The sequence below is a fragment of the Cyprinodon tularosa genome, unplaced genomic scaffold (genome assembly GCF_016077235.1).
Source record: "Cyprinodon tularosa strain WSP-4 unplaced genomic scaffold, ASM1607723v1 ctg257, whole genome shotgun sequence".
NCBI lineage: Eukaryota > Metazoa > Chordata > Actinopteri > Cyprinodontiformes > Cyprinodontidae > Cyprinodon > Cyprinodon tularosa.
The window spans coordinates 853,282-925,370 of NW_024038953.1; the positions used below are offsets into that span (position 1 = coordinate 853,282).

The window sequence follows — 72,089 nt, forward strand, 5'->3', positions numbered from 1 at the left end:
AGTCTCTAAAACAGACATGGCTATGGCTTGATGCTAACATGTTTGTTATCTGTCAGAATTCTGAGATTAAAGTCAGAATTCTGAGAAAAAAGTCAGAATTGTTGAAATGTTAAACTGAAATAAAATAAAAAAAATCAGTTAACTTTCTTTTTTCAGAGGCCCTAATCCTCTTCCGTACAAACAGGACAAATCTAAATTGAAAAAAAAAGAACTGCAACCAAACATCATGGGATGAGGGATCCAATCCATCCTTCCCATGTCGTACGTTTCGGACTTCATTCTTCTTTTGATCTAATATCATCCCTCTGATTGTTTAACAGTTATTGTTCTTGACATCTCCATCCGTCAGAATTCAATTATCCCCCCAACTCATCTAGGTGTGAACATGGGACCTGTTTGATTGATGCATGAATGCTTTTCGATTAGATTCATCCTCTTACATAACACAGTTTTAACATCCTTTAACCGAACATTTCAATGCGGGGTGGGATTTTTAATCGAACAATAAAGTACCTTGAGAGCTTCTGCATGGGTAGAGTTAGAAATCGCTGGTTGTGGTCAGATTACAGAGTTGACCACCCACAGTTTTGGTGCAGCAGCCGTCCAGCTGCGCAGGAATAATAATCCCTCTGTTTTAATCTGGTTTAGCAAGAGGCGATCCAAACCCTGGTCCCAAGGCCATCTGAGGCCACACATGTGTGAGAGAGAACAGGTTTCCCTGTGATTAATAACAAGTTGTCAACACTTTCTGTAGGTTGTGAGAAAGTGGGAAAATGAAGCCTTAAATCTGTGATTGTTTAATATAACCAAAGCAGTATGACGCAGTTTCAAATTGTGAGAACAAGCTGGTGGGATTTATACAGACACTGCTATGATTATTTGGCCCTCTTGTGCTCATATGATGTTTATTTGTGCAGAGGCAGCCTGGGTTTTAGTGGCGAAGGCCTAAATAGTAGGGATTATTGCTTGACTCTCCCTCTCTTAGCCTATTTTTCAGCATCAACCTCTCTGGATTTCATTTCATTCTCCGTTGTTGTGCTGACCATCAAACATGAGCACAGCAGGTGTTCATCGAGGATTCCTCAGAAAATATGGTAGGCTTCTTCCTTTCTAATGCATTTTTGAAAAAAATTGCACCTTTATGTTGATATGTTCTCCTTTTATCTCTATTTAACCCTGTGATAAATTCCAACATAAGAAGCCTTTAGCTTTTCTAAATGTCAATTTTATGTCGACTCCGTTGTCTATATTTGTATTTTATATAACACGAGTTATTTGTATGGTTCAATTTTGCAAAGCTATTAAAAATGGTTTTTTCTTAAAAATCTCATCTTGGAATTATCATGTTTTTTTTTTTTTTTTAAAGTAGACAATACTTGCAACGAAAAATGAAAGAAATAAGATTGCTCTTATCATCAGCCAACTCGATGTTAATTTGTGAGGTTTTGTGCCGAAGACTTGCCTATTAAGAAACTTTCTCAGATCATCACTTCAGTAGAGTCTTATTACTCCAAGAGTTAATATGCCTCATGAAATTGTTTCCAGATTTTTTTGTGCAGAAGGACAAGAGGTTTGATTTTAAAGCCAAGTCAGGATTTCATGGTTAACATCTGTTTTCTGGCTGCTGTGATTTCATCTGATAGTTGTATCATGGTAGATTACTGTTTACTGGCTTTTAATGTATCTCAGCTCTTCCTATTTTCTGGATTGAGGGTCTTGGAAAGGACTATGTAAGTCAGGATTAACCAACTGTTGGATTAGCTGTGCTCCTGAATGCATGCATACCATGCAATAAAAAGTAATATGCTGCTATAGTTCTGCTTTGAATGCTAAGATGGCTCTTTTTACTGACACAGAAGCATTCTTCATAATCATACTTCAACATTTTTTCTATTACAGAAAGTATTTTTCATATAGAGCTTGTAGACATGATATAGCACATAAAAATACCACTTATTTCTCAGTTATGTGCACAGCAAAGGTACCTTACATTAGCAAAGGTACCTTACATTAGTAAGGTACCTTTGCTCTTTCCATGGTTTTAAAACCGAAACATCAGCTATTTGCATGAATTGATTGATTAATTAATTGACAAAAACGGAAAAGCAACTGACATTTTTCAGATCTATAGGTGTTTGAGGAATGCTAAGGCAGTAAGGCATCAGCAATAGCCCTATAAAAGCACCTGTTGGGATCCAATGAGCTGGAGAGGCTTAGGAGGCCATTCCCATGTCTGATTCTACACAGGGAAAATAATCACAGATGGAAAATTCTGGACATGATCCTATTATATATCACAAGGTCAAATCATATAAAGTGTATAACATTCAAGAGCTCTATCTCAGACAATACAAGCCTCAGTCAATGTGTCTAATTAATTTATTTTGTTGGAGGTGAGATAGCCTATACTATCCTTTCTTTTCAATGGTTTGAAAAAAAAACTCCCTTACATTGCAGCATGAATTAGATTTGGAAAGTTGCAACTTAGTTATACTGAAGGTTTCAGGAAGAGTACTTTAATCCAATGCTATGACTCCACGTTAAAAACAGACACATTATATGAGCAAAGTGATATAAAACAACTAGTCAGCACAGTGTAGGAGGGGGGACTCACTGTGCTAAAGGGCTTGTTTTGCAGCCAGTGGACCCGGTCACCTTCAGGTTAATGATTTTACCATGATTTTCTATGTTTAACAAAACATTTCCCAGGTCAAATATAAAGTCATCTGTCTAAGAGCTGAAACTTCACCCTTAACTCAGATCAGTTGGACAATAATCATGAGAAAAGCAAAAAATTTACAATAGAATAGCTGAAAAAAAAAAAAAAAATCAGGTCCAGATCTGAATCTGATTGGTTGGACCTTAAGAAAAACTGTGCAGAAACAAATGTCAACAAACCGCAGCAGCGTTGTAAAGCAGGAGTCATAATGAGTGAATGAGGACGGCTACTTCAAGGTATTCCTCCAAAAGTCATATCAACAGGCTGAAGGTGTTTTCCTGTTCCTGTTAATTATCATATGATGTTTTTTATTCCTGAACTGTGTGAGGATATTTTTATATAAACAAAGGTCACCTGTATAGAACGATTGAAACAGCTAGACTTTCCCTTTGTGCAGAAGTTTTTAATGTTTAATATTTCTAGTAAAAAAGTGAGGTCTAGAAGAACAAGTTTTACATTAAGCCTTGTTTACCCAGTTAACAAGCCAACAAAAAAAGGGAAAAAGCTCATTAAAAATTTAAAAAAGTAAAACGTTAAAAAGTCTAGTCAACATTTATATTTAGGTTTATAAACCAAATAAATGTAAGTGCTGGATCAGCAATAATGCATCTAATGTTGTACCAAAAAATATGTTTCTTTTAGTCTCAGTGTTTTTCATGAATTTCATATAGAAGCACTTTTGTTATTTTTCTCAATATATTCGGGCAAGTTGGCGTTTCTTGGTATTACATTGACAATAATTTTTGCCATCAAAATATCCATATTTTTTTAATTCTACAAAGGTAATAAAAAATGTCCTGTATATTCCAAAAACACTACTGGCTAAGTACTTCATTGAAACCCTATAAAGGGTTAAATCCCCTGTACTTTCCTTCTGCAGGGGGCTTCATGTTTAAACACTGGAAAGAAAAATACCTTGTGCTCACTATGGAGGGAAGCCTGTTGGTTTGCCGGGATGCACTGTCCCCCCCTGACCAGGTGGTGGCGCTACAAAGCTGTGAGTCGATCGCTGAGGGAAGAGAAATCCTTGACCTGCCCAAGTTACCCCCAGGTGGCAGGAGGGATTGCTGCTTTGCCCTCATTCTGCCACAGAACAAGTTCCTGCTGCTTCTGTCTGACAGCCCTGATGACTGCAAGTGGGTGTTCTTTGTCCCACTCATGATCAGACTTTATCTGCACATGCAAGCATAATACCAAACCAGTGTTCCCATTCCTTTTATCGTACTGACAATCAGACTTTTTATTGCACATGTTTGTTAGTTTGACACAGATTAACCTGTGTAGTTGTTATCAGTGTGCCTCTGTGAACATAATAACATATCATTTTCTCCTTTCCTAGTCTTTGGCTGAAGCTGATCAGGAAGGTGAGAGAGGTCAGTCACTATTTATTTATTTTCTTATGTGTCCTGTGTCTTCATTAAAGCTTGAACTTCTGAATACAATATTGGTACTTTAACAAGCAACAATCACAACATGTAAACACTTTTCTTTATGAGACAACTATAAATGTTTTTTTATAACTGAAAAGCTAGGTGTGCACAACCAGCTGTCAGAATAAAGATCATATTAAAGTGAAGAGCTATCATAAAGTTAGAAAGTGTTAATCTTTTACTTCCAACGCTAAAAAAAGAAATATTTTGCTTTTTTATTGTTTTATCTGAGAGAACAAAAGTCAACATCCAATTATATGCTACAGCTGCAACTTTTGCTGTGTTCCATTTTTACTGAAAAGGTCTAAGTTCAGAGCTAAGAAAGAACCCTACCCAGTGATACTGTAGAAATAAATAATTTCTATGTACATTGTACAGCTATTTATGATAATATAGCTACTATTTTTGATCAAAATTGTCAACCAAATCACTGGTTAATGTTAGCATGGTCACTGTGCACAGATATTAAGCAAATCTTAGAGCATTTTTTGATAAAATGTTTTTTAATGTGTTTTTTTTTCCAGTCGTATTGATCTTATAATTCACAAAACTGCAATGGAAGCACTTTTTTGCATCACAAGAGTCATATGATCTGCAACTACGTAGACCTTATTGCTCATAGACATAATAATAAAACATGTAGAAAATATTTATATACCTGTCAACTGCCCACTAGATTGTAAAAAGATGCAGAAGAAAACGGAGAATAGTAGTTGGAGGATGATGGCACCCACTAGAGCTGTGGCTTAAATATGGACATATCTCATTTGTTTACATCCATCGCTGGCATGTTTTTTAAGAGTTATGACGATAACAAACGTATTCCTAAGCAATATTAGTTATGTTAGCTACTAAAAACTGGAATTGAGAAAATTTGCATTTTTGAAATTAGCAAAATATTGGCGTCATGTTGCACACATTTGTAATGGAAATGCAGCTAACTTATTTAGCTTCCATTTTGATCATTCATCTAAAAATGTAAAGTCCTATCTCGATAATTTTCTCTAATTTTATTCCTGCTTTTATTTTCCTCCAGATCTTAAAATCAGAGGAGTCATCGGCTCCAAATCAAGTGTACATTTTCAACATCTCTTATTAATTATTGCAACTATTTTCAAAATATGCTATATCTTGCTGAAAAAGATATAAATTAAAGCAACTTTAAAGTAAGAAATCAATCCATCCCACACACAATACCTAACATTTAACCAATTTTCATTAAATGGGGTTTCATCTCTATATTTGTTGTAAAGTGCTTTCAGAAATTAACACAGCATTATTTCCAAAACTATCTAGAATTATGAGAGTTATCTATTAAATAGGAGAAAATTTAAATTGAACATATAAGAGCTTTGCTTGAACAGTTGTCCATCCACCCCTCCTAATAAAGACACTAATGTGAAAAAAGAAGACATCCTTAAGGCAAGTTGTTGGTACTAATTTCAAGTTAATTTTTGTCAAAATTTGTTGTCTTGTCAAAAAAAAAAAAAACAGAATAATTGAGAATTTGGTAAAAGTTAGTATTTAATGAAACACCTACATTTTTAAAATCTTAGTTTTTTTTTCCGTACCCCAAAACAAATTCTTTCTACCATAAACTATAGCCTATACCGATAACTCAGATTATTTTGAAACTACTGAAACAAACTACTGATTTATCTGTTGTCAGTGGTCAACATGAAAATTCCTTTGTTTGTTTAGGATATGCTTTTATATCAGGGAGCAGGGAACCACCAGGAAACAGAGCTACCTACTGGAAAGCGTAATGAGAGCTCACTTTTATTTCTCTATTGTCTTCAGTGATCCCTCTTGCCTTGCCTTAAGGGACAGAGACAGCTAATCTTACGCAAAGAACATTACTCAATAAAAACAGAACCGTTACAACCTATTTGACCCAAAGCACATAAGCCAGTCAACGCAAAGTTCATAAGCATAAAAAAACACACCATAATTAAAAAATTTAGGGCGCTATAAGACTTTTTAAAGCAAGGTTTAAACAGTCAATAATACAGAGCTTACAAAGTGAAAGGGAGGCATTTTAATTGAGAACCCATTTTCAGTAAAATCCCTCTAATAATCCTTTCTGTTGTTTTATCATTTTTGTCATTTTCTCAGTATTAACAGCTTCTCCTCAGGGTGATGACTGCAAACGATGTAGCATGATCATATTTCCAATATGTTATATTGAATGGAGCGGAAGTTCTAAAGAACAAGTTGGTTTGTGCAACTGTGCTGCAGGAGCTGTATGCAAATTGAAAGATGCTTCAAGCAGCAGGTGATCAGTGCAGCAGATGTTTCAAGCAGATCCTGGGCAAATATATGCAGTGTAAAGTAGTGCCCAGATTCTCTCTTAACATTCATAAATGGAGGTTCTATCAGATAGGACCGCTTGATAAAGGATAGAGGTAGTGCTATCTTTGAGGGGCTTTGAGTGCAACCAGCATAAAATGCCTATTTTTGCTTCATTCCTAGGGTGTGATGTCTCCACTGCTCCTCCAGAGACAACAAAGCCTCGCTCCCTGCATCACAGACAGAGAGCCGCTGCCCGACTCCTCCAGTGATAAAGACCCCGGCTCACCCAGGGTTGGTGGGATAACGCCACTTCTGTCCCGGGTAACTGAGAGGGGAGGCTCCCTCAGAGACAGACACCAAGGTCAGCTTATCTCTAATAATTATTATTCTTTATTTATACCAAGGACTTCATCATTAGAGGGGCTGTTTTCTTTTCCTTCTCTCCATTTATTCAACTGATCAGGAGAAATATACATCAGCCGTAAGAGTTAAAGGTTTAGGTAAAAAAACAACAACAACAACAAAAAACTTTTGAGATACAGCTGGAAATACTTATGTCTACATTTTATTTCAAAAAAGAGATAACTGATAAAATCCATGACAAAGTGCTGCGCCAATCAAGTATGGAGGACCTAGAGAGTCACTGAAAAGAACACCAGCCATTTCAAATTCAACATTCAAATCAGGCAATTTGCAAACATTTTCTAATGTGCATTTTAAATTCAATTATCAAGAGGAATTGTAAATTGTATTTATTAATCCAGTATGAAATTTCTGGAATTTGAAAATGTATTTTCAAATAAATAACCAAAGAAATGAAAGAATCCCATTTAATTATACATATCTAAAAAATTATCAAATGGGACAGGCTGCTGGAACACCATTTGGCTCAGTGATTGATCAGTTATGAATCAAATCAAATAAATTGGTCAAATTAAATCAGTCCCTTCCACTAAAGACTCAGACTCACAGCCAGTCTAAAGGTTGTTGTCATCAAACACTGGGAACACAGAGAGAGTTCTACAAAAAGGTTTTTGTTTTATTTTTCTTCGGACTTCTTACATTGTTTTTGACTTTAAGTCTCCGTAAAAAGCACTTTGCAGTGTTTTTTCTGTGGTGCTTTAGAGATAACAAAATAAGCAGGAGTGATAGTAGTGAGAGTAATCAGTTAGAAAACAATCATAAAGAAGATTATATTAATAGAGTCTGCAGAATTAGATTTAGAGTCAGTGGTTTATAACTTTTTCCCAAATTTCAGATTTTTTCATCCCACCAGACTTTAAAACATGCTGTTAAATATTTTACAGCAGCCTTCTAATGCTATTCTTTAAGGCCATGCACATTAAATACAGAACTCACAGCCAGTTCTAATATTCTTTTGTACTGCCTAGAGATCCAAATCTTTAACAAATTCTCCAAAAAACTCTAAAATGATTTTTTTCCCTTGGGTCAGTAAGGACATTTGCTTTTTGGTATTTAATTTCACATTTTTATAAAAAAAAAAAAAGAAATTTGGTTTTACATGTTTAAGAAAATGAATTAAAACTTGACCGTAATATTAATCAAGATTACACAATTCAGCTTTAACAATCAATTCTAGTTTAAGTGTTGCTCAAATGCTCCATGAATACGGCACCACTGGCCTCAAATACCAGGGATTGTAGGTGAAGTCATTCTGGGGGGTGAGGGATTATGAAGATTGTATTTATTCTAATTTTATATTTCTTTTGTTTTTATGGTTGAAGGAGAAAAAGTGGACAAGCCTATTTAATAGTGTTTTCATATGCAGAACAGTTACAAGTACAGGAACATTTGCTTTTTTACTTAATCTGCAAGATTCCTTTAATTTGCTTCTCTTATTTGTTCTGGACCCAGTTTTAAGTAAAAACTATAAAGCTCTATGTAATCCAGATACATTTTATTATTAATAATAAAAAACACACAAAAAACACTGTATCTAAGCTATATTTCTACTGTTTGCTTTGTATTATAGGAGTTGGACTGAGGCAGCCTCAGCGGAGTGTGTCTGTGGCCCCTCCTCACCGGGTTTCTGATTGCCTTCGTCATGGTAACAGCAGTGATGCCCGGGCAGTTAGGGCAGTATGTTTGCTGATGGGTGGGGCAGCGGCCTCCTCCGCTTTGGGCTACCTCAGTTCCTGCTCCCCCACTACGCCCCTGGCCACCGGAGCCCCAGAGATTGCTGAAGGCTCAGGAACCTTCTCAGATCTTCCCACAGGAGGCTCCTTCCATGCCTGCAGCCAGGATGTAGACTCCCCGCATTTTAACAGCTTCGACTTTGAAGGAGACTCCGACTTTGATGCATTTGACTGCGGAGGATTTGCATTTTAATTGTGAGCAACTATAAAAAACACTGTTTATAGAACCAGATTTCTCAACAGTCTCAGTACAAAGTGGTAATCTAAACTTTTTGCTGTTGAATAAATAAGTCATCTTTAATTCTAATGTATATTTTTATTTATTTTTCTTGGCTTTACACCCATGCTTATAGAATAAATAGTTGATCATCTTGACGTTTGGTTTTTCATTTCCTGCTGCAGGATTGCCGGATATTAGCTGGGTGAAGGACTTAGACTTACTGATATTCAGATTTCCATCATCCAGAACATACCTGGAAGAGATTTTGCTGCTTTTGTATCTAAAAGTGTCAGAATTTCAACATAAAGAAACTGAAAAACCAAAATTGCGTATAAAAAAAGTTTTTGTAAAAAAACAAACATTGAATTGTACACATGTTGTACATTGCATATTTTAAATTATTTGAATTATTATATATTGAAGATCGGCATTGATTCCAGACTTATAGAATGATAATTATTGGTAAAGTTGTTGCAGTTCAATGAAATAACTGTTCATTGTCAGTTTGTTTTTCACTTGTTTTCTTGTAACCATGTTAATTTTCTAATGTGCTGAAGTGATCTACAAACTCCCATTTATATATTTTTTATCTAATTTGGGAAGAAAATGTTTCACCCAGAGTTGGCAAAGGATTTAACGTTAAAAGATAAAGACATGCAAATAAACCCTGCAATCACACCGACTCTATGCCTTTTACTCTAGTTCAATTTTAGTTCTGTTAATAACTTATCGGGGTCTCAGAGGAAACAACAGGCAAACGTTTGGAGACTGGAAATTATGCAACAGATTTGTACATAGGAGGGGTTTGTAGGCTCTGAGTGAATGGTTCAGACAGGTTTTGACTTTTGCGTCAATGACTGGGAAAAAAAAAATCCACAACAAGGGGAGCAAATAGTGTGAAGTCTCTGGGTGTACAGTAGCTGTGTGTGTCTTTTAGGTGTCAGTGCAACCATGGATGGGAAAACTGTAAATTCACCTCCTCAGGATTTAAAAGCGAATGCAGAAATAGTTTGAACTCTAAAATGATAACATTTTAAGAGAAAAAAAACATGAACTATTGCATTAAAGAACCAACTGTTGCCTCCTGTCAATCTCCGTAGCACATAAAACCTGTTCCAAAGCCATTAAAAGATTAGTATACAATATAACTAATCATTATACACAGATAGGAAGCGTTCATTTAGGTTATCTCAGAAAAAAGTCATTTCAAATAAAGAATGCTGAGACAAACCAAAAGCCTCAGACTCTACAGGCTTCAGCTTACGTAAGTTCATGACAGGACAAGTATAAAAAGGGAATGAGGGAAATGAAGAAGTAAGCTACATTTAAAACTTGGATCTGAGTGAAGCACAATTTTTCAATCTGAAAAAACTCACACGAAGAGAAAAGACAATTAGGAGAAATTTATTGATAATATTACTTTGTCTTTGGCGCTCAGACCTCGGTAGGAAAAATAGCGCTGATAGATATGCATGAACAGGGCTGTTTCCCCTCAGGCCTGAAACTGGTAGGGGAATGTAGATAGATGCTGTTGGTCAGTCTGTAGACTGCTGTTAGCGGGACGGTCTGCTGAGCTTTATGGGGAGATCCAGTGGATTGCGTGAGCTGATACTAGAGCTTCACTCAGGGACCTGGAAGACGGAAGTCCAGTTGGATAACACAGGTTGAGAGAACCTATCTATGATGAGCAAGCATGGAGCGACAGTGGAGAGGAAAAACTCCCCATTGGGAACAAACCTCTGGCAGAACCAGGCTCAACATGGTGGTCTTCTGACGGACCGGTTGAGATGAGATGCGGAAAGCAGTAAGAGTCCGGGAGGAACAACACTCTGATGAAGCTTTAGCTACGATGGTGGAGGAGGGGCTGGAGGTGGGTTGAAACGGTGTCATCTGAATGAAGTCACAGGAGCAGACAGGTGCGTATCGGAGGCCTTTTAAGATGAACTTTGGATGCCGATTGGCTTTCTTGGAGGTGTGGTTCAAAGCTGATTGGCTGTGTTGCAGGTGGATGTAGGCAGTGATGGGCAGTAGCGCCGCTACATGTAGCGAAGCTATTAGTTTAACTACATTTTCCAGTAGCTTGACCATAGCGTCACTGCTTTATTTATCAAGTAACTTTCCTGTAGCGACGTTATTGTTTTGATCAAGTAGCGACGTAGCATCCACAAACGCTACAAAATCCAGGGCAAAACTAAGAAATGAAACCAGGTTTTCTATTTCTAAACAACAATCAGCCACAAAACTACTGTAAATAGCAGTTTCAGCTGATGCTCTTATAAGTGGCGTAGTAGCACAGGCACACTCAGAAGGGTTAAACAAGCGCACCCTTTCCGAGGCTGTCGTTCTATTGGCTGGAAAGGTTGCTAGGCAACGATCCGACTGCAGTCTGAGAGCAAAACAAATTCGCAAGCAGAGCCTACGGGTTTGCGAGTGTAACAGAGCGCGGTTTGTGCGCGAAGAGAAGGAGGCAAGCGAGAGGAGAAAATATCTGTGCAAGAAGGATTAAATCTGAGAGAAGAAACAAAGATTTGAGAGAGAGCGCATGTTTTGAGTGTGAGCATTATAAGTTTTGAGAGCAAGAAGATGAAATTCTTTTCTCTAATTGAAGTTATGTGCTCTTGCATTATGGCAGGATAATTCTCCCATATCTATGTGCCACTAAGATACTCTAATTAGAGAGCAGTAGTGAAACTTCCATATTGTATTTTCATGGCCTAGTTTACCTGACAGGATGTTTACATAAATCTGTTTTTAGGCTGTGCACAGATAATATTTTTTATGGAGGAACAACTCTACCATATATAAAATAAATACATAAATAAATAAATGCTCAATAAATAAATAAATAAGCATTCAATTAATTGCCTCCAAAAATACAATGAATAAATATGTAGGTAGAAATTAAATTATATGGTGAGACATATATATATATGTATCTCTTAATTAGCTTCTTTATTTTTTCACCTTCTTTTGTAAACAGTTTTGTTTGTTACTTGAATCAACTGTTTAATTGAGGTCTTTGTTAGGGTTTTGTTTTCCCTAGAGATGTCCATTGAATGCAAACTCATAGCCATGTCTCGGTGTGTAGAACACTACACAGTACCTTTAATTTGGTTCTAATAACAGCAGATTGTTTACTAGTTTGTCTACTAGTAATTACTTTAGTTTTTATTTTAATATGCTGATCATAAAGCAATGTTTACACTGTGATTTGTCATTGGCTGATCTTTAATAAATATTTTAACCAGTGCATCAGACTCATTTTGAATTGACATTAGGTTGGTACAACGTTAAGTAGCTTCTGATGTAGTTAAGCTACTTTTAACACATTAGTGTAACTTAGCTTGCTATAATTCTTTAGGTGGTAGCTTTTGTGTAGTGAAGCTTAATTTATTGTTGAGTAACTGATAGCTTAGCTCACTACACTGGACAAGTAGCTTGCCCAACACTGGATGTAGGAGAGCAATGAGCTTCTTCAGTTGAACTTTCGCCTAGGCTCCATTTAACCAACGCATAGGTCTTTTACCCATAATGCACAGTACCTTGTTTGAAGAAGACCAAACAAAATAAATTGTCTCACATCATCTTATGCCAACTGTCCAGCATGGCGATGGAGGGCTGAAGGTTTGGATTATATGCTCTGAGCTCTGAAGTAATTTTGCAAACATGAACTCTTGTTTACCCAAATATTCTAAAATCTGACCGCTGGGGTCTGTTACATAAAGCAGGTTTTATGAAAACTTTGTTTACTGAATCTGAAAAATGGGAAACTCTTGAGTTTTCCTTTTCACAAAGAGAGTTTACTCAATTTCTGTTTCAGTCACCATAGTAACATTCTCGTGAGAGCTAACCCGGTAGGTAGGAGATTTTCTTCGGTAAACTCTGAGTTTTTAAGTGTGTTTTTAATATTGAAGGATTCAATTTAAAACAACCTTTTAATATCATCCTATGTTACTTTTTGAGTTTAAAATAGCTCCTTATGACTATTTTCTTTTTTAGTGGCATCATCTAAAAGCACAACACTAAGAAAGTCCCTAAGTTTATTCAAATACAAAATCACTTTTAGAAACAATAAAAGAAAATGTAACACTAAAATAAACAGCCATATTCAAGCATTTTTTTTACCAGACGCTAATGTTAGTACTAATTTAAATCCATGTAAAATAAAATCAATGTAATTAGTGTTCATCTGTTTGTACTTGTCTTTATCCTATATTAGAAAGTAGAAATTGTCAATAAAAGCACTGTGATTATATGGAAACCTAATTATGCTTTCTAAACAAAAAATAGCAAATGTTGGGCACCATCTCATGTTGTTATACTCTATAAAAGAAATAAAACCTGCTATTTATACCTGAACTGCCTAAAAGGGTCTTCAAAAAATTAAAACATTAACAAAGAAGTATTGATAAAAGGGAAACCCTCACATTTTCTCCTTTAGTCAGTCTTTTATTGTTCATTTTTCCAGCAGTCTTCAGAACTCCTGTCTGACTCAGAATATTTAGTTTTATAACTTTTATTAGAGAAAAAAGTTTTTGTTGATAAAATGTATAATACTTCAAAATCAAATATTATTTTGAGATGCTAAGGTTGGTTCTACAAATCAAAACACTCAATCAAATAAGAGGGGAAGCAATTATGTGGATTATTAGACAATATGAGGTTAAAGAGTGATAATTCTGCTGGATTTTTTGTTTAAAGATTGGGTCTAATTGGAAAATAAAAAATCTGAAATAGATATAAAAGAAAATCACATGGTAAAAAAATAATAAAAAATCAATTTTAAAGGTACACTATGCAACCGGTGTTGATTTTCCAGCGAGGCTCCCCCCAGAGGGCGAAAGTAAAAGTGCACTGTCGTAAATATGCACAGCTGTTCTCCTGGTTTCTCCGTCAAGCCAGGCGCGGTTGTTTTGAGCTTAGCAGACAGGCGAACGCAACGAATGACTAATGCTGCGTTCACACTGGACGCAGCTGGCGCGACAGAAGCAGCGAGTTTACATGCAAAGTCAATGGTTGACGCTCGTCAAGGCGCAGCAAAAGGTCCCGGCGGCGGGTTTTGAGCAACAGCCCCAGCACGTCTGAGCAGCTGAAGCAGTGCGTCGGGTGCGTTTAAGCATCTGACGCAGGGAGAGAGACACAGCGCTGATGATCACTCCTCTTAAACAGTTTATTGACGCCTAAATTAACTTAAAATGCAGAAATCTGCCGGCAGAATATGCAGCTTGGATTATTTAGATGAAAAACACCTACCAGCTGCCGCGGTGAACCACGAGGAGGCGACCCGGCCAGAGGCTGCTGATGAAGGGATCCCTACTGTCGGCGCATCCCTGGTATGTGGGGGTCTGAGCGGCTCCGACAGAAAAAATATTGAAGGCAGGATAATAATCTGAATGAACTGACGGCACTGATTACGTTTTCAGGTGTATTTTCTCACTTAAACACATATTAAAACTACTTTATTCCCACTGATCACAGCAAATATAGCTGCAAGGCAGAGAAAGGATAGTGAAGCTCCGCCCAACGCGCGTCAGACACACTTTTGCACCGCGCAGCCAGAGCAGCAAAGCTGCTTCAGCGGCGCGTCAGAACTAACTGGTACAAGCAGCAAAAATGAAGCAGCAGACGCGATTTTGCTGCGTCCGATGTGAACGTAGCATAACTGCACAAAGATCGCCACTGTGCTAGCAACGAAAATGCTTTTAACTGGGGGCGTGTAGCAGTTCTCGCCGTAAAGCAAGACTGACTCTCGCGAGACTTCTGACCCTGTGGGCGCGGGTCGGTGCTCCTGCAATTGCAAGTGCAGTATTTCCCCCACAGACCACCAGGGCGGTCGAGAATACCTTTGTTCAACCTGAAATGAATCATTTAATCATCCATAACGTTATGGAACACATTAATTAACTGAAAAATGTTGCATAGTGTGCCTTTAAATCTCCCCTAAAATACACGTGTAATTAACAAAGATAAAGTCATTCAACTATCTGTACTTTGGTATATCAACACATTTATTTCATGTATAGATCTTACATAAAACCAGAGAACGATCAAGGACAAAATGTTCTTGCAGACCCATGATGCTGATAAGTGGTACAAGGAATGAGGAGGGAAAGCAAAGAGTGGTTGGGATTTGAAGTGCAAGCAGGAAACACAGAGTTATGCTAAACAATCCCACTTCTGAAAAACTACACCAAGTTATTCTCGTGATTATTCCCATTTCTATTACTCAAGATAAAAAATCGGGTATTAAAATAAATAAAAAATGAAAATAAGGAATCCAATCCAGAAGCCCAGTCCCTTTCTTCCTCTCCCTCCCCTCTCTCTCTTGGTTTGAAAAAAAAAACTTCAGATGTAAACAGGAAGAGAGAAGCACAGTGAACGGAATGAGTTTAAATCCGAACTAAATGTTTTCCTAAACAATAACTGGAGATCAGAACCGATAGGAAGAAGTTTGATCTTTATTTAAAGCGGTTTTATCAGCATAAAGACGCGCGCGTCCTGTCAGCCAGCAGGCGCGGCTTCAGGAGCCACAACTACTCCACAGGTAGTTTAAAGTTTATTCATTTATTTTTAACTTTAAAAATAAACTGCAACCTGACAGAAAACGCAACAATTATCTGTAATGTAGGTAAATACATTACAGATATTTCTTCAGAATTATTCATAAGCAGAGTCGAAATTATTTTACTACTCAAGTAATAGTATAGATCCTACTATTTAATACCGCTATTGTAGAAGTATCAACTTAAGCTTTTTAGTCAAGTAAAAGTACTAGTTTTAAAAATAAATAAAGCTTAATAAAAGTAGAAGTAACGCAGGACAAAATGTTAAGGATAGATGCTTTAAACTTCATAGAGAGTTATATCTACAACACGCCCCCTGCCCCGGTGGATGAAGTTGATGCTGACTTCCTAAACGGACTAAATAACTTCTTTGGGAGGTTTGAGGCACTAAATCGCACTCCAGCAGTGAAGGCTGTCCCACATCAGGAAGAGGAGGTTCTCTGCCTTGACACAGCCGACGTGTGGAAGACTCTGAGGAGGGTCAACCCGCGGAAGGCCCCAGGTCCCGACAACATACCTGGGCGGGTGCTCAAGGAGTGTGCAGGTCAGCTAGCTGGTGTCCTCACGGACATTTTTAACACCTCGCTGGAGCAAGCCACAGTGCCAGCATGCTTCAAGTCTGCCTCCATCATCCCAGTGCCAAAGAAACCTCAAGTCACCTGCTACAACGACTACCGGCCCGTCGCACTGACTCCCATCATGATGAAGTGCTTTGAAAGGCTGGTAAAGGAACACATCGTCTCCAGTCTCCCCCCAACACTCGACCCGTTCCAGTTTGCCTACCGGCGAAACCGCTCCACTGAGAACGCCATCTCCTCTGCTCTTCACCTGAGCCTGGCCCACCTGGAGGAGAAGAACACCCACGTGCGGATGCTGTTCCTGGACTTCAGTTCAGCGTTTAACACCATCATCCCACAGCACCTGGTGGGAAAGCTGGAACATCTGGGCTTCAACACACCCCTTCGAAACTGGCTGCTGGACTTCCTCACCAACAGACCTCAGTCAGTCCGGGTCGGTCAGAACACCTCTGATGTCATCACCCTCAGCACGGGCTCCCCTCAGGGCTGCGTCCTGAGCCCCCTGCTGTTCACCCTGATGACATATGACTGCGTCCCCAGGTTCACCACCAATCACATCGTGAAGTTTGCGGACGACACCACGGTGGTGGGCCTCATCAGGGACGACAACGACCGGGACTACAGAGAGGAGGTGGAGCAGCTGGTGGACTGGTGCAGTGAAAACAGTCTGATCCTGAACGTGGAGAAGACGAAGGAGATCATCGTCGACTTCAGGAAAAACCGCCCCCACCATGCTCCACTGCTCATCAACAGCTCAGCTGTGGAGGTGGTCAGCAGCACAAAGTTCCTGGGGGTGCACATCACGGACAACCTCACCTGGACTGTAAACACTTCATCTCTAGTGAAGAGGGCACAGAAGCGCTTGTACTTTCTGCGGAGGATGAGGAGAGCCCGCCTGCCCCCGCCCATCCTCACAACCTTCTACAGAAGCACCATAGAGAGCGTTCTGACCAGCTGTCTCTCTCTGTGGTGTGGAGGCTGCAGAGCTTCTGACTGGAAGAATGTGAGGAGGGTGGTGAGGACAGCGGAAGGAATCATTGGGGCTCCTCTTCCCTCCATTAAGGACATTTCATCACAGCGCTGTGTGTCCCGAGCCCGTAATATCATCAAAGACCCCTCACACCCCCACCATGGACTGTTCTCCCTGCTGCCCTCTGGAAAGAGGTTCCGCAGCATCCGCTGCAGATCCACCAGGTTGTGCAACAGCTTCTTCCCCACTGCCATCAGACTGTTGAACCTTTGATCCACAATCCGAACTCTGCACCTATTGCACATTATCGGGCATCAAATGCTGCTGAACTTTTAACTTTTAGCCCTTTAAATTGTTCATCTCATTGTATTTTTCAATAACGCATTTTTTGCACAAATGCCATTTTGCACTGAACCACTGCAACTTGCACACTGTCTCTTATCCTCTGCACTGTTCACACTTTGACCACTGCTGCACTTTTTGTATTTTTCTATAACTCGTGCCATTGTGAAATATCAATGCAACGTTCATAAGCTGTATGTAACGCAATTTCGTTCTGTATGCACCCTGTGCATACAAAATGACAAATAAAGAAGTCTAAGTCTAAGTCTAAGTCCATCTGTATATTTATATAATTTTGTGTGGTTTGTTTTGTATATATATATATATATATATATATATATATATATATATATATATATATATATATATATATATATATATATAAATAAATGTTTGTATATCTGGAGCGTGTAACAAAAGTAATTTCCCTCTGGGATTATTAAAGTATGTCTGATTCTGATTCAATACCCTGTTAAAGGAACAGTTTTCTAGAATTCTGGATGATAACTTCCTTATACTTAATTTTATTAGTTGTATAACTAATGATAACAGCAATTGCGTAAGGACACAACAATAGGCCCGTAAGCAACATTATCTGGGTGGGCCCCATATAATGTACAACATTACATACATTGTTCTTTTAAGATCTTTATTGCGGTTTAAAACATATTATATGAGTGTATTTTTTTACCAACTGTCTAATGAACTATACACAGTTATTAACATAGTAATTAAAAGTGCCACTGTTTTGCTATTGGTGTCGTGTTTAAACGGCTCACCACCATGTTGAAATCTCACTGCATGAAAAGTGAGATTTTCGTCCCCGTAAACCCCCGTAAACTCCCGCAGATCTCCCTGATTTTCGTCAGTTTCCGACAATTTGCAACCCGTGCTTGTCCGCGTTTGTCGTGCCACAAATTGTCGAAACGGACTCTGACGTATGTGGAGAGCGATCAGCTGTACTAATGGCCCTAATTAGCATATGAATGCAGCAAACCCGCGCGGCTGGCCAGGTCTGGCTTGAATAACCTACTCAGTATTGGCTGAAACCACTATTCTCAATCAAGTGAAATCGCTCGTGATTGGCAGCAAAACCACACGTGGCCACGCCAGGCTTTAATTTTCTTACTGAGTATTGGACGGAACCACTTCTTTTTAAACAAGTAAAGTCGCTCGTGATTGGTTGGCATATATATATATTTACATATAAATTTACATATATATATATTTATGAATATATATTTATTCATTCATATATTTATTCATTCGTATGCTGTGTATTTATGTTATCCTACACAATTATTAGGCTACCATCAAGGACATGAATGAATTTATACAGGAAATGAACATTTGCCAGGAAGCTGTTTATGCAAAGAAAGAGCTTTATTAAAACACACACAACTATATACAACGCGTATCCAAACACATGCGTATCTAAAAATTACAACTCCGTGAACGGTCCGTTTGCTTCTTCGGGGTTGGAGGTAACTGGCAGCATTCCCTCCGAGGCAGGTCCGATGTGCAGACGCCTACTGTGCGTGGCCCTGTACTTCGGCATCGCTTCTAACCGGGACTGCAGCTTAACACAGAGTTCAGTGAGATCCGGCCTACGAAATGGCGGCGACCGTACAATCCACCCAGAGACACCGCCAACGACGCCATCTTCTTCGTCGGACATGAGGCCGACGGTGGCGGACTTCCAGAGTTCCACTTCCTCATCTGCTAGCACACTCTGCCTCGCTTTCAGCAGCTGAAAAAAAAAACAATGAATCAGTGCACTGCGTATGGACACAACACATCTATCAATACACCTGAAAAATAGTCACCAAATAAAGTCTTACCCTCTTTCTTCTGGTCCGACTCCGAGCAGATTGCTTGGCAGCCTCCGCAAGCAACGTGTTGGCTGGCTGCGTATATCTGAAGCTCCTGCGTACCGTCTGAAAATACGTCTTACAGGCAGCTGGAAAACAATTAAATGAGAGTGGTATGAATAAAAAAATCAAACGCAAGTCACAGTAACAAGGAAGGAGAAAACATTAAAACAAGTCACTTACACACAATGTCGTCTTTATCAACATCGTGCAAATCTGGACTTGCTGATATGGCTCCGAGCAAATAGGAGGTCTGTGAAAACAAAATGTACAGCAATGATCGGTATCTATCCGTATCCATTGCCTTTTACCGCAGAATGAAAGCATATTCTTTAAATCTTACCCTTGCTCCGGTTCATAGCGCCTGCAATTAGTCTCCGAGTTGTGAAGACGGCGTACTACTTCCTGTGAATCACAAAAAATACACTTTAATAAAGCTTGTTCTTGCAAGGCTACTATTAGCCGTAGCTTTAGGCTAGGCTGTTATTAGCCGTAGCTTTAGGCTAGGCTGCTATTAGCCGTAGCTTTAGGCTAGGCTGCTATTAGCCGTAGCTTTAGGCTAGGCTGCTATTAGCCGTAGCTTAGGCTAGGCTGCTTTTAGCCTTGCAGGCAGTAATCGAACATATATTAACCGCTAGCATCTCTTCTTTGAGTTCGTCTTGTTCGATGCAGAGTCGCCATCGCGTCCAAGAGGAGTTTTACCCCGAAATCCCACATACTCCGCTCCAGACCGCCTGCACAAAGCAAAGCATACATCCTCCACTGTGGCTGCAGACCGCGCCGCTCTGAGTTTCTTGGAGGTCGTAAAGAGCATGCGCGAGATGAACCAGGGTTTCCGTGGATCAATAAAAATAATTAAAAAATCATTCTTTTTTTTTTTTTAATCAAGGCCTTAATTGGCACTAAAATTATTTAAATATGTTTATCGAAGTATTTATAATTCTTTAATAAAAAATGCTTATAAAAGGCGGAGAAAAAGCTAGAGTATATATATATACGTATATATGTGTGTGTGTGTGTTTACATACATACAGGAGTCATGGAACTCTGCTTACAGCTCTTTCATATGTCATGTACACTAATAACTTGTGTACATGGTTCTTGTTGATGGCATTAAAATCATTTCAAATAGCATTAAAATAGCATTAAATTAGAGTCACTCATTCCTGTATGAACCCTGTGAGCGCTTAATTTAATATGACATATTAAAAAAATCCCACCATCATCCAGCATATGTTCAGTTTCTGCCCAAATATATATATATATTTTTGTAGATTTTTGTAACGGGGATAAGGATAATTCAAAACTGCTTTTTTTGAATGAACTTGTTCACTACTCCCAAACTCAGCATCTCTTTTCATTCCTGTAATAAGAAGTTTCTTTTGAATGGATTTGATTAAAGTTTAAGTCCCTTGGTATAAAATAAATATTTTGATGGAGATGAGAAATCTGCTTCCTCGTTGGTGAATAACCAATAGTTTGGATCCAATCATTTAAATAAACGGTGTTAGTTTTTTTTTTTTTATATATATAAGAATTGTGCTATAATTTCTAGTCACCGATCTTTTGCTGCTATATTTTAATTTGACGAACCGGAATTTGTCGATGTTCTTTTTCCTGTTTGGTGCGATTGCAATTGCGGATCTTGACCTGGCATGACCTCATGACCACAGTGTACCAATCTTCTGATGGCTACTTCCAACAGGATAATGCGCCATGTTATAAAGTGAATCATCTCAGACTCATTTCTTGAAACTTTTCCACTTAAGTAATTGTGAATTGAGCATATTGACAGACAATATTTTATTTTTTATCTTAAATGCAATTTTTTTTTTTAAATAATTACTGCTCTAAATGTATTGCTCTATCAGCTAAAGATCTGTTTTGGTCTCTATACTTTAATTAAATAAATCAATTCAAGCTAAAATGTAAGAGGCTATACTGAGCCTGATCTCTTTGTATCAGAGATTTTCTTACCTTTTAGAAAAATGTCACTTGGAGTAAAACCCCCCCTGCAACCCTGATTTGCATTTGTATAGCTCACAGCATGTTCATTTACATGTTAAAGCCACTCCTAGAATTCCATGGGGGGGAGGCATGGGGGGAACACTGCCTAAGGCCCTGTCCACACGAAGACGAACCCTGGCCTAAACGCACACATTTTTCACAAAACCAGCCTCTCATCCACACGAAGCCGGCGTTTCGGGGGTCTGTAAACGATCTTTTTTTTATTCAGCCTTCAGAGTGGGAAGATTTCGAAACGCCGTTTTCGCGTTTCCATCTTTACGCTCTAACCGCATATTTGTTTTTTACATGCATGCGTCATAGCGTCCCCTCTAAACACGCATGCACAGCATCACAACAACAATGGCGCCGTTGCTGCTAATGCTACTCACCCTGCTGTCGGGCTTACAACAGAATCTTCTTCTTCTTTAATATCTCCAGGAAGAACAGAGCAATATCGACGACATAGTTCAGCACCTGAATTTGACTTAACCACGAAAATGGACCCGCAGGGCAACCATGTATAAATATTAGTGCGCATGCCCAACATTTCGTCGCTTATTTTTGCTTTGGCACCACAGCGCCACTTACAGGCCTGGCATACATTTTGCAACGTTTTCATGCATTCGTGTGGACGCTCACATTTATTTTACGTCTCCGTCTTTACGGCAAACGTTTTGGAAAATATCAGCGTTTCTCGTTCGTTTTGACTTCGTGTGGACGGGGCCTAAGAAAGTCCACGTCAATTTCTGACAATTTACGGGAGTTTTCGGCGAAGCCTGCAAATTGCCGTAAACTGCCGCTAACCTGAAGTTCCACGACAATCTACAGGGATTGACGAAAATCCCACTTTTCATGCAGTGTCTGGCATGTCTTGGGGTATAAATAAGGTAGAGTTAGTCAACAAAGTATCAGGTGGGTTTAGGAGGATTTTTTCACACCATTATATCTGCGAAGAAATGACCTAGTCTACAATTGCGTAATGGGGTCAACCAGGTGTCAGTGACGGGGCCCCTAAGAGGTCGGGGGCCCCTAAGCAACTGCAGTCCCTGCTTACCCATATTTACGCTATTGGGTAACAGTGTCAAATTTAACTTTGCATCATCTTGAAAAATGTTTTATCGTGGTACGTGGTGAATAACAAGTTGGTGCAGCACCGAGTACAACCACAAAGAAATTAATTGGCTGTATAAAACAATTATTTTGATGTTTTTTATTTTTTTTAGATACAAGCAGGTCATAAAGAAAATAGCTTAAATGAATCAAAACTAAAAAGAGTTTATTTTAAAAATGGTAAGGAGTAGAAAGTACAGATAATTGTAAAAAAAAAAAAAAAAATGTAAGGAGTAAATTAGTTACTCCAGTAGCCAACGTTTCTTCTTAAGTAAATAAAAAAAAAAAAGTATTTTTACTTGGTTACTTCACAGCTCTGTTCATAAGTAGGCAATATTAATTCAAGGATCCCATTCCAATAGTGAGGCATGGTGGAGGAGAGGTGATGATTTGGGCTTGTTAAAGCCACAATACCTGGGCACCTTTCAGACCACTTTGTCACCTTCACTGTGATGATAACAAAATATTAAAATAGCAGCAGAATACACAATTAATCAAAGCACATGTGCCATTGTGTAGCATCTGCATTTGACAAAACATCACAATTCAAAATTCTAATTTTCTTTAATAAGAATACTTTATGCCATAGGTTTCCAACATGAGGGGGAGTCTAGCAGGAACATAGTGTTTTAGAAAATTTGCTTCATAACAAGTTTCCTTAAATATAAATTATTGTTAAATGATTTTGAAGATAAATATATATATATATATTTTTACAAGTGATCATTTCCTCACAGGTCTGAACCAGACTATAGCTCACTTTGCAATGTTTTCATAAGCTCTATTATTTTCTTGGAATCTTCTAAGTTTGAAGTTGCACTCTGTAAATGGTGTCTTTATGATAATCTCACACTAGAAAGAAAATTTAATTTTTACTTACTGATATATATTGTCAAATAATGTTATGTAGCAATGAACTTAACATGATTTTTGACTCAGATAAAGTTACAAAACAAAGTTGAAAATTCTGATTACCTAATTGTCAGGAACGAAAAAAAAATGTATTCAAGCTTTGTTAAATAATTTCTGATCCTTTGTGATTCGCTGCTTTTTGTCATCTGCTAAGCAACGCTTTTCTGCACATGTTTTTGCAGGCAGATTTCCAACAGCCTTTGTTTGATAATCAGGTGAAGGTGCACTCTGTTGCATCACATGAATCCCTGCTCCACTCCTGTCACGTGTCTATTAAACATACACAGTGCCTCCTATATAATGCAATCAGTGTGAACCAGAGAGCTCAGAAAGTGCTGCTGGGTAGAGGGAAGCCTGCATACTGTCGAGAGAATCATGGAGTTTTATACAACACTGCTCCTGGCAGGGCTAGCGGCTCTGCTTTGGTTCCTTTTTGCTCAAAACCAGCAGAAGTACCGTCTCCCACCTGGACCCAGACCACTGCCACTCATAGGAAACCTTCTGAAAATAAACAAGAATGCACCTTTTAAAAGCTTCGTAGAGGTGAGTTGATACATAATTATTCTTGCAACTATTTTAAGTGATGTCACAAGATTCTGGGGAAAAAAATTGATTGCATGATTTATCTCACTTAGTAAATGTTTAGCTTTTCTTTTAAAAATATGCTAAAGATTTAAAATGATCCTTTGCTTTTCCTTTAGCTCAGTAAGACCTATGGTCCTGTGATGACCGTATACTTGGGCTGGCAGCGGATGGTTGTTCTGGTAGGATATGATACAGTGAATGAAGCCTTGGTAGACCAAGCAGATTACTTCATAGGCAGAGGCCCTCTGCCAATTTTGGTAAGAGCCACCAGAGGATTTGGTAAGCACTTAAATATGATATTTTTTTGCAAAGTGTTAGGATAATTTTATTTAAGACGTGATAGTCTGTTAAACCCTAAAAATACCTGCCTTTTACATGTAAAAACTAATGTTTTACCAAGTAGTTTATCTAACAGTTCCTTCTTCTTCATTATGCACGTGGCAAAGATTTGGGAATGGCATAAGAGCAGTGACTTTGATCTAAAAACACCCATCCATCCGTCTTCTTCCGCTTATTCGGGGTCGGATCTCGGGGGTAGCAGCTTCAGGAGGGAGGCCCAGACATCCCTCTCCCCAGCAACTTGGGCCAGCACCTCCGGGGGAATCCCAATTCGTTACCAGGCCAGCCGAGAAACATAGTCCCTCCAGCATGTCCTGGGTTTCCCCTGGGCCTCCTCCTGTTGGGATATACCCAGAACATCTCACCAGGAAGACGTCTAGGAAGCATCTTAACCAGATGCCCGTGCCACCTCAACTGGCTCCTCTCGATGTGGAGGAGCAGCGGCTCTACTCTGAGTCCTCCCCACATGATTGAGCTCCTCATCCTATCTCTAAGGGAGAGCCCAGACATACTACGGAGAAACCTCATTTCAGCCGCTTGTATCCGGGATCTCGTTCTTTCGGTCATGACCATAGATGAGGGTAGGAACATAGATCGACTGGTAAATCGAGAGCTTTGCTTTTTGGCTCAGCTCTTTCTTCACCACAACAGACCGGTTCAGCACCCGCTTCACAGCAGACGCTGCACCAATCCGCCTGTCCTGCTCCATCTTCCCCTCATTTGTGAACAAGACCCCAAGATACTTAAACTCTCCTCCACTAGGGGTAGTATATCCTCCCCAACCCCAAGAAGGCACTCTACCCTTTTCCGGCTCAAGACCATGGTCTCGGATTTGGAGGCACTGATCCCCATTCCGGCGGTTGCACACGTGAGAGCTGTAGATCACACCCTGATGAAGCCAATAGAACCACATCATCTCCGAATAACAGAGGCGTGATCCTAAGGCCACCAAAACAGATTGCCTCAACACCTTGGCTGCGCCTAGAAATTCTTTCTATAAAAGTTATGAACAGAATCGGTGACAAAGGGCAACCTTGGCAAAGTCCTACCCTCACCGGAAACGACTCCGACTGAATGCAGGCAATACGGACCAGACCTTAATCAATTTGCTTCTTATCCTCCTGTCTTCTTGATTATTACTTATAGGATGGTTGCTACTACTGCTTACTAAAAAGAAGTTACCCTCTGATGACCTAATGTCAGCATTGCTGTCATTTACTATGCAATGTTTGCTTCAGTTATTATTGGTTAATAGAAAACCCAGAGCTCTTGATAACCTGGACTCGGACTTCTTCAATTTTAAATAAAAAAGCATTTTACCCAAACAGGCCTGATGCTTGAAAAAACACAGTGGATGCAATGTGGTTAAAAAAACAACTGTTCTTTACACTACATGAGCATATAAAGATGTTGTAAATGTACTATTGATTTTTTTCGGGTCTATATTTGTGTTTCACTACTTTGAGCGATGTAGGCCTACTGTATTTTTCAAAGATGTCCATTGTGATTGTCAGTCATAAATTTCTCATCAGAATGCAGGATTTTACTACACATTAATAGAGGGGGTGTCATGATGGGTTCTCTAAAGTGACCCAAGTATGCAGAACACCACGGAAAAGGAAACTGGTTAAAAGGTTAACAATGTTTATTGTCACAAGCACATGGAAATAATTCAGGTTCTGGTTCAGGCCTGGGGGAGCGGGTTCACTGTGCAGGGAACGGGAGAAGGTTTGTTAACGGAGTTCAAGAAAGGTTAAGCATCTAGCTTCTTGCTTAGCATGGCAGTCCATGATCTGAGCTTCCAGCTCACTGCAGAGAACAACGGGGAATTAACCACCGCCGGGCCGGAGGCACGGTTGAGGTTCAGGAGGCCGGCCTACGATCCGGCAACGGAGCAGAGTCTTAGGTGGCCGGCAGTGGGGTCGAAGGCGACGCTGACACTCTGGGGGTCTGCCACGGGGTCGGCGGTGAAGATGACGCTCTGGAGGTCTGCCGCGGGGCCGAAGGCGAACCCGACGCTCCGGGGTTCTGCTGCGGGGCCGGAGGCGAAGCTGACGCTCCGGGGATCTGCCGCGGGGCCGAAGGCGAAGTCGATGCTCCGGGGATCTGCTGCGGGGCCGGAGGTGAAGTCGACGCTCTGGGGGCCGGCCGCGGGGCCGGAGGCGAAGCAGCTTCTCAGGAGGTCGATCGTCGAGACGGAGGCAAGGCCGATACTCAGGGGGCCGACCGCAGGACTGGAGGCGAAGCCGACGCTCTGGGGGACTGCCGCTGGGTCGGAGGCGAAGCCGACGCTCCGGGGGTCTGCTGCGGGGCTGGAGGCGAAGCAGCTTCTCAGGAGGATGACGCCCAAACTTCAGCAGGTACCCCCACGGGGTACCCCGTCCCCTCCTCTGCAGCTCAGGAACAGGCTCAGCAGCAACCGCTGACTGCGGCTCAGGAGGAGGCTCAGAGGAAACTGCCGACTGCGGCTCAGGAGGAGGCTCAGAGGAAGCCGTCGACTGCGGCTCTGGAGGAGGCTCAGAGGAAACCGCCGACTGCGGCTCTCTGACTGGAACAGGGAGCCCGCCGATTGCGGCTCCGGGTCAGGAACAGGGGAGCCCGCCGATTGCGGCTCCCGGTCAGGAACAGGGGAGCCCGCCGATTGCGGCTCCCGGTCAGGAACAGGGGAGCCCGCCGATTGCGGCTCCCGGTCAGGAACAGGGGAGCCCGCCGATTGCGGCTCCCGATCAGGAACAGGGGAGCCCGCCGATTGCGGCTCCCGATCAGGAACAGGGGAGCCCGCCGATTGCGGCTCCCGATCAGGAACAGGGGAGCCCGCCGATTGCGGCTCCCGATCAGGAACAGGGGAGACCACCGACAGTGGCTCCAACTCTGGAACATGCAAATCCACTGACTGTGGATCCGCCTCAGGAACATGCGAACCCACCGACCGTGGAACCGCCTCAGGAACTGGGGAGGCCACCGACTGTGGCTCCAGCTCAGGGACAGGAGACACCACCGACTGTCGTTCCACCTCTGGAGCAGGGGAGGCCACCGACTGTGGCTCAGAGCTGACTCAGGGGTTTCTAGACGGCACAGAGCTGACTCAGGGGTCTCTAGACGGCTCGGAGCCGGCTTAAAGCGACGCCGTTTTTTACGTCGGGGATTAATGGAAACAGGGCCAATTGGTTCGGAGACTGACTGAGACAAAAGGTTAGCAGGTGTGCTAGTGGATTCAGGCGCTAAACTAGTAGGTTGGTTGGAAGATGAATGAGGTGGCAAGAAGGGGAAGAGATCATCTCTATCCCCATAGAAAAAATTCCAAAGATCAGATTCTTGAATTTCAGGTGCTCTGACTGTTCGGGTATTGAGCTGTGGTTTAATTTTGAGTTTCTTAGTGGACGGTACAAACTGATGGTCATGTAGGTGATGGCAGAACTGGATAGAACTGTGCGAAGTTGACTGAACAGGGCTGTACAGGACTGTATTGAGCTGGACTGGACTGGACTGGACAGAACTGGGCTGAACTGGACTGAGCTGAACAGAAACGGACTGAACTGGACTGGAACGGAAAGGACTGGACTGAACAGAGCTGGACTGGACTGGGTTCCTAGATCTGCACCTAACTCTGGTTCGTAATCTGTAATCCAGATAGCTTGCTAAACTGATGAGTTCTTCCAATGTTGCGGGTTCATCGACTTTTGCCAGCTCGTCCTTAATCTCAACACTTAAAGCGTTGAAGAAAATATTTTTGAGCATGGCATTAGTCCAACCGGAAGTAGCGGCTCTGACTCGGAAATCAATTAAGAAATCTTCGATAGTTCTATTCCCCTGTTTTAAGTTAGACAGACCCTGAGATTTGGTTGAATCAGAAAAGGCTAGAGAGAATTCCTTTAAAAAACTTTCAAAAGTGCTGGATTCAGAAGAAAAACATGTCTTTGCCCATTTGCGGGCTTTTCCAGATAATCATGATAGAATGAAGTCTATTTTTTCCTTGTCATTAGAAAAACAGGAGGAGGAGAGTTCAAAAAATATATTGCACTGAAGTAGGAAACCATTTAACCTACTTGGAACGCCAGAAAACCTTTCAGGAAGTGACGGGCGGAAAACCGGAAATGACGGGACTGGTTCTGACCCTGGAGGCAGGTTTGGCTCCGGAACCGGAAGTTGAGCAGGCGCCATCTTGTGATTCCCTCGAAGTCCGTAATATCCTGAAACGATTGTTCTTTCTGTAAGAAACTGGAGTTTTACTCACGGAGGGTCTGTGTCAGTCCTTGGACCTGGTAGTTTGTTACACCAGCTTCCTCCGGAGGTGATCTGCTGGGTCTTGTTATTGGCCGCAGTGTTCTGTCATGATGGGTTCTCTAAAGTGACCCAAGTATGCAGAACACCACGGAAAAGGAAACTGGTTAAAAGGTTAACAATGTTTATTGTCACAAGCACATGGAAATAATTCAGGTTCTGGTTCAGGCCTGGGGGAGCGGGTTCACTGTGCAGGGAACGGGAGAAGGTTTGTTAACGGAGTTCAAGAAAGGTTAAGCATCTAGCTTCTTGCTTAGCATGGCAGTCCATGATCTGAGCTTCCAGCTCACTGCAGAGAACAACGGGGAATTAACTCGAAGGATTCTTCAGGCTGAGCATCCAGCTCTCAGCAGGGAACCTCTAGGGAAACTCCACGTAGAAGTCGTCAGGTTACAACCACGTAGGAATCTTCGGGTCGGCTCACCAGGGCAGTTAAGCAGGTTAAGCTCTCCTTGAGCTTCAGGCTTGTGACTGGTTTCCTGAGATGCAACCCTCCCAGAGCTGCAGGCCAAAGACAGGTTGCCAGAGAGACAGCTCAATCCAGAGCTTTCACGAAGAGACGGGATTCCTGTGAGGCAGAGACAAGAAAGCATTAGAATCTGATCTCACACTAGAGATAACAAAGATTCTTCAGTAACAGAGGCTCAGGAAGCTAACCAACTAAGATCAACACTGCGGCGTGGAATCTAGGTCTGAAGGCTGCTTAAATACTGTGGTCCTCCTGATGAGTAGATCAGCCACAGGTGTGTGAGAGGCTCAGCTCAGGAGGACCCACGGCGCCCTCTGCTGGAGGCAGAGGGTAATCTCCAGAACCTGACAGTGACTCCAGCCCTAAGAGAAAAAGACAAAGAGAGCAGAAGAGGATCCTCGGCGCCCTCTGGTGTGCAAGCCTGAGGATCCCAACAGGGGGGTTATTTCTCCTCTTTATGCATAGGAACATTGCAGAGGGGATGTCATTTCCTTTTCATTCAAACAGCATTCCAGAGCTCAGCATGACATTCCGGGGATTGTCCGCTTTATTTGCAGCACTAGGTGTTCACACATCTGATATTTACATTTTCTGTAGGTTTTAAGGTTTTTATGGCAAATCCACAAAATATGAGGTGTTAAAGCTCAATCTTAACCTCACAAGATATGCACACATTCATTCATTTCCTGTACCTGCTTAATCCTTACAGGGTTATGTGGCTTCTGGGCTGCTTAGTTTGCTTTTATTAATAAAGGAACTGTAAGGAAGCTGATAAGGACGGAAACCATATTGTTTGATGAACCATAAACTTGACAACAACAAGGGAAAACCACACAAATCCAGCCAAAGAGTAGCCTGGGGGTTCTAAAAATTCACAACATCTGTTTTTAAATGAGTTTGATTTCAGCCAAAAAAATGAATATTTAACATATTAGATATGAGCAACCTGATAGAAACACTCACCTTCTTCTGGAACCCACTGGTTAATAATAAATTGGTCACCTGTTCTTATCCCTATTGTCTACTATTTCTCTCTGTTTTAAGTAATATCACTTGATCAATCCTTTTCTAATATGCCACAATAAAGGTATGTATTATTTGTGCTACCTAATATTTGATTGGGCCAAAATCGTATTGGTGAGGACCCAAAGCTGCAATATCCATATCATATAGTCAAATGTTGTGTCAGGGAAATCCTTAGATTTAGTTTTTTTTTTTTTTATGATATATTTGTCAATGTATGGGCAAAAAAAAAAAATTATGAATATTTTACTTTTTGTATCAACTTCCATTAAAAAAAAAGGAAAATAAACAAAGATTTTTACTTTGTGTGAACCTTTTTAGCAAATGTGAAGCATTTGGAGACATGAAACCTGCTCCTGTCAAATTGTCTGCCCTGTCTTCTGGTTAAACAAAAGGGATCCAATAACTTAGAGAGAGTATCGGCTCTTACAGCCGTTTTTTCTAACCCAATCTAACTTAAATCTGTCAAAACATTTAACAGATAACTCACAATTATTTTTTATTATTTTAAATTCTATACATTTATGCCACACAAGAAAAAAACACCAAATTTCCTTTAACTGCTGTTTACTGTGGTCTTGTATCTTGCTTTACACCACATGTACACCGTAGAACTGATTAAACATATAGAGCATAAACACAATATTAATTTACTTGCAACAAAATATACAAGTGTGTTATTTCTGTTATTTCAGAAATGTAATAAAATAGCAGAAACTTAATTAAACTTAGCAAATTAAATAGTAAAAAAAAAAATTGAATCTTATCTGGTTGAAGACAAAAAGGAGTAGCTTAAGGATAGAAATTGACATTTTGAATATGTGAAATTAGTATTAAAGTGTGAAATCATATGTGGAAATGTCAAGACGTAAAAAAAAAAAAAATTGAAATGAATTAAAATGTGTCAGTTGATCAGCATAGAGAAAACAGTGTCACCCTTAGAAGCTTCAACAATCCACAAACCTAAGTGCAAGACTGACCTTGAGAAGCAGAGGAAGGACAGAGAAGCTTATGGAAAGAGAGATAATAACACTTAAAGCTACAGTGTGTAATTTTCAGCGACATCTAACGTCCAGACTGCAGACCGCAGCAACATGAACATCTCCCCCCCACCGCTTCTCCCCCCCAACAGTACGGCGAGCGTTACGGGACAAAATGTCTTCCACGACGTCCGCATCACCTACCTTCTCAAGTGATGAGGTTTGTTTACATAGATAATTTTAGAGATAGTATTTCATTAGTCTGTGTAGGGTATAGATTTCATGTAAACTTAAGATAATAAATATACCCGTTATTTTTTTTACGTCGTTGTGACGTTTTGGTGAGCTGCTTTGCATGGTGATATAAACAGACGAAGTAATTGTAGTCATTAGTTTAACAGCGATATTGTGTTCGCTGGAAGAATATATATTCCCCGTTTGCAGAGTCCAAGTCTTGTTTGTGGCACGAGGGGTTACAAGGCGAGGAAGAGGGAGAGGAAGAGGGCAGAGAGGCCGGGGTGGGCGTGCAGCCAGGGCCAGGCGAGGGAGAGGGAGAGGAAGAGGGCGAGGGAGAGGAAGAGGGCGAGGGCGTGCAGCTAGGGCCAGGCGAGGGAGGGGTGCCAGCGGGGTGACTAGAGCAGAGGAGGAAAGGCTTGAAGATCTCCAAAGGAGCCGGAGAGAAGTAACCGAGGTATATATCCAGAAAATTATTTTACAGAAAATTACTGAATAATGATTCAGGCCCTAGCTGCACGCCCTCGCCCTCTCCCTCTTCCTCGCCCTCTTCCTCTCCCTCTCCCTCGCCTGGCCCTGGCTGCACGCCCACCCCGGCCTCTCTGCCCTCTTCCTCTCCCTCTTCCTCGCCTTGTAACCCCTCGTGCCACAAACAAGACTTGGACTCTGTAAACGGGGAATATATATTCTTCCAGCGAACACAATATCGCTGTTAAACTAATGACTACAATTACTTCGTCTGTTTATATCACCATGCAAAGCAGCTCACCAAAACGTCACAACGACGTAGAAAAAATAACGGGTATATTTATTATCTTAAGCGTGTGAAACGTCAGGGACGTTGCTGAAGAAGTATACTGGAGAGTAACAGCATCATCACGCAGCATGTTATTGTTTTAGACAGGTCTGAGCATCCTGTACTCCAAAAACTGCAGTGATATTAGACAATTGTGTGTGTAGGATTAATTACCTGTCCAAGAGAAAACTGGCAACTTGAGCGTCACTTTGAAAACCTTTTTCCTCCATCAGTGACTTCCATCGTGTAAATGCCGTGCCAATGTTGATCCGTGTTTTTTGCCGTTTCTTGTCACGCTTGCGTTTATTCTCGTCGTGTTTCCGCTTCTTAGATGACGGGGGTTCGGTGTCCGCCGCTTTTCGTTGTGATACAGAGTAGGCATGATCCTCCATTCGTCTGATGTTTGGCCACACAGTGCCAAACAGTTTGCAAAGTCACTCACGCCTGCCGCCTTGTTCACCTTTCTTGTTACTGAAGCGCAGTATACCTGCTTCTTCTTCTTCTTCGGTTTCAGGAAGACTAAACGCTTCTCAGGCATAATACTGCCATCTACTGTTCAGTACCGTCTCAGTTAATCTCTCTCAACTTGCCGTAGTTATTTTCGAGCGTAATGGGAGATCTCGCAATCGCTAGTTTGTTGCCTCTGCGCTTGCCGTAGCGCAAAGATGTCTGCCTCCATGGCTGCGAGACCCGCTCCTATGTAATTATAAATAACGAATTCTAAGGCAACGCAAATATTACGGTTAAAAGGCTGAGCTCATAGGTGATGATAAATAACATAGTTATGTATAATATATTAAATTTCTGACTTTATATCCCTGTAATTATTACACACTGTAGCTTTAAGGACATGAATTTATCAAAAAACTATTTCCAAAGAATTCTTGAGGTATTGAAAATCAGATACATTTTAACCAATAAAAGATTTAATAAGCAAAGGGAGAGATATATCATGGAGGCAAATTTCATGAAAGGTTGAACAATGTGTTCCTTGTTAAAGGGCCTCCTGGAGCTGCACCAGCTGCAGTTTCAAGTCTCCCCTTACTCTCCCTGCTTAATAAGTGGGAAAGTTATTGCTAAACAAATGGTCATGGCTCTGGCATAATACATCGTATCAATGTCATTCTGGCACCGTTTAATTCAGATCAGACAGGGGAACAAAGCTGTAGGGCTTTTTTTTTTATCAAAATGTTTTTGAAAAGACACAGCACTGTGTGAAAAAGAGGGAAATTTTGGAAACTTAAAAAAAGGGCAAAAGATGGTGTTGAACTAGGGTTAATAAATAAATTTTAAAAAATAGATAGAGTAATAAGTTTTATACCATAGGAATCAGAGGGCTTTGATAAACAATTATACCAAATTTTATGTTGCTACACAATATTATATGGACGTGGTGATGATTTAAAAAATAGCTTTGTTTTGAAAAATGTCAGCCTGAGGCTTTTTTTCACAGAATGACAATATGGATGCCCTGAACAAAACAGTTCCATTGTCAAACCGTGAAGGACAATGAAAAAAATTTCTTCAAAAGGAGAATTGGAAAGGGCTGACAGTGATCAGTATTAAGTCTTAAATCTGTTCATGAAATGGGTAAGGAGAAGCAACGACTTCAATACAACTGTTGTTTAGCTGTTTGAAGCCTGGCTCCACTGCCTTTACTGAATGGAGGAATTAATGCTGAACAAATGCTTATACACTATATTGCCAAAAGTATTTGCTCACCTGCCTTGACTCACATATGAGCTTAAGTGACATCCCGTTCCTAATCCATAGGGTTCAATATGACGTCGGTCCACCCTTTGCAGCTAGAACAGCTTCAACTCTTCTGGGAAGGCTGTCCACAAGGTTTAGGAGTGTGTTTATGGGAATTTTTGACCATTCTTCCAGAAGCGCATTTGTGAGGTCGCACACTGATGTTGGACGAGAAGGCCTGGCTCTCAGTCTCCGCTCTAATTCATCCCAAAGGTGTTCTATCGGGTTGAGGTCAGGACTCTGTGCAGGCCAGTCAAGTTCATCCACACCAGACTCTGTCATCCATGTCTTTATGGACCTTGCTTTGTGCACTGGTGCACAGTCATGTTGGAAGAGGAAGGGGCCAGCTCCAAACTGTTCCCACAAAGTTGGGAGCATGGAATTGTCCAAAATGTCTTGGTATGCTGAAGCATTCAGAGTTCCTTTCACTGGAACTAAGGGGCCAAGCCCAGCTCCTGAAAAACAACCCCACACCATAATCCCCCCTCCAACAAACTTTACACTTGGCACAATGCAGTCAGACAAGTACCGTTCTCCTGGCAACCGCCAAACCCAGACCCATCCATCAGATTGCCAGATGGAGAAGCGCGATTCGTCACTCCAGAGAACGCGTCTCCACTGCTCTAGAGTCCAGTGGCGGCGTGCTTTACACCACCGCATCCGACGCTTTGCATTGCACTTGGTGATGTATGGCTTGGATGCAGCTGCTCGACCATGGAAACCCATTCCATGAAGCTCTCTGCGCACTGTTCTTGAGCTAATCTGAAGGCCACATGAAGTTTGGAGGTCTGTAGTGATTGACTCTGCAGAAAGTTGGCGACCTCTTCGCACTATGCGCGTCAGCATCCGCTGACCCCGCTCCGTCAGTTTACGTGGCCTACCACTTCGTGGCTGAGTTGCTGTCGTTCCCAAACACTTCCATTTTCTTATAATACAGCTGACAGTTGACTGTGGAATATTTAGGAGCGAGGAAATTTCACGACTGGATTTGTTGCACAGGTGGCATCCTATCACAGTTCCACGCTGGAATTCACTGAGCTCCTGAGAGCGACCCATTCTTTCACAAATGTTTGTAAAAACAGTCTGCATGCCTAGGTGCTTGAATTTATACACCTGTGGCCATGGAAGTGATTGGAACACCTGATTCCAATAATTTGGATGGGTGAGCAAATACTTTTGGCAATATAGTGTATCTCTGGCAATATATATCGTATCAATGTCATTCTTATATCAATCTTTTCAGAACGGATAGGGGAACAAGGTTTTATGTCTCTTTTTGTTGAAAAAGAGGAAAATCCGAAAAATCAAAAAAAAAAAAAAAGGGGCAAAATCAATGTAAAACTGTGCTAAATAAATCAAGAAGTATGAAAGATAGAGACATACATGTTTTACTATATAAATCAGTATGCTTTGGTGTACAAGTATGGTAACTTTCATGTTTCTACAAAAATGTACAGGTGCTGGTCATAAAATTAGAATATCATGAAAAAGTAGATTGATTTCAGTAATTCCATTTAAAAAGTGAAACTTGTATATTATATTCATACATTACATACAAACTCATATATTTCAGATGTTTATTTTGTTTAATTTTGATGATTACAAATGACAACAAATGAAAATCTCAAATTCATCATATCAGAAAATTAGAATATTGTGAAAAGGTTCAAAATTGATGGCCCCTGGTGCCACACTCTAATCAGCTAATTAACTCAAACCACCTGCAAAAGCCTTTAAATGGTCTTTCAGTCTAGTTCTATAGGCTACACAATCATGGGGAAGACTGCTGACTTGACAGTTGTCCAAAAGACGACCATCGACACCTTGCACAAGGAGGGCAAGACACAAAAGGTCATCGCTAGAGAGGCTGGCTGTTCACAGAGCTCAGTGTCCAAGCACATTAATAGAGAGGCGAAGGGAAGGAAAAGATGTGGTCGAAAAAAGTGTACAAGCAAGAGAGATAACCGCACCCTGGAGAGGATTGTGAAACAAAACCCATTCAAAAATGTGGGGGAGATTCACAAAGAGTGGACTGCAGCTGGAGTGAGTGCTTCAAGAACCACCACACACAGACGTATGAAAGACATGGGTTTCTGCTGTCGCATTCCTTGTGTCAAGCCACTCTTGAACCACAGACAGCGTCAGAAGCGTCTTGCCTGGGCTAAAGAGAAACAGGACTGGACTGCTGGTGAGTGGTCCAAAGTCATGTTCTCTGATGAAAGTAAATTTTGCATTTCCTTTGGAAATCAAGGTCCCAGAGTCTGGAGGAAAAGAAGAGAGGCACTTCATCCACGTTGCTTGAAGTCCAGTGTAAAGTTTCCACAGTCAGTGATGGTTTGGGGTGCCATGTCATCTGCTGGTGTTGGTCCATTGTGTTTTCTGAGGTCCAGGGTCAACGCAGCCACATACCAGGAAGTTTTAGAGCACTTCATGCTTCCTGCAGCTGACCAACTTTTTGGAGATGCAGATTTCATTTTCCAACAGGACTTGGCACCTGCACACAGTGCCAAAGCTACCAGTACCTGGTTGAAGGACCATGGTATCCCTGTTCTTAATTGGCCAGCAAACTCTCCTGACCTTAACCCCATAGAAAATCTATGGGGTATTGTGAAGAAGAAGATGCAATACACCAGACCCAACAATTCAGAAGAGCTAAAAGCCACTATTAGAGCAACCTGGGCTATCATAACACCTGAGCAGTGCCACAGACTGATCGACTCCATGCCACGCCGCATTGCTGCAGTAATACAGGCCAAAGGAGGCCCAACTAAATACTGAGTGCTGTACATGCTCATACTTTTCATGTTCATACTTTTCAGTTGGCCAACATTTCTATAAATCCTTTGTTTTTATTGGTCTTCAGTAATATTCTAATTTTCTGATATAATGAATTTGAGATTTTCATTTGTTGTCATTTGTAATCATCAAAATTAAACAAAATAAACATCTGAAATATATGAGTTTGTATGTAATGTATGAATATAATATACAAGTTTCACTTTTTAAATGGAATTACTGAAATCAATCTACTTTTTCATGATATTCTAATTTTATGACCAGCACCTGTATGTTGCCATGGTTAACATCAATTAGTGGGTCATTTTCAGGAACCGGATTTTGAGCGATTGAGGGATATTTTTACTCCTAAACAAACCTTCGTCCCGGCCAAACGATAAAAGATATCGACAAAATTGCTTCAATGTGATTGGTAGGAAGATAAATTTCCACAAGGCTCATGTTTGTACATCGTACGGTTTGCGAACAGGTACTGTTTGACATTTACAATTCTGTTTTTATAGTGCATTTTTAAGTGCATACAGGTTGATCCAGCTTTGAGGTAATGTCCTTAAAACAGTCAAAATTTGGCTCAGTATTGTGTGCTGCCCCCATGTGCCTATATTTCCTCCTACAATGCCTGGGCATGGTCCTGATGAGGTGGCAGATGGTCACCTGAGTAATCTGCTCCCACACCTGGAGTAAAGCCTCCGTCAACTCCTGGTTAGTCTGTGGTGCAACGTGAAGTTGGTGGATGGATTGAGACATGATGTCCCAGATGCGCTTAATCGGATTCAGGTCTGGGGAATGGGAGGGCTAGTTCTTTGCTTTAATGCCTTTGTCTTGCAGGAACTGCTAGTACACTCCAGCCACATGATGTCAGACATTGTCCTATATAAAGAAGAACCCAGGGCTAACGACACCAGGTCTCACAACGGGTCTGAGGATCTCATCTCGGGACATAATGGCCTAACCCTAATGGCTACCCCTGGCAAGGGCTGTGCGGCCCTCCAGAGAAACGCCACCCCACATTACTGAACCACTGCCAAACCAGTCATGTTGAAGGATGTTGCAGGCAGAAAATTGCTCTGCATGTCTGTCGCATGTGCCCAGGGTGAACCTGCTTCAATCTGTGAAGAGCAAAGGGCCTCAGTGGCGAATTTGCCAATCCTGGTGTTCTTTGTCAAGTGTTCTGCACGGTGTTGGGCTGTGAGCACAACCTCCATCTATGGATGTCGGGCTCTCACACCATTTTAATGGAGTCAGTATCTAACCATTTGTGCAGACACATGCACATTTGTGGACTGCTGGAGGTAATTTTGCAGGGCTCTGTTGGGCAACAACCCAGCAGCAGGCTGGCTTGTTACTCAGTCATTCGAGTCGGGTGTATTGCACCAAGGATGGAGCTAAAAGGAATCGTTACAAATTAAGGAAACCTGGGAAGCAGCAAAGATATATGGTAAGGTCCATAGCTTTGGCTTTAGAAAGGTAAAAAAAAAAGTACCAACAAGAGAAAAGGAGCCCTAGGGAGGTGAGAAGCATACAACACATTCTTAACACTTTGGCAAAGAGGGACTGGCAGTAGACTCCTTAAAAAAAACCCTCCTTGATATTGCATTGAGGAACACCTGTAAATATTGGCCACCTGTGATTTTCCAACTCCACCTAGAGGAGAAAACTAGAAGCAGCAGGAAGAAATGGAGACAGAATGTTCATTCAATTTGTATTTATCTGACAGTGTTTATTATTCTCCCACTAAATGAAAAAAGTAAGACTTCATTATTTTCTAGAGACTATTAATAATAGCAGGTGAAATGCAGGTACAGATTTATTTAATGAAGTTTTCTTGATTAAATTATTTTAATGCTGTGATATACTGCTTGAATATTACTTGTTTTGTTTTTTCTATTCTTTCTTTTCCCAGCCTGATTTGCCAATATAGCTCTGGGAATAGATCTAAAGCTAGATGATAGCCCAACAAATGTGCTCTTCTGTTTAAAAAGTGATGTCTTGTACCCTTCCTTTCTTCAGTTTATAATCATGAGGCAAAGGTGCCAAAAACATCTTATGGTCAATCTATACTGATCAACGTAAATCAACAGGAAGAAAAATGCACAAAACATCTATATTTTCCAAATGAATCACTGAAAACTGACCAGATTTTCATTATGGTCCTTGCTGTTAAATCTATGCACATATATATATATATATATATACAGCATATATTAATGCTGTTTAAATGTATGTATGTTCGACATACTATATACATCAACTGGCTTGAGCACTGTACTTGTCATGATTCTGCCCTTTCTGGACGTTTTGGTTCTGGAGTTTTCACCTTGAAAAAGTATTCAACTATTTATCCCAGTTAAATAAAAGCAGATCGATGGATTTCACTCAGTCAGCACTTTATTTTTATATCTTTGCAAGGAGAGAACAGTTCATCATACGGCCCTTATGGCACAGTAATCTGCCCTGTTCTGACTAGACAGAGTTTGTCTCCCCTACTTATGTTATTTAAAAAAAACTGAGAAGGTTGTGTCAGAGTAAAAATAAATTATACGCACTTTAACAAACCTGGAGAAACTATTTGGCTTGTTGTGGGAATAAGTATGTTTTGTCTAAAATCACCTCTCAGACATTTTCTCAGCCTTGCAGGTGAAACAAAAGAGTAAAAACATTTTTCACTGGATAAATAGCATAACTAAATATATAAAACCACATGTTTTTTCTAAGTTATTAGTTTCATTTCCATTTAGTGTCCAAGTTCTTTTCTAGTTATTATTAAGCACTGTTGTATTTCTCGTTTACTCTCTGTTGCCCCCCTGTGCCATTCTCCTTTCCCCCAGCTCCCTTCTAGATCCTTTTGTCCACACCTGCTCCCAGTCATTTGATTAGTCCATTCATTGTTCCGTTTGGCACATTGACTCCTCCTCTACAGTTACTGTTTGCTGGATTCTCTTCATTCCATCATTCCTTAGGTTTATTCCTCCCTTTTGTCTCCTAGTTTTTGGGACCAGATGTTCTTGTTGATTGGTTCTGGATCATTGCTTCTGTGTTTTTACTTCTTCATTAAATTGAGCAAGAAATCATCTCTGCCTCTTCAGCTCTGCATTTGGGTCATCAACAAGTTTCCACTAACCTTGACAGTTCTTTATGTTTAGAAAATACTCCTAACTGCAGAGACAAACTCTCCCCTATCAAACATAAACACTTATTCATAAAAGAACATTCTGTATTAGTCATCTTTATTTGTAGTATATTGTTGTGAATGCTGCATATTTTAATTCAGCTTTTTGTCAATATACCAGCATGAAAATGTACAGTAAAACTAGGAAATTCCACATGATATCCTTTCTGCCCCTATCAGGCTTAGAGGAGAACCGCTTGTTCCAGGATTATTAAATGAAATCCCAAACGGAACAGCAAATCCCCTGGTTAAGTGTGGTCACAGGAGTAGGGCTGGGTACCGAACTTCGGTTCTTTTATGGTACGGACCGAAATGCTTCGGTTCTACAGAGTATCGAAACATGCCTCATCTTTCGGTACCAAGTTTCGGTGATTGGCTGTAACACTTAACGTGATTGCGTCATCCAGGGAAATACACAGGTGGTCACGCCTACAGCCAGGGTTAATGTGTATCTGTTGTGAACTGGTTGCGAGCGTCGTGGAACCCCTTTAAAATGCCCCCCCGGTCAAAAGTGCGGCTTCACTTTATTAAGACTGATGCTAATAGTGCGCAATGCAATAAATCGTGCACGGAAATAATTTAAGAGCAGAAAGTCGCTCGGTGTTTGACTGCAAGAAGAGCGGACCGCAGCCGGCACGACCATCCTCCCCTCAGCAGCCCGTGGGCAGAGCAAAGCCAGAGCGGAGTGAATAATGCGAGACACTCTTGGAGAATGCTGCTTTCAAACTGGACGCAGCAGGAGCAGCAAAATCACATCTGATGCTTCCTTTTTTGCTGCTTGTACCAGCTTCTGACGCGCGGCTGAAGAAGCTTTGCTGCTCTGGCTGCGCGGTGCAAAAGTGTGTCTGACGCGCGTTGGGCGGAGCTACTCTATCCTTTCTTTGCCTTGCAGCTATATTTGCTGTGATCAGTGGGAATAAAGTAGTTTTATTATGTTTTTAAGTGGGAAAATCCACCTGAAAACTATATCAGTGCAGTCAGTTCATCCTGCCTTCCAATATTTCTGTCGGAGCCGCTCAGACCCCCACATACCAGCGGTGCGCTGTCAGTAGGATCCCATTCAACGGGCTTGTTTGTCAGACATGGTAGTTTTTCTAAAGGAAAACTGCTAAGTAAAAAGGTCCTCATGAATATTAGACACTGAATTTTTTTTTTATGTAAGAGGAAAAATGTAAATGGAAAAACAGAGCTTAAAATAAAAATCAAGATTTGTACTTTTTTATGTTGTGTAATTTTCTTTTTTTCCGAATTGATATTATAAAACTGGTATCGAAAAAAGTATCGTTCAGGAACCGGTATCGAAGTGAAGGTATCGGTATTGGTACCGGAACCGAAAATTTTTGAACAATGCCCTAGACAGGAGTGGCAAATGATTGGCCTCTAGATCCGTCTCTCGGGAGTACTACAGTAAATAGTTACAGTTGCACTGCTATTTGTTTCCCAGTATTGCACTCCTACCAATGTTGTGCCAGTTCATTATTTCTTTTCATTTATTGACTTATTATGTTCCTTCATTCATAAAAATAATACAAAAAAACCTGTGCAGAGAAATGAAATCATGAATGAAACAAAAGGAGCAAAAAAAAATGTAAAAACAAATAATAACATGTCAGCTACAAACAATATAAACTTAAAAAACTTGAACACTTCAGTGATGTCATTGACATACAAAAGAAAAAGTAAAGGTAAGAGGACCGAACCTTGTGATACTCCCCAACTGATGTGGTGTAAAGCAGATTTTACATTATTACTTCTACTAATTGTTTTCTGTCCTTCAGGTAACTTTTTACCCACTCATATGCCACTTCTCTAATTCCACATTTATTAAAAAGAACAAGCTCAAAGTTCATTTCACACAGACGAAAATGAACAAGCTTACATTAATAGCTCACTTTTTCAAGAAATTAACTAAGTGCACAAACCTATAAAAGAACCAGTTTAAGTTTGGTAAATTAAGCCACAATCCTTTACAATAGAGCCTCATATTTCATATTTAAATGTTTGATTATAATATATGGAGAGAAATGGAAAATACTTGATGCAGTCAAGGTATACTGCACATGCAGTGAAGCCCTTATTTAGCCAAATTACACAGAACTTCAGAAAATTACAGGTACATTCAGTTTCTGCTAAAGGATCTGGATCCAAGAGGATTTCTTATTTTCCTCATTCAGTTGCAGATATGTCCCAAGATAGCTTGGATGCTTTAACTCAATATATTGCTTAAAGTTTAAGTGGGCTTGGCTGACGTACGTGGCTGACGTACTTGTTAAGTCCTGGTGGGCACAGTTTGCACAAAAACGTTAGTTTGTTCTGCGTGAGTCCTCCTTTGTTAGTTCTTAAAACTCTGCAAAGCGCTCTGCAAAACTGGCATCAGAAATACCTGAAGATGAGTTTAAATTACGCAGTACTAGACATGCCATCGCTGTCATGCCGTTGGCCATAATAAGTGCTGTAAAAGCTAACATTATCCAATGAAAAGTGTTATTATCAATTGAACACGAATGTGAACTGTGTGTGTCGCTCATTCTCCTCAGAATGAAAGTCGCTCTCGTACACATTCATACTAAAAAACTGATCCATTCAGTTCACTCTTTACTAAAAATATGAACGCATGGAGTAAACAGTGTTCATTGAACACATTCATGCATAACACTGAGCCTTACAGAATCTGTCACATGTAGGCCACCTGGGATATTAAGGCAATAAGGCCCTATGACAAAAGTTCACCTAGGGCACAAAAATATCTACATATGTCTGCCACTGCACAGTGGAGCACAGTAGTAAGCAGCCAAGCAGCCCTAAAAAAACTAACTAGAAGGCTGCACAGCACGATATGAACGTTCTATTTGACAGAATCTTTATCAGTATTCCAATGTTGTAGGTGTTGTTTAAATTCTTCCCATGCCACAGAAACAACAATAGCTTGGTAAAATATTGAATTCCAAACTTACCAAACAATATTTATAAGGAGCCACATCTATAAAGTGTTTATTAACAATACTCTTGTCGATGTGTTATTTATTTTACTGGGTAGAAATTATCCACTAACTCAAATAGACTTTTAACCTGATGTGGGAAGAAGAACCTTTACCCACAGTTGACACACAGTTTATGCACGCCTTTTACTCTAGACTGTTTTTTTTCCTGTTCAATCTTGATCAAGCTGCAGTGCAAACAAATTGACAAATGATAAGAGAGGAGTGAGGATGCAGCAGATTAGTGCATAAGAGGGGAAAGTTGTTTTAGAACCTGAATAAATAATCCGGACAGATTTTTACACATTTTTCATAATCAGAGGAGAAATTAGCAAGTAGTAGAAAAACGCTTAGAAACAGTCCCCAAATCAGTTTTTGTTCTTTGAGGTGTCACAACAACAGTCCGAAAGCAGCATAAACCCACTTCCCTCACAGAATACAAAAGAGATATTAACTGGCAGATACTACTAATTAACTATCCACTATTTAGAAGCTTAATTTATTTCTATCTATATAGTATATAGCATATATAACACATAATATACACACAGATTACACCCCATAGATACAAAAGAAACTGTTGAAAATTACATTCATTCAATCTACTGTAACAGGAATAAAGTATTAGCAAATTTCCTCCAAGAAACACTAAGTGTATATATGCACTACGTTTGTATCTATAAACAACCGATTGTCAAATTGACCTAAAAGGGCATGGAAGCTCAGAAATGTATTAACTCCTACATCATCAATGATAATAATCCTAACGCACTCCTCATAAGAGCAAAAATTATATGATAGTGCACTTAAAATGAAATTATCCTTATCATGTCTCTATATTATATGTCACTAAGACCATTTTATTACTGCATAATATATATCACATTAAGTATTTCTTTCATGTGTAAACCGCATTTTCATAAACATATGCTGGTGAAGTTTCTCAGTCATCCATTTCATAGTCATTCTGAGGTCATTCCCTAGTCATTGAATTGAGAAAGCTTCCTGGATGGGAAGTGAAATGTCTTCAAACTTGAAAACACAGTCCAGTAGATTGTTTTTAAATTTTCTTTTTTTTTGGAATTTCATAAATATATAACTTTATATAAGTATGTGAACATTACACTAAAAAATATGTGCAATATAATAGACTGATATATTTAAACAACATGAAAAGAAAATGCTGAAAGTTATACACATAGAACATTTCATTGTCAGTAGTACTGGAGTTGCCACTTATGTCTTATCTCATATCAAGATTTCAGTCATATATTCAAATCAATTTAGCAAGGTACTTTACTTTGTTTTTCTTTTTTTATTATTTACAGATGACATTCTGATTCTGGGTTTTCTTTTACCACTTATTAAAACAAAAGTTTCTCAAAGCTTCAAACATTTGCCTGTTAATTTGTGATTGAGAAATGCTGTTTGTTGTCTGGTAGGCTGAACCTTTCACCGTGTTTCTTTTGGCAAAAATCTTGAACAGGTTTTTCCTCATAATTAGGTGAAGGTCCGCTCTCAGATCACATGGAGCCTGCTCCGCCTCTTTCAGGTCTCTGTTAAATATAAACAACTGCCCTGATGAAAGAACCAATCAGTGTGAGCCAGAGAGTTCAGAGAGCACTGCAGAGAAGAGGGAAACCTGTATACAGTGAAGAACATGGAGTTTTATACAACGCTTCTCCTGGCAGGGCTAATAGGTCTGATCTGGTTCTTTTCTGTTAAAAACCAGCAGAGCTACCGTTTACCACCTGGACCAAATCCACTGCCTCTAATAGGAAACCTGCCACAAATAGACAAGAATGCACCTTTTAAAACCTTTCTGGATGTGAGTTGGTGAATACCATACATGTTGTATTGTTGTTGCAAATTGCAATTATTCTGAGGGAAGTTCAATGTTTTGATGACTTCACACATAAGAAATTAAAATGAATTTACCTTATTTTTCCTTTCATTTGCAAAAATCCAAAAGTTTTAGAAGATCGTTTGTTTTTACCTTTAGCTCAGTAAGACCTACGGTCCTGTGATGACCCTCTACCTGGGGTGGCAGCGGGTGGTTGTTCTGGTAGGATATGATACAGTGAAAGAAGCCTTGGTGGACCAGGCAGACGACTTCACAGGCAGAGCACCTGTGCCATTTTTGTACAAAGCCACCAAAGGATTTGGTAAGCAATCAAATGTGACCTTTCTTATGGTGTTAATGTCTAAAAACTCCAGTTTGCCTTTTCAAATGCACATTTCTGTTCGACAGGTATTGGTATCAGTAACGGGGAACGCTGGCGTCAGCTGCGGCGCTTTACTCTGACAACTTTACGAGATTTTGGGATGGGACGTAAAGGGATGGAGGAGTGGATCCAGGAGGAAAGCAAACATCTTAGGGCTCAAATACGCAAGTACAAAGGTCTGCTATCCAAATTTTTTTTAAAATAATGTCTTCTGAGGGGGAAAAAAAAGCACATATGGACGTATTATTTCAGCTGTTATATAGTGTTTATGACACACAGTCCTACTAACTGTGTGTTAGAACAATAGATGAAAGAGTGATTCGAGCACTAATCATGATCAAACAGTTAATTCTGCACATACATGGAATAAATTCACCACAACTTCAGTTCAAAATATAAGTTTATTAACAAAAAATCATCAAACATATTTAAGTTGAACACTCTCAACTAAGACTAGTAAAACTCAACTAAACTAAACTACTATGTACAAAGAGGAAGGGGAGAACATGGTTGAAAAACATATTACAGTCTAAGATGGATTTTTGTGTTTGAATTTGGGATGTGATCAAATTAGCTTTTCACTAATTTCAAAGAAATTGGAATGTTTTCAGACAAATTCACAATGCAAATCCATGAGGTGAATACAACATTATTTGGCCAAATAAAGTTTTATTGAATGATTTGCTTAATCAAGAACCAAAAATCTTTAGTCAAATGATTCTTTACCTTCCTTGTAATAGGTAGCAGCGAATAGACAGTAGAATTCCACTAAATGACTCTTGGTCATACTTGGTAACGGAAATGTAATGAGCATTGGAAGAACACGTGAACACTAATGTTATATCAGTGTTTAAACCCTTAGTGAATAAAGCTTCTCCAAGCTTAAGTGGCAGCTCAACACATATTCCTGTAGCATAGCGTAGCAAGCAGTCCATTCTTTAGCATCAATTAGCAATGTCTTTACTCAGCAGTAAACACACGATATGATTTACATCATCAAAAGACATGTTTGTCTGTCCCAAATTATGCCAGACCTGAGGGGCTGCAGAAGTCCCCAAGCTGTGATTCACCAAAACTGCGTGTTCTCCTCTGGTCATCCTGTCAAGATGAAATATGGACACTGGTTCCCAATGTCCAAAAAGTATGATCATGGCATATGGCACAACATACTGAAAAGAATTCACTGAAGTTAAATGATCAATTTCCTAAAAGAGTTAAAATGATTCATTGTAGTAAGCAAATACTCTTTAGGAAAAAAAACAGGTACAGGCAGGACTATTGCAGTATGTAAATGTCCCTGCTTGGATATGAAAATGTCACTCAGAGATCGAGGTCCCCTCTTGGCAATTTATTTAAAAATGATTAAAAATCAAATCTTCAGTCATATTATGGTAATAGAGCTTTAAAGTACATTTTATTTTGGGTTTTTGCTTTTTCAATAAACTAGAAACTAAAGTCCCCTCTTGGCAGGATAGGCTGACAGTGTGTATCTGATGTACCTCTCCGAAATTGTAGGTGACCGCAGACTTGCAGACAGTGCAGGAGAGCATGAGAGAGGAGGCAGCAGCTGGCCGGTCTGCTGGAAAATTATAGAAAGATGGTTTATCTCCCTCATAGGCAGGACAACTGCAGCCAAGAGTAACACAAGGCTTTGGTTTTGACCTACACTGGAAAAATGATCTAGAAACAAGCAAAACTTTCTAAAATTAACAGTATTTATCCTTAGATTGAGAAGGTAAATTAGATAGTTTTCAAATCGAATAAGCATTTGTACTTTTAAAAAAGCCTGGTTCTGCTTAGATCCAGTTCCAACCAGGTTATTTAAGTAGGTATTCCCTGTGATCTCCTCCTCTATTTTAAATGTGATGAATCTATCTCTGTTACAGGGATATGTACCAAAGGCTTTTAAGGTTGCTGTAATTAAACCTTTGCTTAAGAAACTGTCTCTTGATCCAGATGACTTGGTCAATTATAGACCTATATCCAATCTTCCTTTCTTATCCAAAATTCTTGAGAAAGTAGTTGCCAAACAAGTTTGCGATCACTTACACCTTAATGAAATTTTTGAAGAGTTTCAGTCTGGCTTTAGAGCTCATCATAGCACTGAAACAGCTCTGGTGAAAGTCACTAATGATATTTTCATGGCCTCAGATAATGGACTTGTATCTGTGCTCGTCCTGTTAGATCTCAGTGATGCATTTGATACAGTTGACCATAATATTCTTTTAGAAAGACTTGAATATTTTGTTGGAATTAAAGGAACAACAATAGACTGGTTTAGATCTTATCTAACTGATCAATTTCAGTTTGTTCATATTAATGACAAATCTTCCTCAAGCTCAAAGGTTATCTGTGGAGTACCACAGGGATCAGCACTAGGACCAATTCTCTTTATATGCTCCCAATCAGTAGAGTTATTAGACATCATGGGATTAATTTTCACTGTTATGCTGATGATACTCAGTTATATCTGTCTATAAATCCAGATGAAGCTAACCCATAACATAGATTACAGGCATGTCTTGAAGACATAAAAACCTGGATGACTCTTAACTTTCTGCTTCTAAATGCAGACAAAACAAAAGTTATAGTCTTTGGACCAGAGTCTTTGAAAAATAAGCTGATTAGTCAGTCAGATTATTTCAGATAATAAAGTAAAAAATCTTGGTGTTGTTTTGGAACAGGATCTGTCATTTAAATCCCATATCAAAGAGGTTTCTAGAATTTCCTTCTTTCATCTGTGGAAAATTGCAAAAATTAGAAATATCCTGTCCAGGGGTGATGCTGAGAAACTAGTCTATGCATTTGTTACTTCAAGGCTGAACTATTGCAATTCTTTACTTAACTTTTTCCCCAATTTTAGTTATTTTAATTTTAATTAGATTATCATGATTTACTCCTTTGGGAATCTTTGCTAATTTATTAGATTTTGGTCATGGGCAAGACACTGTCTGGATGGAGTAAAGGGTGGGCAACAGTAGAGAAGCTGCAGAGATGTATGTTAAACTACAACTCTGCTTCCTGGTCTGCACCCTGGGTGGTCAGGGTTTTGGAGGACTAATAAATTTGGCCAGATTCCTAGAAAGAAAATTTACACCATCCAAAGTGGGATGGATGCTGTCTCTCCGAATCAGACCAGGCTTTCCCCAAAAGGATTGCCAATTATTAAAGAGGAATGCCGTTTTTTTTAACATTTGGCCCTTGATTTTACGTTATTACTGTCATGATGGGTTTCAGAAAAGCCCAGTATGCAGAACACCACGGAAGCAGATGAAAAGTTTAACAAGTTTATTTGAACATAAGCACATGGAATTAACACAGGAACTGGTTCAGGCCTGGGAGCAGGTTCACTGGAGTCTGTGAGAATGATAGTTCAGTTAGCTTGGAGGCAGATGAATTTGGATTTGAGAGTTTCAGATTTATACCTTGTGGAGTCCGGGTTTTGGCTTTGAGAGAGGAACTGTTGGGTCAAGAGACTGTTTAGTTCAGCAGAGTTCAGTAACCGCTTCAGCGTCTTGCTTCTAGCGTGAGAGCAGACCTTGGCTTTGGGTTTCCAGCTCTTAGTCCAGAGCAGCATGGGAATCCAGAGAAGAGTCTTCAGGTTTGGCTCAGAGGGCAGGCTCGGCAGGTTAAGCTCATCCAGAGCTTACAAGGGAAACAGGATTCCTGTAAGCAGAGACAAAGAGGGATTAGAATCCAACCAGGAGACAGAAGCAACGAAGGTTCTCAGAAGAAGCTAGGCTCAGGTGCTAACCAAACTGGATAAACACTGCGGCGTTGAGGCAAGGTCTGAAGGCCGGTTATATACTGCAGGATCCTCTGATGATGAGATGCGCCTCAGGTGTGTCGAAGGCTCAGCTCAGGAGGATCCACGGCAAACTCTGCTGGAGAAAGGTGGAACTTCTCCAGATCCCAACAATTACATCATGTTCTACTCACCCATATGAGTTTTGTGTCAGTTGGAGAATTCTGAAGATATTCCATTCGGTTATAACGTCTTTCTATGAGCAATCGACTTGAAGGCACAAACTAAACTGTTCATAATTATTCTTTATGGTATGCCAGCATTCATAACATGTAGGCGAATCATTGTCCCCCAGACATCTGCAGTTATATTTTTTATATTTATATCTTTTAAAAACAAAGTGACGCTGTACGACGCTGTAGTTAAATAAAGGCTTTGAACTTTCCGCCTGTCTATCTCACCTTGAATATTGGGTCCCATATTCTGAGTCATTTCATAGCTACCAAATCAATGGCTTACATTCTTATGGATATTACTTGTCAAACAATGCAGTGATATTCAGCTTATTATTAAAATTGATTGAAAAGTTTTTTATCAGAGGAATCAAAGGCATTTAGCCTTTGACCTGCAGCAATACCTAATAATAAGGATGCATGTGAGGAAAGGAATAAAAAACTACCCTTTTTCAAGAACAAACCTCCAATAAAACACAGCTTGGTGTGAAATTTTGCCATGACTGATTGTTGATTTTAAGAAGACAGAGTATAGATGCAAAAATAAAAAAAAGATAATTTATTCCAATCCTGTTCCAATCAGTTGTTATCATTAAAATGCCTTATGTTTTCAGAAAAGTGTCCAGAGCTCTAGTCCAGAACCTGTGTGACATTTGGAGCTTTAAAACCGATTTTAACACCCACAAGACACCAAGCTTGAGCAAAAAGTTACCACATTTTACTTTTTAGCCTTCTTGAAAAGTTTCTTCTTTTCACTCTAAAAACAAAGTTTGTGAAAGAAGTCTGTTGGGTTTCTTTCTGTTTTTGCCTCCAGGTAAACCTTTTGACCCCACGATCCTTCTTAGTCGCACGGTGTCAAACGTAATCTGCTGCCTGGTGTTTGGACAGCGCTTCAGTTATGAAGACAAGCAGTTTCAGAACCTTCTCAGTTCTATATCTAAGTTCATCAGGTTTAACAGCAGCCCTTCGGGTATGGTAAGTCTGAGGTATTCCTTTAAATGTATTTTGGAACCTGTATTACAAGATATATGTTACAAAAGTGTTTGTTTTTAAAATTATACACAACCTTTTCAAAAATACCTGCTGAAAGGTCTAGACCAGGGGGTAACCAATTAGAAATCAGTGAGGTCCAATAAAGAAAATCATCATCCAGTAAAGGTCTGGAGACGTTTTAAATTATAATCTATTACTTTAAGCAAAATTTAACACTAAAATAAAATAAGGTTTTTATGCCTCCGTCTTATACATTGAATTAAAAAAAAAAGAAAAAACGAAGGAAAATGTTTCCATTTTAAAATCTAAATGTTTTTTGAAGTAGAGAACAACAATCGTTCAGTTTGGTATATAGACAATTTGCTGATTCACATCTTTTATAAAACACCTCAACTGACCGTTTTTTGTTTTTGTTTTTTTCATTTTGCTGGCTTAATGAGAGCAGTGGGCTTTATGCTGCCCTGCAAGGCTTTCAACCTGGGTTTGAATGGCAACAAAGCAACTCTTAAGCACAAATCAAGGTCCTCATTCGTGAGCCTGGATCCATATTTATTTTTGATTCTGTTCATGGTGGAGAATCCTGCTTCACAGCAGCAGGTTGAGCCAAACATACTCTAAATGTGCAGGGTCATCTTTGAGCACGCCATTTCACTTTTCTTTCACCAGTTCACCGCGGTTCTTCCAGCAATCCACACTTTCTCGGCTTTCTTTTTCTTATAGTCTTCACCTTCTTTCTCACCACCTGGCTTGCTAAAGGTTTGCCTGCTATCTAAAAGTGGCTAGCAGTAGTAACTTAGACTGACACAGCTCATTGGCTAATTTGTATCACATGTAGCCTGGTTAAAAAAATTAAAGCATTAAAAAGTTAAGCTGGTATCACAAGTGTCCACTGTAATTTGTTGGAGAAAATTTTAATTAAATTTCAGTAGTTTTTTGGTACGAGTATCCCAGTGATCAGATCCTAGCCCACTCTACCATGCCCCAGATTCTGATTATTATCTGATTGTTAGGACTTTTCCACTGCCCTGTTAAGTAGGAAGGGGCACCAAAACATTGATTGGAACCTGGACTAATATTTCCGTTCTTCCAGAAGCATTTGTAGATATTGGAACTATCGTCTTTATAGAATAATAATGCAGAAGCATCCACAGGGATTGTGTGTAGCCGTGTGTGTGTGTAAACTTCACGAGTTTCGCATAAAGGTCAGCTGAGGTGCAGTTTTTGTGTGCCACATAGATGCATTTGGAGAGAATACCCCTGGGTATGGGGCTCTGTTGCTGATGTGTCCTATGCTCCCCATTCTCACCTGCTCACTAGCTGTCAGTCAGGAAGCTGGTTTTCCACCAGCAGTCCAAGCTCCACAGTTTCAATACCAGTGTTCCTAAACTACAAGTTTAAGCAGTATTTTACATCCGTTGTAACAAAAGGCAAATCTTTACTCTGATATGAGCTTAATTGTCAGAAACAAAGTCTTTAAACACATGACTTGAAGCAGCACTAAGTTGGTAAATTATGCACTTATATTTGGATACTCCAGTTTGATCCATCCATTACACTCTCCTTTTTTTATACTGAAATGACTTGTGTTGTATACTGTTATTGTTTACTTTTATAACTAAAATTTTACCCTAATGCTGAGGCCGTTGAAGCTTGTTAATGTGCAAAAATATTAGGCTCTAAAATTTTGTTGGTGTTATTGCTATTTTACAATTAGCATTAACCATAGTAGTAATTAAGTAATAAATATATACACTATATTGCCAAAAGTATTGTGCTACCTAATATTTGATTGGGCCAAAATCGTATTGGTGAGGACCCAAAGCTGCAATATCCATATCATATAGTCAAATGTTGTGTCAGGGAAATCCTTAGATTTAGTTTTTTTTTTTTTTATGATATATTTGTCAATGTATGGGCAAAAAAAAAAAATTATGAATATTTTACTTTTTGTATCAACTTCCATTAAAAAAAAAGGAAAATAAACAAAGATTTTTACTTTGTGTGAACCTTTTTAGCAAATGTGAAGCATTTGGAGACATGAAACCTGCTCCTGTCAAATTGTCTGCCCTGTCTTCTGGTTAAACAAAAGGGATCCAATAACTTAGAGAGAGTATCGGCTCTTACAGCCGTTTTTTCTAACCCAATCTAACTTAAATCTGTCAAAACATTTAACAGATAACTCACAATTATTTTTTATTATTTTAAATTCTATACATTTATGCCACACAAGAAAAAAACACCAAATTTCCTTTAACTGCTGTTTACTGTGGTCTTGTATCTTGCTTTACACCACATGTACACCGTAGAACTGATTAAACATATAGAGCATAAACACAATATTAATTTACTTGCAACAAAATATACAAGTGTGTTATTTCTGTTATTTCAGAAATGTAATAAAATAGCAGAAACTTAATTAAACTTAGCAAATTAAATAGTAAAAAAAAAAATTGAATCTTATCTGGTTGAAGACAAAAAGGAGTAGCTTAAGGATAGAAATTGACATTTTGAATATGTGAAATTAGTATTAAAGTGTGAAATCATATGTGGAAATGTCAAGACGTAAAAAAAAAAAAAATTGAAATGAATTAAAATGTGTCAGTTGATCAGCATAGAGAAAACAGTGTCACCCTTAGAAGCTTCAACAATCCACAAACCTAAGTGCAAGACTGACCTTGAGAAGCAGAGGAAGGACAGAGAAGCTTATGGAAAGAGAGATAATAACACTTAAAGCTACAGTGTGTAATTTTCAGCGACATCTAACGTCCAGACTGCAGACCGCAGCAACATGAACATCTCCCCCCCACCGCTTCTCCCCCCCAACAGTACGGCGAGCGTTACGGGACCAGGGCCAGGCGAGGGAGGGGTGCCAGCGGGGTGACTAGAGCAGAGGAGGAAAGGCTTGAAGATCTCCAAAGGAGCCGGAGAGAAGTAACCGAGGTATATATCCAGAAAATTATTTTACAGAAAATTACTGAATAATGATTCAGGCCCTAGCTGCACGCCCTCGCCCTCTCCCTCTTCCTCGCCCTCTTCCTCTCCCTCTCCCTCGCCTGGCCCTGGCTGCACGCCCACCCCGGCCTCTCTGCCCTCTTCCTCTCCCTCTTCCTCGCCTTGTAACCCCTCGTGCCACAAACAAGACTTGGACTCTGTAAACGGGGAATATATATTCTTCCAGCGAACACAATATCGCTGTTAAACTAATGACTACAATTACTTCGTCTGTTTATATCACCATGCAAAGCAGCTCACCAAAACGTCACAACGACGTAGAAAAAATAACGGGTATATTTATTATCTTAAGCGTGTGAAACGTCAGGGACGTTGCTGAAGAAGTATACTGGAGAGTAACAGCATCATCACGCAGCATGTTATTGTTTTAGACAGGTCTGAGCATCCTGTACTCCAAAAACTGCAGTGATATTAGACAATTGTGTGTGTAGGATTAATTACCTGTCCAAGAGAAAACTGGCAACTTGAGCGTCACTTTGAAAACCTTTTTCCTCCATCAGTGACTTCCATCGTGTAAATGCCGTGCCAATGTTGATCCGTGTTTTTTGCCGTTTCTTGTCACGCTTGCGTTTATTCTCGTCGTGTTTCCGCTTCTTAGATGACGGGGGTTCGGTGTCCGCCGCTTTTCGTTGTGATACAGAGTAGGCATGATCCTCCATTCGTCTGATGTTTGGCCACACAGTGCCAAACAGTTTGCAAAGTCACTCACGCCTGCCGCCTTGTTCACCTTTCTTGTTACTGAAGCGCAGTATACCTGCTTCTTCTTCTTCTTCGGTTTCAGGAAGACTAAACGCTTCTCAGGCATAATACTGCCATCTACTGTTCAGTACCGTCTCAGTTAATCTCTCTCAACTTGCCGTAGTTATTTTCGAGCGTAATGGGAGATCTCGCAATCGCTAGTTTGTTGCCTCTGCGCTTGCCGTAGCGCAAAGATGTCTGCCTCCATGGCTGCGAGACCCGCTCCTATGTAATTATAAATAACGAATTCTAAGGCAACGCAAATATTACGGTTAAAAGGCTGAGCTCATAGGTGATGATAAATAACATAGTTATGTATAATATATTAAATTTCTGACTTTATATCCCTGTAATTATTACACACTGTAGCTTTAAGGACATGAATTTATCAAAAAACTATTTCCAAAGAATTCTTGAGGTATTGAAAATCAGATACATTTTAACCAATAAAAGATTTAATAAGCAAAGGGAGAGATATATCATGGAGGCAAATTTCATGAAAGGTTGAACAATGTGTTCCTTGTTAAAGGGCCTCCTGGAGCTGCACCAGCTGCAGTTTCAAGTCTCCCCTTACTCTCCCTGCTTAATAAGTGGGAAAGTTATTGCTAAACAAATGGTCATGGCTCTGGCATAATACATCGTATCAATGTCATTCTGGCACCGTTTAATTCAGATCAGACAGGGGAACAAAGCTGTAGGGCTTTTTTTTTTATCAAAATGTTTTTGAAAAGACACAGCACTGTGTGAAAAAGAGGGAAATTTTGGAAACTTAAAAAAAGGGCAAAAGATGGTGTTGAACTAGGGTTAATAAATAAATTTTAAAAAATAGATAGAGTAATAAGTTTTATACCATAGGAATCAGAGGGCTTTGATAAACAATTATACCAAATTTTATGTTGCTACACAATATTATATGGACGTGGTGATGATTTAAAAAATAGCTTTGTTTTGAAAAATGTCAGCCTGAGGCTTTTTTTCACAGAATGACAATATGGATGCCCTGAACAAAACAGTTCCATTGTCAAACCGTGAAGGACAATGAAAAAAATTTCTTCAAAAGGAGAATTGGAAAGGGCTGACAGTGATCAGTATTAAGTCTTAAATCTGTTCATGAAATGGGTAAGGAGAAGCAACGACTTCAATACAACTGTTGTTTAGCTGTTTGAAGCCTGGCTCCACTGCCTTTACTGAATGGAGGAATTAATGCTGAACAAATGCTTATACACTATATTGCCAAAAGTATTTGCTCACCTGCCTTGACTCACATATGAGCTTAAGTGACATCCCGTTCCTAATCCATAGGGTTCAATATGACGTCGGTCCACCCTTTGCAGCTAGAACAGCTTCAACTCTTCTGGGAAGGCTGTCCACAAGGTTTAGGAGTGTGTTTATGGGAATTTTTGACCATTCTTCCAGAAGCGCATTTGTGAGGTCGCACACTGATGTTGGACGAGAAGGCCTGGCTCTCAGTCTCCGCTCTAATTCATCCCAAAGGTGTTCTATCGGGTTGAGGTCAGGACTCTGTGCAGGCCAGTCAAGTTCATCCACACCAGACTCTGTCATCCATGTCTTTATGGACCTTGCTTTGTGCACTGGTGCACAGTCATGTTGGAAGAGGAAGGGGCCAGCTCCAAACTGTTCCCACAAAGTTGGGAGCATGGAATTGTCCAAAATGTCTTGGTATGCTGAAGCATTCAGAGTTCCTTTCACTGGAACTAAGGGGCCAAGCCCAGCTCCTGAAAAACAACCCCACACCATAATCCCCCCTCCAACAAACTTTACACTTGGCACAATGCAGTCAGACAAGTACCGTTCTCCTGGCAACCGCCAAACCCAGACCCATCCATCAGATTGCCAGATGGAGAAGCGCGATTCGTCACTCCAGAGAACGCGTCTCCACTGCTCTAGAGTCCAGTGGCGGCGTGCTTTACACCACCGCATCCGACGCTTTGCATTGCACTTGGTGATGTATGGCTTGGATGCAGCTGCTCGACCATGGAAACCCATTCCATGAAGCTCTCTGCGCACTGTTCTTGAGCTAATCTGAAGGCCACATGAAGTTTGGAGGTCTGTAGTGATTGACTCTGCAGAAAGTTGGCGACCTCTTCGCACTATGCGCGTCAGCATCCGCTGACCCCGCTCCGTCAGTTTACGTGGCCTACCACTTCGTGGCTGAGTTGCTGTCGTTCCCAAACACTTCCATTTTCTTATAATACAGCTGACAGTTGACTGTGGAATATTTAGGAGCGAGGAAATTTCACGACTGGATTTGTTGCACAGGTGGCATCCTATCACAGTTCCACGCTGGAATTCACTGAGCTCCTGAGAGCGACCCATTCTTTCACAAATGTTTGTAAAAACAGTCTGCATGCCTAGGTGCTTGAATTTATACACCTGTGGCCATGGAAGTGATTGGAACACCTGATTCCAATAATTTGGATGGGTGAGCAAATACTTTTGGCAATATAGTGTATATACAATATTGCAGTTTTAATGTTAATTGACCCCCCCCCCCATGCTCCCCCATTAAGTTGGTGTATATTGGTGCACAATGTATACTTATTTTATTAATTAATGTTTATAACTAACATTCAGTAATTTAACTCACAATTGTAATTACACTTGTGATAAAAGGATTATTCTAAACATTTATAGATATTAAAGATAATAAAAACTAACTGTATAGTTATTATGCGTAGAGACTAATTGTTTTTAGAATGAAGCAACTGCATCAGCTCAGTTATTGCAGGAAATAACTTGTTTATGGAGCTAGCTATGTTTTTAAGTAATATGGTCAACACTTCCTGATTGGTCTTAGCTCTTTGTAGCTCTTTTTGCAAACTAGGATTTTAACTAAAAGATGCAAACCTTTGTTACAATAAATTTTACTGGACAATAGAGTTTTGTTTTAGTTCATCGAGATTGGCAGTTATCAATGCTAAGAACACTGAATACTTTAACAAAATAGAAAAAAGAGCTTAACAAAATATCAGTGAATAATTAGCAGATTTTTGCAATAAAATTACTATTTACACCTTAGAGTCATGGGTGTCTTTCATATTTTATATTTTTAACAATTTCACAGTTTCAGAACCAGTATGGTAGCATATTATGTTCTGGGAAACAACTATGTTGTTTTTCGTGCAGCTGTACAACATCTTCCCTTCGGTCATGGAAAGGCTTCCTGGACCGCATCAGACTGTCTTCGCTGGGATTGATCAGATCAGAGATTTCATCAAGATCAAAATCCAAGAGCATAAAGAGACGCTGGATCCCAGCTCACCGAGAGACTATATTGACTGCTTCCTTATCCGAGCTCATCAGGTTGGTGCATTTTTCTTGTTTTAATTAATCAGTTTACCAAAAATGAACTGAATCTTTTTGCTTTTAAGACCTTTTTGCTTTCTCTATAAATCAAAAGAGCAATTAGGAGAAAATAAAGCAAAGGGAATATTGGAATTTTTTATTTTCTTTTTGCGTGTCTCTCTATACATGATGTTTGTTCTATGATTAGAGCATATGATTTCAGCTTAGACACTCATACGAAATTAAGCAAATACTCAGCTATAATTTGACATGCTTAACCTTTACTTTGGTAGATATACAGTTCTTAATCACAGAATAATAGAACATGTAAGTTATCAATTTTCAAAATATGTTTGTAACTGGTTCACAGTATGCACCTGATTTTGCATGATAAATTGGTCAGAATTTAGATCCAGTTCATTCAAATAACCCTAATAAGATGTTTGACAGCTTTTTGTATTGTTGCTAAATAATCAATAGTAAGCTTTTATTTTAGTTTTTTTTCTTTTGATTCAAGTAATTTAGATACAGACTAACCTAACTTTTTTCTGTTTTTATTTAAAATCTACACTTACAACAAATCTCAGAACTGCAAACATATAATCCATGTTAAGATATATTTTATCTTTGAAATCTCCATTTTTCTTATTCAGGAGAAAGATAATCCATCTACTGAGTTCCACTATGATAACCTGTTATCTACAGTGCTGAATTTGTTCGGAGCAGGAACAGAGACCACCAGCTCCACCATCAGATATGCTCTCAGTGTGCTGATGAAACACAAGGATATACAGGGTGTGTAAACACTTTGTTAGTAAAGCTGCCTTTGATAGCTTTAAAGTTTAGCAGGCATCAATTTTGCTTCACTTTCTTCAGAAAAAATGCAAAAGGAGATTAACACTGTGATTGGCAGAGATCGGTGTCCCAGCATGGAGGACAGGAAATCTCTCCCGTTCACAGATGCCGTCATTCATGAGGTTCAGCGTTTTCTGGACATCGTCCCCTTCAGTCTACCTCATTACGCCCTAGAGGACATTTCATTTAGGGGTTATGTCATCCCCAAGGTACTCCTAAACGATACATAACCAAGTAAAATATCTTCAAACATGTCAAGAGGGTCTCAGAAAAATGTGTTTGTAAAGAGACGGTCAATATTTAGGGAGACAATCCATGCATTAAAATGTTTTTCACAAGCAACAATATGTAGACAAAGAAGAGACAGAACAAGAAGAGGAAGCTGCTTTATTTTCTTTAGACAGGATGCAAAAAACATCATTTGGCAGCGTCTCTTCTTTTCAGAGTCAATGCCAGTAAGATATAGTTAGTATACATACCCAGCCATCACAGATAATATTGACTGATTTACTTTCCAAGATTTCTGCGAATTGTTCTTGAGTCTAGGACAACATCTCTTTTTCTAAACTGTTTTTTTTTATAAACTTACCAAGATAAACAGTCAGAGTTAATGGCATTTATATTTCAGTACAAAGAACCTCAGACTGATTAACCTTTAGTTTTTCTTCAGTATCTGGTTGTATTGCTCTAGGCAACCTCACTATTCTTGAGTACTGCCTGTTGTTTCGTTTCTAAAAACTTGTGTCTTTGCAGGGAACATCAATTATACCTTTTCTGCACTCAGTCCTTAAAGATGAGAAGCAATGGGCGACTCCCTTCTCCTTCAATCCTCAGCACTTTCTAGACCAAAATGGAAAATTTCAAAAACTCCCAGCATTCCTTCCTTTTTCAGCAGGTAAAGGCATCACCGCACAGATGATAAACAATCAGATAGCTATCTGATGTCACTCTAAAGCCATTTTATACTTATATGTGTGTCTGTTCACAGGTAAAAGATCCTGTGTTGGAGAATCTCTGGCTCGTATGGAGCTCTTTATCTTCTTGGTGACGCTCCTGCAGGACTTCAGATTTTCCTGTCCTGGAGGTCCAGACAGTATTGACCTCATTCCAGAATACAGCACCTTTGCCAATGTGCCTCGTTCTTATGATATTATTGCAACACCTCTTTGAAAGGGAAAAGATTTGAGAGTAAAGCCTGTGGATACAGAAAATTTAACAAGGGTTTGTTCTTTATTCTCATGTAATACAGTTATGCTGTTGTTTACAGTAATCTAATTGAATTAATTCAAAACAAAGTTCCCCTCTAAATTAGTGAAAATCCCAAATTCTTCCAGATAAACTTTGGTTTTCAAACACAAAATCCATCTTAAACGGTAATATGGCTTTTGTTATAGTCTTGGTTCTGTTGTGTTTTCTTTTGTGTATTCTGTTTTAACTCGTTCCGTATTTTTTAGTTTTTGTGGTTTCATTCTTATTTTGTTGTGTTTTCTGGTTATTTTCAGTTCTCAGGTTTTTATTTGTTGCCCTCTGCTGCCCTCTTGAGTTTCCTTTTTTTTCCCTTGCTCTTTTCTTGTTTCTGCTCTGCTCACACTTGCCCCCAATCTGCTCGATAGCTCTCCCTTTGTTTCAGTCTCCCATAAATACTGTTTCTTTGCAGTTCTTCAGTGCTGGTTCCCCGTCATACTACCTCCAACTCCATCTCTCTGAGCTTTCCTCCTTGTGATTGTTATCCCCCTGATGTCTCCATGGTTTCTGGTTCGTTTTGACTTGTTTTCTTGTTTTGATTTTTGGATTTTTGGACTTCTGGTTTCCTGTTAGTTTGGACTTTGTTTTCATTTTTGGATTTTGGATAACCAGCTTCTGCATTCAGTTAACTCATGATTAAATCCACAAGAAATTCACCTCTGCCTCCCTGTCTCTGCTTTTGGGTCAACAAACCACAACCTATCATGACAGTTTTCAACCATGTTTCCCCTTCCTCTTTGTACATAGTAGTTCAGTTGAGTTTCACTAGTTTTTAGTAAAGAGATTTTAACTGAAATATGTTTGACTTGGAGCTGAACGATTTTGTTAATAAACTCTTAGATTTTGAATGGAAGTTGTGGTGAAATTATTTCATGTATGTGACGAATTATCTGTTTGACCATGATTTGAGCTTGAATCACTCCTATTGTTCCTAAACAATATATGACAGCCTGAATAATATCTGATTAAATAAGATATTTACCACCCCTACCGGGTTGGGCAATAAACATCTTAATGTATTAGATCATAATATGGCGTCCCAGCTGGCTGGGCATTGAATCTAACAGTTATTCACAACACCTGCAACAGAGTTTATTTAAGGAGACGGTGCCTCCACAAGCTTTTACCCTTGATTTTAATGACCTATGAATTAACTATAACTTCCAGTTCTAGTTATTTAATATGTTCATTATCTTCTGGTTCTTGCGTAACACTGACAAGCTACTTTAATTGCCAGCAGTTACTGAATTTATAAACAAATATCTAGTAAAAAATTATTTGTTTTGCATGCAAATCCGTACGTGTAGTTACAAATCTTCCTACAGTAGGTGCTCCATGCTAACATAATTTCCTCAAGGACGTATCGAGCGGTAAAACAAGCTTTAGCGAAAGAGTTTTAAGTTTTTGGTTGTTGATGATTTCTCATAATTTGATGTATTTACTGTGGTTTAGAGCAAGCTAAGAAGAAGTTAATGATGACTGCATGGTACCCATTGCTGGCATGTTTGAGCTGTTACTTATAAATCTAAAAAAAAAACAAAAAACTAAGGGTTTAAACACTTATTATAAAAGTAATGTGTATGTGTTTCCTGATATTCTCATTACATTCATACATACAAGAGTCTTTTTTTTTTTTTTTTTTATAGCGTTCCCTAGTGTCTGCCAGCCAGGGATGCAGGAAGTAATTTTGAAGGGGGTGTTTTTTTTGGACAAAAGATCTATGAGCCTGTAGGCCTATTTAAATACAATAAAAATAAATAAGTAAATATTTTCACTACTTTATTGTCATATAAACTTCACACAACCAGGGTCTATTCTACCTATTACATTCTTTATTATATTGTATTCTATATAACCGTGATATTAGAGTGAATATTCAATATTTTTTTAGCATAAATTCATACATATACTATTCCCTGGAAAGACAATACAGCTCAATTAAATATTAAATACTTTCTGGTTTCCAAAGAGAATTTAAATGTTGTTTTGATGTTTCTTCAGGTTGAGTCTTGTCTTCCTAAATGTTCAATCATTTCGTTTCAGTAACCCTTGATTAAATTAATAAAACACACCAGACCTGATATAGCGGATGATTCGACTGGAAATAAGATCCTTTGAAGGTATAGAAATGCAACTTATACAATATTATTCATCTTCAGCCTGTCAATATAGTATATACAGATACATATGTTCTTGATTGTTTTTTTGTCAACTGTTGTTCCAATTCCTCTCAGCTCCCTGCTCTGATTGCTCATTTAGCCCACGTGTGCTCTGTCCACTCATTCTCATTGGTGCGCCTCCCTCCCATATGTTTTTCAGCCTAGTTAGACAAGTGAAGTGCCATATGAGTCGATAGGGCCAGATTGAAAGCCCTTGGTTAGTTGATGTACTACAATCCATCTACAACTGATTGCCTGTTTGTGATCCTATGTCTGCCCTATGACTTCCTCGCATCTACCTCGCCACAACCAGACCTCACAGAACTTTCTGAGATCTGGACATTGACCTGATTTTGATTCTGAAATTTCTGTAAACATATTACTGCCTCCACGGTTTTGACCCTGCACAGCAAAGTGCAGAATAACTCTCCTTCTGTTTTCAGCTATGTTATATTCACCAAGGAGCTAGCTAGAATGTTGTACCCCATACTCCCTGACAGAGAGGCCACCAGGCTCTTCCTAAAACAGGGTTCCAGGTCAGTGAATGCCTATGTATTTTATTTTTATCTGTTTTGGTGCCAGGATTCCAGATTCTTGCTTCCCTCCTCGGATCCCTCTGTGTGGCTCAGTGATATCAGCTCTGACCCTTGTCCTGTCCCCGGACCAACAAGCTCTGTCTCTATTCTTGAAAAACCAATATGGAAAATCCTCTGCTCCACAAGTGCCTGCATTACACTGTTCAATTACCTCATTTGAATATCATTAAACTCACTGAGGGAGCAGCACCAGTACAACTGTGGAAGCCAGTACAACTTTTTCCCAGATATATGCAGGATGAATGGAATAATTTTGAATCTTCATTGCCAAGACCAAGCCCTTCCACTGCCTGCTCCTCCTCCTGCTTTGCTCAGGGGAGCCTTGACTAATACAGATGGTTTGTAAAGGTGATCCTGACCAGTGCCATGCTTTTCTCACCCAGTGTGAGATTCATATTGAATGACAACTCTCATCCTTTTGCTTATACTGCACAGGTTGCCTATGTAAATTCTATGGCAATTTGTCTGACTAACCTAATTTATAATCTTGTAACCCACTCAGTTTCCTCATGAATCCATACTTTGCTTACTTCCTTCAGTCTTGCTTTGTTTTCCTGTTTTCAATGATGTATTTTTCCTCAATGAATCATCATATGCAAACTGACTCCAAATCCATTCCACAATCACTTCGGTCTGTTGGACGTTTACCCAAGATACATTTAGATTTATTTAACCTTGTATGTTCTAACTGCAGTCTTGTTTTGACTGCTTGCTTTTTTTTACTTTCTGCAATTACTTCAATTTCCCCTATTTTCTTTTGTATTTGAAATGGGTGTATTTATATTTTATACGGTTCATACTTGACATAATTTTTCTTCCTGTTCTCTTTTTTTGGGATCCTTCATGATCTGACTAAGAACAGGGCTGACACCTAGTGGTTGAGTAGCTCATATCACAACAGGAAGAGCCAATCAATAAGCCAGAGAGCGCTGCAGAACAGAGGGGAGCTTGCATGTTGTGGAGAAAATTATGGAGTTTTTTGCAACACTGCTCCTGGCGGGTATAATGGGTCTGCTTTGGTTTTTCTCTGTTAAAAACCACCAGAAGCACAGTTTGCCACCTGGACCCAATCCATTGCCTCTCATAGGAAACCTGCCACAAGTAAACAAAAACGCACCTTTTAAAAGCTTCATGGAGGTGAGTTGGTGAATCCCCCATTTGTTTTATAGAACATTTTTAATAATTGCTTTTTTATTATTATTATTTGTATTGTAGTTGCTTCCATACCCTTTCTGTTTTGCTATTACTACTGCGTACTTTCTTTCAGAGTGATCTAACTTATGAGGCGACTCCCACAGACTTGGGAAAAATAAAGGAATGCCAAAGTACAGCTGGTCATGTGGCTGTCAACAGTTGCAAACAGCGACCACAAAGACAGAATTTGTTGTTGTGCCATATTAGTGTTGTTCTGCCAAAAACTGATCGGATAAGATCGCGCGCGTCCCCTTCAGCTAGACTCTTGGAGCCGAGGCGCGGTCACGTGGTTCTGCACTCATTAGTTCCAAACATCTCAGCCCTGCCAAAAGTTTAAGTACCTTCTGGCAGGGCGGAGCTAGATGGGGGGGCCAGGGGTGGCCATGGCCAGCAGTAATTCTCTCAAGTGGAATATTTAAAACCTTGAAAATTTTCATATATTAACAATTACTTGACAACAAAAACACTGTGGTTAATTATGCACATCAATACACTAACATGAAATATGATAAGTACAGAATTCATGCTTTTTTCAGAACTAGATTTTGTGTTATATTAGGTAAATAGAAAATGATGTGTCTCTGTAAGTCATCTAAGAGTCTTCAGTAAAATTATTGATAAATAGCTATTTTAATTAAAAGTATAAATGATCAATTTATGTAGATGTTAGTACTTGTAAATATCAATTTTATGCAGAATGATTATTGATAAAAGTAGGTAAGTAATGACAATGGGAAAGATGTTTGCCCAAAACTCAAACCTCAACAAATTGTATCCAATATACCTTTTAGCTAGAAAGCACAGATGTTTAAATATTTATGTGTCTATTTGTCAGCAAAGGTTGTAGAAAAGTATAGTTAGTGTTTATTTAGAAAATATGGATGTTGTGCCCAACTTTCGGCCACCCCTCAGTTTACATTGGCTATTGCCTGGCCACCCTTATAAAAAATAAAAAATAAAACTGGTCGGAGCAGAACATTAAAATCTACTTGTTTCCACTACATTTTCGTCAGTTATTGGCAATTAATGTGGACTTATTACTCCCATGATTATGCCTTTATTTATTTATTTATTGCTGTTCTGAATTTAAGAAGGAAATGAGAAGCAATCAGCTCGTGAAGATTCTCAGTCATCCAGGTCATATTCATTACTCTCATCCAGGAAGCTTCCTGGATTGGAAGCCAAATGTCTTCAAACTTGGAAACCAAGTCCAGTGGATTGTTTTCTAACTTTTTTGGAAAAAAGAGAAGCAATCATATTATAGAATTCCTTCAGGATGTAGATCATGTTTTCATGGCTGCCAACTTCTCACCAAACCTTGGAGTGAGATTTTGAAGTAGTTTGGACAGGCACTCCTTGTTACGGTGAGATTGGAAGGCTCTGAGGATAGGTGCAGCTTTAGGTTGGAGGTGGCAAAATGTGGAATTTTTTAAAGCGTAGTAAATGTTACTGAATAAAAATAAGTGATCCGTAGTTAGCTGGAACGTTTTCACACAATATACATTATTTTCTATTTTCTGGTGATTTTTAGAGAATTGAACCAAAAGTATGGGTCCCACTAAAATACTTGCATACTGTAAACTAAGAATTTCACAACTGTGTTTATTAATAATTCTATGCAGCTCAAGTAAAATAAACAGTGTGAACCAAATGAGTTAATACTGGATTAGAGGCACTAATATAGGATCCGTGCAAACTACACTGTGTATGAATATATGGTAATAGGCTAAGGATTATAAATCTTAACTCATTATCTTATTACATGTTTGCAACTCACAATTCAAAGCTTCTAGGAGGCTGTAGATTCTATAAAAATCACCATGACACAACACAGCTCTTCTGTGGATGTTTTATTTTGGTAGATGTGATGGAAATAAAGTTTTTTAGCATACTTAATGGATCTAAATACATCCTCTCTGTATGTAGTAGGTCTTTGCTTGGTTGATCTTTTGAAAAATAAAGTGCAATGGTTCCTTTTTGTTGTGGATCTCCTATGGGTTTTTGAGTCATATCTGAAAGCTTTAAGAATTTAGTTTAGTTTATTGTTAGTTTAATTAGTCCTAAAATCGAACAAGAGATTATTAAACTAGACTGAGCAATAATTATTTTACTTGTGAGACTTGTGAGCAAAACATGGACTAAAACTGGGACTAAATAAGCAGGCTTGATTAAAAAAAAACAGCTCTAGATGTAGAGAAAACAAACCATTGATCTGATCCTACAGTCTCTCCACATTGCTGTATGGTTTACTCATATTTAATCAAGTACTTTGCTTCAAATCTTCATTGATTTACAAAGTGAATGATCTTAGTCCAGATAAGATCAAATAAAATTCAAATGGCATACCTCATAATTAATGCTAGGAAATCCCGGTCTTTTTTCAATATCTAGCGCAGGTCCCTCACCTCTGCTGCTCTCAGCACAGTTGATAGGTGGTTTGGTGCTAAAATACAAGTTGAGTTTTAATGTCCGTCATTTTTTTGCGTGAAAAAAGGGAGATAAGGAGTGAAAGCGTGTGAAGACACTGAGATGCGCGAGTCTCACTCCCAATGGGTGAGAGTTGACAGCATTGTGTTTTAATAATAAGTATATATGCAATTCACTGATCAGTGTGGTGGTTTATAATACTTTTATGCACATAAAAAAAAAACTAAACAGGAGTAATATTACCTATTTTGAAGTCTCCTGTGATGTTCTCTGCATTCTAACATGGGGAGGCTATATACCTTGTCCTGTGGTTCATAGCTCTGCTCCAGCTTACCTTCAGACTTCTTCAACAAAGCCTGGTTCCAGGATATCAAACACCTCAGGTGTCTTTAGGTTCTCTCTGCAATATTTGAATATCTGAAATATTTTATCTTAAATAAATACGACCAGTTAATTGACATGACGTCTGACTCCACCCTGAGGCTCAGGTTTAATGCTCAGACTCATAGTGAATTCTGGTTTGGAGTGGAGAGGGAGTATCCACTCATCGGGCAGAGAGCTGTGTGCATTCTTCTTCCCTTTGCCACATATCTCTGTGAGATGGGCTTTTCAGCTGTTACTTCACTGAAAACAAAATACAGATCTCAGCTGAACATTGAGCATGACTTGAGAGTGGCAGTATCAAGCCTGCAACCCCGTTTTGAGAAACTGTGCAATGCAAAACAGACTCATTGCAGCCACTAATGCATGGATAAATAGACCTGTCTTGCCAGATGAATTTCACTTCTTTTCTTTTATTAACAGATTGCAGAGTGGCACTTAAATTTTTTCTATCTTTGAGCTTGATACAAATTTTGACACAGCTGCATTTTTATTTTCTTTATTTTTGAGCTTGCTGTTATTTGATGTAGATAGTTTGTATTTAGATACTACTTGTTACTTCAATAAAATTGGAACATTTTAAGATTGTTGCATATTTCATTAGCATTGTGTTGGGGCGATGGGGACAGGCGGGGCTTGAAAATTCCCCCTTGTCCAAAGTGGGGAATTACAGAAAAAGTTTGAGAACCACTGCACTAGCCAAACCAGTTATTAAACAAAAATAATTCTCAGCAGCTGCACCTGTTACAGAAAAAAGTCTGAAACCGAAAAGTGCACAGAATTATTCAATCACACAGTGTTCAGAAAGTGCATTTTCCTCTAATCTGCGCATAAAATTATAGACTGTTTAGGTGCCACTGGTGGTAGCACTGTATCGATACTTTTGAAAATGAGTATTGTATCTGGATTAGGGCTGCAACAACGAATCGATAAAATCGATAAAAATCGACTTAATGTGTCATCCGCCGCCGCCGTCATTCAATTCAATTCAATTCAATTCAGTTTATTTATATAGCGCCAAATTCACAACACATGTCATCTCAAGGCACTTTACAGTTCAACCAGATCATACAGTCAAATTGATACAAAGTTTTCTATCTAAGGAAGACCAGTTGATTGCATTGACTCATTGACTCAAATACAATCCCCCACACTAAGCATGCTTGTAGCGACAGTGGAGAGGAAAAACTCCCTTTTAACAGGAAGAAACCTCCAGCAGAACCAGGCTCAGTGTGAGCGGCCATCTGCCGAGGCCGACTGGGGTTCAAGGAGACAGAAGCAGAGATACAAAAAGCAGCTGTAAAAGGCGGCCCCGTCCAGGAAACACACAGCCAGGAAGACGAGCTCCAAGGCAGCTCCCATGCCAGAGGACGAAGAGAGCACATCCACTCAGTCACGGTCAGAGAAACAGGACCACACTGGAAAACAGGCCGATCTCCAACATCTATAAACAAGGGTGTTGATAGAAGCAGCACAGCTGATGTTTCTTTCCAGGATGACGTCACAGCCAAACAGGAACAGACGAGGCAAAGCTACTCTGAGGAAAAGCAGAGAGAGCAGAAGGTTAGAGATTGAACTAACAGATTCTGCAGAATAGGAGTACAGAGAGAGAATGAAGCAGAATGATGAAATGGGGGTCCCTATGTCCTCCAAAAGTCTAAGCCTATAGCAGCATAACTATAGAGATAGCTCAGGATAACCTGAGCCACTCTAACTATAAGCTTTATCAAAAAGGAAAGTTTTAAGCCTAGCCTTAAAAGTAGACAGGGTGTCTGCCTCACGGACTAAAACTGGTAGTTGGTTCCACAGGAGAGGAGCCTGATAACTAAAAGATCTGCCTCCCATTCTACTTTTAGAAATTCTAGGAACCATTAGTAAACCTGCAGATTGAGAGCGAAGTGCTCTGTTAGGAACATAAGGAACAATCAGATCTCTGATATAAGATGGAGCTTGGCCATTTAAGGCTTTATATGTGAGAAGTAGGATTTTAAATTCTATTCTTGATTTAACAGGAAGCCAATGAAGAGAAGCCAGGATAGGCGAGATATGATCTCTCTTTTTAATTTTCATTAGAACTCTGGCTGCAGCATTTTGGATCAGCTGAAGGCTTTTAACTACAGTTTGTGGACTTCCTGATAGTAAAGAATTACAATAGTCCAGCCTTGAAGTAACAAATGCATGGACTAGTTTCTCAGCATCACCCCTGGACAGGATATTTCTAATTTTTGTACTGTTCCTCAGATGAAAGAAGGAAATTCTAGAAACCTCTTTGATGTGGGATTTAAATGACAGGTCCTGATCAAAAATAACACCAAGATTTTTTACTTTATTATCTGAAATCAGTTTAATCCCATCCAAATGAAGTGACTGGCTAATCAGTTTCTTTTTCAGAGACTCTGGTCCAAAGACTATAACTTCTGTTTTGTCTGCATTCAGGAGCAGAAAGTTAAGAGTCATCCAGGTTTTTATGTCTTCAAGACATGCCTGTAATCTATGTAATGGGTTAGCTTCATCTGGATTTATAGACAGATATAGCTGGGTATCATCAGCGTAACAGTGGAAATTAATCCCATGCTGTCTAATAATTCTACCAATTGGGAGCATGTATAAAGTAAAGAGAATTGGTCCTAGCACTGATCCCTGTGGTACTCCACAGGTAACCTTTGAGCGTGTTGAAGATCTATCATTAACATGAACAAACTGAATTCGATCAGATAGATAAGATTTAAACCAGTCTAGTGCTGTTCCTTTAATTCCAACAAAATATTTAAGTCTTTCTAAAAGAATATTATGGTCAACTGTATCAAATGCAGCACTAAGATCCAACAGGACGATTACAGATACAAGTCCATTATCTGAGGCCATGAGAATATCATTAGTGACTTTCACCAGAGCTGTTTCAGTGCTATGATGAGCTCTAAAGCCAGACTGAAACTCTTCAAAAAGTTCATTATGGTGGAAGTGATCGCAAACTTGTTTGGCAACTACTTTCTCAAGAATTTTGGATAAGAAAGGAAGATTGGATATAGGTCTATAATTGACCAAGTCATCTGGGTCAAGAGACGGTTTCTTAAGCAGATGTTTAAATACAGCAACCTTAAAAGCTTTAGGTACATATCCCTGTAACAGAGATAGATTAATCACATCTAAAATGGAGGAGGAGATCAAAGGGAATACCTCCTTAAATAACCTGGTTGGAACTGGATCTAACATACAAGTTGAAGGCTTAGATGAAGAAAATAATTTTGCTAATTCAGAGAGTTCAACTGGATCAAAGCAGTCTAAACCCGGTTCAGATTCCATGACTACCTCAGGTACAATCGCGGATAGAGGAGTGCTTATGATCTTATTTTTAATAAGATCAATCTTATTTATAAAGAATCCCATAAAATCATTGCTGCTAAGAGCAGGTGGAATGGACGGTTCAACAGAGCTATGGCTCTGGGTGAGTTTGGCAACTGTATTAAAAAGAAATCTAGGATTATTCTTATTCTCCTCTATTAATGAGGAGAAGTATGCTGCTCTTGCTTTACAAAGAGTCCTCTTATACAGCAGTAAACCATTTTTCCAGACTAGGAAGGACTCTCGCAGGCCTGTGGAGCGATATTTTCTCTCCAGTTTCCTAGCATTTGGTTCAAAGTACGCAGCTCTGCATTAAACCAAGGAGCAAGCTTTCTATTTTTAACGGTTTTCATTTTCAAAGGAGCTGCGTGGTCTAAGGCAATACGCAGAGAACTAGCAACCCCATCAACAAAATCATCAACCTGTGAAGGGGAATAAGCTAAGCTTTTGCACTCTGCAGCACTGCTCAGTGACACAGAGGAGAGAGAAAGTGAAGCAGATTCTTTAAAATTTATAACTGCACTATCTGATAAAGATCTACTAAAATTGAACCTTCTTTTGGGGGAGGAGAACTCTGTTAAAGTAATCCTGAAGGTTATTGGAAAGTGGTCAGAGAGGACAGGGTTGTGAGGAAATACTGTTATTTCTTCACATTCTATGCCGTATGTCAGCACAAGATCCAAAGTATGAAGATGAGAATGCTTGGGACTATTCACATTTTGAACAAAGCCAATAGTGTCTAAGATAGCATTAAAGGCTGCTCTTAAGCTATCGCCTTCAATGTCAGCATGGATGTTAAAATCTCCCACTATGATGACCCTGTCAGTATTTAATACCAAATCAGAAAGGAACTCTGAAAACTCATCTAAAAATTCAGAGTAAGGACCTGGTGGACGATACAAAGTTACAAAAAGAAGAGGTTTTCTTGCCTTGAAATTTGGATCAGGGAAATTAAGGGTTAAATGTTCAAAAGAGTTGTAGGTATTAATTGTTTTGGGAGTAATCAGTAAGTCAGACTGGAAGATTGTTGCTACTCCTCCTCCTCGCCCAGAACTTCTGGGGATGTGAAAATTTAAATAGCTTGAAGGAGTTGCCTCATTTATGCTCACATAATCCTCTTGCTGCAGCCAGGTTTCTGTAAGGCAAAACAAGTCAATGTGATTATCACAAATCAAGTCATTAACTAGTAGACTTTTAGAGGAAAGCGATCTTATGTTAAACAGACCGCATTTAATTGTTTTAACTTTTTCCCCAATTGGAGTTATTTTGATTTTAATTAGATTGTCATGATTTACTCCTTTGGGAATCTTTGCTAATTTATTAGATTTTGGTCGTGGGCAAGACACTGTCTGGATGGAGTAAAGAGTGGGTAACAGTAGAGAAGCTGCAGAGATGTGTGTTAAACTACAACTCTGCTTCCTGGTCTGCACCCTGGGTGGTCAGGGTTTTGGAGGACTAATAAATGTGGCCATCACATCCACTTGACTGAAGCGGGGGAAGAAGAAAAAATACGGCAGAGCTAGCCAGCGCTGCAGGTGCAGTGTTACCAACTCAGCGACTTTTCAGACCCCTCCAGCGACTATTTTTCAAAAAAGCGACTAGTGACAAATCTGGCGACTTTTTACAGTGTCACTGGCGGCTTTTGGAGACTCTTACGTGAAAGCATGTATCGTTCCTACTCTGCCGTGGGGCGCCTCCCCCACCCCAACTCCGCTCCCGAAGGAGTCCCTCTCAGCGCTGCAGTCAGAGTAGCAGGATTTTTACCCTCAGCGTCCAGACTGCAAATGAAGCGCGCATGCACCGGGATTGACGGCGCAACTTGATCACAATAATTAAAATAGCCTGAGCTTTGTAAAGTGAAAAAAGTCGTAACATGCAACTTTTGTCAAAACAAATTAACATGGCACGGAACCACCATGTTTGTTTGGTTTTAAAGTGGGGAAACGTAACGTTAGTTTCTCATGTAGCTCATCTGATGCTTTCCTTACCTTGTTAGTAGGTTACAGACAGTGATAAGGTTGGCTACTTATTTTACTTTTAATTTGATTTGAATTAGCTTAAGCAGCGTTTATATTTACTTTATAAATAAATTAACTTGCAAATTATGAGGGCAAGGCTTTTGAAGTTTAAATCTTCTGGCAAAAATAAAGTAAAGATCCTGCAATTTATGGAAGTAAAGCAGAATAAAATCCAGCAAGATCAGTAATATGTCAATTAATTATATGACACATTCCCATGTAAATATCTGTCTTTGGAGGATGTGTTTTTTAGCACCCCTAGTTCTCTCATTTTTATTCCAAATACAATTTATAATTTGAATCACAGGGCTATTTTTTATCTCTATGGTTAGGTATTTTCTCAAGTAGCAACTTTAACTGTTATACTTTCCTGTCTTAAAAGGCAGAACTCTATTAGTCTAAAAAAACCTAATTTTTTGAAATGGGGTGGCCTGTTGTTTGAACCCCTTAGGGGCTTTTAAAAACAAAAATGCCTGTCTCTTTTTGCACTTTATGAAACAAAGTAGCCTATATTTTGTGGATGTACAGCTACATTTCTCATGTAAGTTTGCGTAGTTTTAACACAAACATTTATTTTTCATATTGCACCAGCACAGTTAATGAGCAACCTGTACTTGTGTGCTTGTTTGTTCTGTCTAAAATGTTTATTTTGGAATAAAGAGTATAAAATATAAAAAATATTTTTTGTCCGATTCATCGATTAATCGAAAAAATAATCGGCCGATTCATCGATTTTTAAAATAATCGTTAGTTGCAGCCCTAATCTGGATACAACTTTTCAGTATTGATACATTTTTGAGTAACGATACTTTTGACAACCCTAATAAAGATATAGAAAAACACAAAGATACAGATACAGTAAGATACACAAATATAGAGAAAGAACAAACGTTTTGAAACAACAGAAGAAAAAGACTGTTCCGGAACAGAACAACCGCTTTGAAACAACAGAAGAAGAGTGTTCTGAAACAGAAAAACCTTTTTGAAACAACAGAAGAAGAAGAGTGTTCCAAAACAGAACAAACGTTTTGAAACAACAGAAGAAGAA

At 39.5% G+C, this 72,089-nt stretch overlaps 2 protein-coding genes across 3 annotated transcripts; both read left to right on the forward strand.

The window, feature by feature from the left end:
* The first annotated feature begins 218 nt into the window (after positions 1-218).
* On the forward strand, positions 219-8,970 carry LOC119785749. Its single transcript, XM_038288545.1, has 5 exons — positions 219-1,094; positions 3,600-3,855; positions 4,059-4,092; positions 6,622-6,802; positions 8,435-8,970. Exons 1-5 carry the CDS (start codon positions 1,052-1,054, stop codon positions 8,788-8,790), a joined length of 870 nt encoding a protein of 289 aa, XP_038144473.1. The 5' UTR covers positions 219-1,051; the 3' UTR covers positions 8,791-8,970.
* Positions 8,971-15,140: 6,170 nt separating this feature from the next.
* LOC119785743 (cytochrome P450 2G1) lies at positions 15,141-58,877 on the forward strand. 2 transcript variants are annotated; one of them, XM_038288513.1, is made up of 11 exons: positions 15,141-15,361; positions 23,353-23,472; positions 23,503-23,713; positions 23,872-24,034; positions 44,824-44,973; positions 49,590-49,750; positions 56,666-56,842; positions 57,478-57,619; positions 57,701-57,888; positions 58,433-58,574; positions 58,668-58,877. In XM_038288513.1, the coding sequence occupies exons 2-11, from the start codon at positions 23,411-23,413 to the stop codon at positions 58,847-58,849; spliced, it is 1,578 nt and encodes a 525-aa protein (XP_038144441.1). In that variant the 5' UTR covers positions 15,141-15,361; positions 23,353-23,410; the 3' UTR covers positions 58,850-58,877. The 2 variants fall into 2 exon arrangements, with proteins under 2 accessions (XP_038144441.1, XP_038144442.1); XM_038288514.1 differs by having other exon boundaries at positions 23,353-23,713.
* The last annotated feature ends 13,212 nt before the right edge of the window (positions 58,878-72,089 follow it).

Bases quoted from the DNA above. Each gene is read 5' to 3' on its own strand.
- LOC119785749 (XM_038288545.1), top strand. From the start codon at position 1,052: ATGAGCACAGCAGGTGTTCATCGAGGATTCCTCAGAAAATATG. The intron at 3,856-4,058 runs GTGGGTGTTCTT...CTCCTTTCCTAG, and splicing joins GACAGCCCTGATGACTGCAA to TCTTTGGCTGAAGCTGATCA. The intron at 4,093-6,621 runs GTCAGTCACTAT...CTTCATTCCTAG, and splicing joins TGATCAGGAAGGTGAGAGAG to GGTGTGATGTCTCCACTGCT.
- LOC119785743 (XM_038288513.1), top strand. From the start codon at position 23,411: ATGAATCCCTGCTCCACTCCTGTCACGTGTCTATTAAACATACACAGT. The intron at 23,473-23,502 runs GCAATCAGTGTG...AGAGCTCAGAAA, and splicing joins CACAGTGCCTCCTATATAAT to GTGCTGCTGGGTAGAGGGAA. The intron at 23,714-23,871 runs GTGAGTTGATAC...CTTTTCCTTTAG, and splicing joins CTTTTAAAAGCTTCGTAGAG to CTCAGTAAGACCTATGGTCC.